Source organism: Bos indicus x Bos taurus, chromosome X (genome assembly GCF_003369695.1).
Source record: "Bos indicus x Bos taurus breed Angus x Brahman F1 hybrid chromosome X, Bos_hybrid_MaternalHap_v2.0, whole genome shotgun sequence".
NCBI lineage: Eukaryota > Metazoa > Chordata > Mammalia > Artiodactyla > Bovidae > Bos > Bos indicus x Bos taurus.
This window is the reverse complement of record NC_040105.1, coordinates 16,988,228-17,060,316: the sequence shown is the minus strand read 5'-3', so window position 1 is coordinate 17,060,316 and position 72,089 is coordinate 16,988,228. Positions and strand designations below refer to the sequence as shown.

Genomic DNA, 72,089 nt, shown 5'->3' with positions numbered 1-72,089 from the left:
GCTTCACCATCAATAAACCTTGCCAATCTTAAGCAACTTGCCAGCCTTTAAGACAGAGAAGGCAATGGCACCCCACTCCAGTACTCTTGCCTGGAAAATCCATGAACGGAGGAGCCTGGTAGGCTGCAGTCCATGGGGTCGCTAAGAGTCAAACATGACTGAGCGACTTCACTTTCACTTTTCACTTTCATGCATTGGAGAAGGAAATGGCAACCCACTCCAGTGTTCTTGCCTGGAGAATCCCAGGGACGGGGGAGCCTGGTGGGCTGCCGTCTATGGGGTAGCACAGAGTCAGACATGACTAAAGTGACTTAGCAGAAGTAGCAGCAGCCTTTAAGAAACCAAAAGTGGTATTTATCAAACACAAGGGGAGGCAGTTAGGGACTTTACCAAATAGCTATCATGGAATTCTTTCATAAAGCTTTTTGCATCATTTTACAACTCGCATTTTTCTTATTACAAAAGAAAACATGTTCTGTATAGAAATTCTAGAAACTAAAGATAAATCAAAATTTAAAAGATAAAAATATTCTCCAACCATACAGGGCCACAAAAAGCACTGCTAATGTCAGTGTATGATCTGCCAGCTACATACTTTTGTCACACATTTACACATTTAAAAAATTTATATGAATGAAGTCAGAAGGTACCTATTAGTTTGTAACCCGCTCTCATGGGTAAGTAACATTTTTAACAACCTGATTTTCAACTCCTAATATTCCACTGTAGCTGTAACTTATTCCACTGATTCCCTCATTGTTGCCCAATTAGATGGTTTTCTGTTTTACAATTATAAACAATGCTTGAGTGTATTTGTAACTATCACCTCATCCAAATTATTATTTTTTTATTAAATGTATTTTAATTGGAGGTTAATTACTTTACAATATTGTATTGGTTTTGCCATACATCAACATGAGGACCAAGTTTCTCGAGGTGAAGTTGCTGGGTCCAACAATATGCAAGCATTTCAGGGATCTGATTCATAATCTTACTTTGCCCCTTAAGAAGCATTAGATTCATTCTCAGAAATCCACTTGGGGCCAAAAAAGAACATTACATCTATTTTTAAAAAAGGTTTTTAGGAGAAGGAGATGGCAACCCACTCCAGTATTCTTGCCTGGAAAATTCCATGGACACAGGAGCCTGGCGGATGACAAACCATGAGGTTACACGACAGAGCATGCACGTGTGACCAGGGTGGAGGGAGATGGGCTGGTAGCAATAAACAGGTAGAACTTTTTAAAAAGGATTTCTAGATATTTAAATACTTTTTTGACTCCAAGGGTGGTGGTAGAGGGGCTAAAACGTGGGAGGAAGACACAAGTGAATGGTGTTTCCCTGCCACCCAAACAGGCAACACGGCACGCATGTGCACCCTAGCCCACGTGGACCCCACGTTGCTGCATCTGCCAGAAGACTATGCTCCTTGGCCCATCTTGAGCCTGCAAGTACATTCCTTAGTCTCTCCTCTCTTGCCTTTGCTCCTCTCTTTCCAGTGATTCTCAATGGGCGCTGCGCTGTCCTCTATGGCTCACAGTGGGCATCTCTGTGGGCGAGGGTTTGCTGTGACAAGGATGTGGGGGTACCCTTGAACTTCGACTGCTGACATCCTGTGTGATGGCAATGTTGTCTACTTCTCACATGACTTTCAAATGTTCCTCTGGACATTTATGTAGGTGGAATCCTGCATCTAAAACCTGCATGCAATATCTGGACTTAGATCCTATCACCATTCTACAGAAAAATAAAAAATAGCTTTTGAATGAACTTCCCAGGAATACAAAGTATCTAGTAAGTAAATTGAGGGCTGTGTTGATAACTTGCTTTTTTCCAGGTTTTTCATGAGTTGTTTACCACTGCAGAAAAGTCCTATCACCAGCGGCAATGCTACTAGTGGTATTCAAGCCACTGATTTAACACCCCACTTTGGTCTATGCCCGCAGGCACCGCAGTCACAGTGATCACGACCAAACATCCAACCACTTCGTTGTGACTCTAATGTTGTTCAAGCATACATATTAGTTTATAACACACTGTTTTGATTTCTTGCTTGTATTATAGTCTTTAAAAAATCTAAAAATTATGTGTGAAGTTAAGTATTATTACCTGTGAATTACACTTAAGGATTCTAAAGATCAGATCAGATCAGATCAGTCGCTCAGTTGTGTCCGACTCTTGGCGACCCCATGAATTGCAGCACACCAGGCCTCCTTGTCCATCACCAACTCCCGGAGTTCACTCAGACTCACGTCCATCGAGTCAGTGATGCCATCCAGCCATCTCATTCTCTGTCGTCCCCTTCTCCTCCTGCCCCCAATCCCTCCCAGCATCAGAGTCTTTTCCAATGAGTCAATTCTTCGCATGAGGTGGCCAAAGTACTGGAGTTTCAGCTTTAGCATCATTCCTTCCAAAGAAATCCCAGGGCTGATCTCCTTCAGAATGGACTGGTTGGATCTCCTTGCAGTCCAAGGGACTCTCAAGACTCTTCTCCAACACCACAGTTCAAAAGCATCAATTCTTCGGCACTCAGCCTTTTTCACAGTCCAAGAGGATGCTTAAAAAACAGTTGTTTTAAAAAGCTGGCAATGGGTTGTGATAGGCTTGAGAGCAACTTGCTGGCGTCCCCTATTGGCGAACTCGAGCAAATGCTTCATAGCCAGCGGCTCTTTTAAAAGCTTTTGGCTCCAAAATGTGGTTAAGGAAATGATCCCTTTCTCACCCCCACCCCCGACCCGCCCAGACTCAAATAGGGCTGGTTCCTGTTAGTGAGCTGGTGCTTGAGCAGGGGGGATAGAGCAGAAAGTGGGGAGGCGGGGGAGGCAGTCAGAGGCAAGGGAAAGAATGGCAACCCCCAAATTTTCTAGGTATTTGTTCGTACCTAGAAAATTTCAGCATGTCACATCCCCTTATCTTCTCTGTCTCACCTGCTGGTGTCTCCCAGGTCTTTTACTCCATTCATGGCAGAGTCCCAATGTGTACTTTTGACTCCCGCTTTTCTCAAACCAGTGGTCCTTTAATTCAATGCCCCAGCATCCCTCCTTGGACTTGGTGGTCCAGCCCCGAGGGTTTCACATCCAGGACTTCTGGGCGGGGCTGACTTGGCATCTCCCAAGTGATGCTGACGTGGCTTGATGGGGGAGAAGTTCAAACTCGACTTTAAATCTTTGCCTATGTGAGCTGTATTCACCAGTCTCACGTTATGAGACCACGATGCTCTGAGAAGTTTCCAAAGGGCCTGGATTTCAAGGACTTTGGCACTTTTCTAAAGGAAACAGAGCACAGTGCAGGACCACCTCACAGAAGGGTCCCCGTGAATCCTTCCCTGGAGGTGGCTCCCTCCTCATAGGGAGGCAAGGTTTCCCAAATCTCAGTGTTTCCGCCAAATGAGCCTCCATGTCTTAAATAGAAGATTTCACTGGGAAAAGCTATTTGCTCCTTTTGGCAGCTTTGAGGCTCTGCTCCGAAAGAATAGTGTCTTTTGGCAGCCAAAGTAGGTGTCTTTTCACAGAGAAAAACTCGAGTCTCAAAGGGCCAGAGTACTTTGGTTTTCATCATTCTTCTTGGACTTGTTCCTTGTAATCATTTTGAAAATTAAATCCTCCTGTGCTTTCTGGAAAATGAATAAATAAGAGAGAATGAGGAAGAAAAAGAAAGTGGAGGGAAGAAAGAAAGGCAAGGAAAAAAGGGAGCTAGAAGACAGGGGTTGGTCTAAGTTGGGAGGTCTGGCTGGTAAGGGGAGAAAACGGTGAATTTTTCTGGAGAGAAGAATACTGAAGGAGGGGCAAGTTAGAGGACTTGGAGAGAGCACAGGGCAACCAGACTTCCCTTCCCACCAGAGGACGGTGTCACCGTGATGTGCATGGCTCCCTAGGCGGCTGCCCCGCAGCATGGATCTGCAGAGGCAGGTGCAGCGGCCCCCAGGCTGGCCCAGTGGTGCCACCCCCTGGCACTCACCCCCGGGTCCTCCTCCTGCACCCTGGCAGAAGCAGTGATGTCACTGCTAAGACAGGGTCATAAAAGCACTAGGCTTTTTTCCATCAGCTGGGTCACACTGCCTCTGGGAGCAGCCAGCTGCCCCCCTAGCAGCCTTGCAGGGAGGCCCACGAGGTACCCACAGTCCAGCCAGGGACCTGGGGATGGCTCCTCCTGGCCCAAATGACTGCAGCCTGGCCCACAATCTCACCAGAGACCCTGAGCCCCAATCCCCCAGCTCAGCTGCTTCTGCATTCCTGAGCCACAGGAGATACTAAAGGCATGTTGTGTTGCAGCACCAAGTTTTGTACTGAAACAGACAGTTGTCTTCGACAGTGACTAGAGTTTGGGAACTGGGCACCCCACTGAGTGAGGAGAGTTCCCACTGGTGTGTGCCCACCCTCCCCTTCAGCTGCTTGGCAAGCTCTGACTCACATCTCCACGGGGCATCTTTTAGGGTAAGGACCATGATTCCCATGGCCTAAGTTGCACATTTTTGAGTTCATTCCATAGTAGAGAAGTGCTTATCACACTGTTCATGTTGCAGAACAGGGAGAAAACATTGCTCCTTACTCAGCTCATTGGAATCAACCGGCCAGGCAGCTGTCACACCAACCTGGGCCTCCACAGGAATTCCAGCCTCCAGCGAAGGCAAGCAGATCAGTCTACCTTGGCTTCCTCGTAGCTCACCCATTGGGTGTTCTGTGCTGGATGATCTGCAGAGGGCTTTGCAAGGCTTTTTCACGCCAGGTTCCTCATCTGGACCACAGAACACAGATGATGGCAGTGACTGTCTTTTCCCTTCTGACAGAGAGAGTACGGAACTCCTATATTAGGCCTACAAGAGAGAAGTTAATTCACTACATACAATGGATGCTTGGGGATATCAGGGTTTAATCCTCCCTGCAGCTGACAAAGGCTGGAGGATAACTGGAATTGCAAATCAGTCCTGATATTTTCCAAAAGAATGGTATCTTGACATTTTAGAGTTAGAGGTAGCTTTAGTAATGGCTGGTTCAGGCCTCTTGTTCACAAATGAAAAAAGGCTGAGCGAGGTTAAGGAATTTGTCTGAGATAACACAGCTAGCTAGCTGGTGGCCTAGCAGAGACCAGAACTCAGAATTCCCAACTTTTAGCCTACATTCCATGTGTTAAGACCTTTAATAAAGAGTGAGTAAATAAATGCATGAAAAAACCTTTCTGGTTTCCAGGATTTATACTGTCTGCAATTTGCTTTCACAGAATCCATCGTAAATGAAGTGGTATCAGTTCAGTTCCGTCACTCAGTTGTGTCCGACTCTGTGCGACCCCATGAATCGCAGCACGCCAGGCCTCCCTGTCTATTACCAACTCCTGGAGTTCACTCCAACTCATGCCCATCCAGTTGGTGATGCCATCCAGCCATCTCATCCTCTGGTGTCCCCTTCTCCTCCTGCCTCCAATCCCTCCCAGCATCAGGGTCTTTTCCAGTGAGTCAACTCTTCACATCAGGTGGCCAAAGTATTGGAGTTTCAGCTTCAGCATCAGTCCTTCCAATGAACACCCAGGACTGATCTCCTTTAGGATGGACTGGTTGGATCTCCTTGCAGTCCAAGGGACTCTGAAGAGTCTTCTCCAACACCACAGTTCAAAAGCATCAATTCTTCAGTGCTCAGCTTTCTTCACAGTCCAACTCTCACATCCATATAGTAGCAAAGTCACTCAGTCGTGTCTGACTCTTTGCGACCCCATGGACTGTAGCCTACCAGGCTCCTCAGTCCATGGAATTTTCCAGGCAAGAGTGGGTTGCCATTTCCTTTTCCAGGGATCTTCCCAACCCAGGGATCGAACCCAGGTCTCCCACACTGCAGGCAGACACTTAACTGTCTGAGCCAGCAGGGAAGCCTATATAGATGTCTATAAATTCACATTAGTCTTTTCTACCAGAGGGGCAGTCAGTCAACCTGTGATGCACCCTAATCAGGGAGCCATGCTGCAGGTTAGCTTGTTAACATCAGAAGAACCCTGATAGGGATTCCATATTGTAGAGGACTTGCAAATATCCCATCTCTATCTGCACCAGAGCTTATTACTTCACCTAACAAATATAAGGAAAACTTTTTAATTGGTGAAATGAGTGGTGTTCAAAACATGTGATGGGCTACAAAGATAATGAGGGACCCACTCTTGCATGAACAAAGGATAAGCATCTGACAAGTCAGAGGGATAACAGCTCTGAAATAGCAGTCCATGTTCAGAGAGACTCTGTTATCTCTGCCTTGATTTAACACTTCAGGAAGAAGCTTGTCATGGTGCCTGAAGAGACAGAGCAGGCCCTTGGCTGCTTCTAGGCACAGGCAGTAGGGCAGGGTTTGTGCTTGCATGTGAATAAATGATTTTGACCGATTTCTGTCTGCAGCTTCTTTCACTGTCACATGATAGTGAAGCTGCAGACAAGGAAACTAAGTGTCCTATTTCAGTAGTGGAAAGCTGCCATGTTTATCCTAACAACCTGGCAATGCTGAAGGTCCATGTTTGTTCATCCAACAGATATGCAGGGAGCGCCTGTGATGCTCTGGTACTGTGGTACTGAAAACGAACAGAATTCATTGCACATCATAATGTGGCTTAGGTAAGCTTGCAAAAACTGATATCAAAAGCAACTGGTACATCTAATCAACAGGTATCCTAAGTTCTTTGGAAGGATTCGGGAGAGCAAAGGTTTTGAATCCTTACAGCTCTTTGGAACTGAAACAATTCTAGAAATTATACACGAAAAAAATTCTCAGTTATGTGTGAAACTAAGATTTAAGGAGTAGGTATTTCAGTGGTTCTCAAAGGGCAGTCTCAGATAATTAGCATCAGCATAAACTGGTTTTTCCAGTAGTCATGTATGTATGTGAGAGTTGGACTGTGAAGAAAGCTGAGCACAGAAGAATTGATGCTTTTGAACTGTGGTGTTGGAGAAGATTCTTGAGAGTCCCTTGGACTGCAAGGAGATCCAACCAGTCCATTCTAAAGGAGATCAGTCCTGGGTGTTCTTTGGAAGGAATGATGCTAAAGCTGAAACTCCAGTACTTTGGCCACCTGATGTGAAGAGTTGACTCATTGGAAAAGACTCTGATGCTGGGAGGGATTGGGGGCAGGAGGAGAAGGGGACGCCAGAGGATGAGATGGCTGAATGGCATCACCAACTCAATGGACGTGAGTTGGAGTGAACTCCGGGAGATGGTGATGGACAGGGGGGCCTGGCGTGCTGCAATTCATGGGGTCACAAAGAGTCGGACACGACTGAGGAACTGAACTGGTAAACTGGAAAGCTTGTTGGAAATGCAAATCCTCACACCCCATCCCAAACCTCCTGAATAAGAAACTCTAGGTATGGGGACATGAAATTTTTGTTTTAAGAAATTCTCCAGGTGATTCAGATGTCTCAGTGTACTTTAAAACAAAAAACAATTCCACTAGGTGGAACTCTCACAAGAAAATAAAAACTTTTTTTCCTGAAACTGCTGGGTAATCCTTCAAGGTGCCACTTTACATAAGAAATTGAAAGCACATCTGTTATACAATTGCAGAAAAATTATACTGGGTGGCATCCTAACCTGAATAAGAAGAAACTTGTTTTGCAATTATATGGTATTTCCACCCCATGGTGATCTGGGCGCCACCTGGTGGAATTATCATGTAAGTGCAGAACACATTTTTCTTTGCTATTACTGGTTTCCCCACAATCTGAAAACAAAGTTCCTGTAAAACATTTTGTAAACAGAAATGGGGTATAGAGAATCCCAGATTTCTAGAAGTTTCAATAATGCCACTTAACTGTAACAAAAGACCAACATCAATACAGTCAGTAATGGCTCTTTTTTTCCTTTTGTGAAAGCAAAAATCTTCAGATTTATTTTGATCACTGAAAATTAGGTATTATTTTCAATAGCATCTCCTACTAATTAGGTCTTTCATAAAACACAATGGAGTAATAATAATTTTCAGAAAGCAGGCGATACCTGTAATAAGAAAAACAAGTTCTGCGATTACACAGTAATTCCACTGGGGGGCACGCTAACGTGAGAAACATGAAAAATCTAATCCGCAATTGCAGGAAAAATTCGAGTGACATTCTAACCAGGATAACAAGAAAAATATATCTGTGTACGATTACATGAAAATTTTGGTGACACTGGTGACACTCTTAAGAAAAATATTTGTTGCTTAGTAAGTCATGTTCAACTCTTTGCAATTATGAAACAAAAACAATTGGCGGCACTGTAACGAAGGAAAAACTACAGATAATCCATTCTGTAGTTACAAGAACATTCCAAAAGATGGCACTCTAACACAAGAAATGGAAAAAGGGTGACCCGCAATTACATAAAAAGACCACATGATGGCACTCTAACATAAGCGATGGAAAAATGGTGACCAGCAATCACATAAAAATTCCACATGATGGCACTCTAACATAAGAAATAGAAAACCTTGCTGCTGTACTTCCAGGACATTTTCAGTGGATGGTATTCCAACACAAGGAATTGGGCGGGGGGCGGGGGGGCGGAGACTAAAAGGAAATACTGTGATAATCAAGGTACAAGATTTATTTACTTAGTAAATGAAAGTGTAAATTAAACTTTAGTACATATTTTTTCAAGTGGTTTTGGCAGATCTTAATTATAGTGCTTAACTTTTGCATTTTAATTACTTGTTTGCATATTCTTCCCACCATTAGCAGGTCCTCAAGGTCAGAGGAAAACTATCTAACTTTTCTACCACTCCAGAATCTTATACAGTAGCTGATGCATAATGGGAATTCAGTAAATGTGTATTAAATAGTGAAAAGAATGAATAAAACTGTGAGAGGCCAGTGAACAAGGAGGGAGGGAAAAAATGCTTCTGTATCCTGCAGTTAGACAGGTAGGGTGAAAAGTAGGAGAAAATGTGATTGAGACAGAAATAACAATGTTGTTCATTTTAATGCCTTCCAAAGGTGAGATGTTTTAAGTTAGTGAATTGAAAGATAAGAAAATTCAGCAAAGATCACGTTAAAGGATAAAATACAGTGAGAAAATTATTTTTAAATAGGCTTACAGCCTATTAAAATGGTTTTGATTTGTGTTTTCAATGGCCATCAAAACTGTTTCAGTCACTTAAATGCTCTGGATGTTGGTTTTTGAATTAAATGTTGGTGTTATTCACCCAGAGGAGCCTGGGAAAGCTGTTAGGTTCCAGGAGCCATGGGAGGAGGAGGCTAGGGCCTCCTGATGTGCAGATCAGACACAAGAGGCCAGGGTGGCCTCAGGCAGTGTGGCTCTATTTGCCCCCTGCCCATTTTCAGGCCCTGACGGACAGCTTCCTTCTCTCTGAGCTCCCCTCACCCCACCCAAACCTGCTCACCCAGCAGTCACCCACTGGACACCTCAGGACTTCCAGTGCCACAGCCCTAAAACTGTTTCCAACCCAGAAAGAATCTTCTGTCCCCTCTGACTTCTGACAGTCCTGAAAGTCACATTCCTCAGGGCTCAGTCTCATGGCTGGCCTCTGCTTTGCCTTCTGGAAGGAATTCACATTTTGTCCCAAACTACGAACCCAACCCTGAAAGACATTTCTCGATTGGTGGAGTTTCAGGCATCAGTCACCAGACAGGGATTTTTCAGGAAGGAATAAGAGGATCTCCCCCGATCCGGCCGTGCTTTGGCCTCTGCTCTGTGCTGCTCACATAGGCAGCAGCTCCTGGTGCCACTTGGCTCTGACTCCCAAGGAAGTTACAAAATGCCCTACTCCCTGGCTGTTAGCCTATTTAAAAATAAAAATGGGTTTACAAGGCCCTGGCATTCACACTCTCTGTCATTAGTCACTGCTTCATTCCCTGGAGCTTCAGCTTCAAGCAGCCTGAGCGTGTTGCCAAGCCCCCAGCTCCTCACTCTGGCCTCTGTTTTTCCACAGCTGGCTCAGTACACCAGGGCTGCCAGGCCCACGTAGGCCACCAACACTTCTCCCGAATCTCCTTCCAAATGCAAGCACTTCACCTCCACCCCTCCAACCCAGCTGGCCTCACTTGGACTCCCGAGGAGACCAAACAGCAGATGCTTCTCTCGTCCTGCTCCAGGTCACTCTGGCACGTGCTCAAGAGGAGCTTTCCAAAGCAGAAACCAGACCTTGTCCTTCCCCTTCTCCTCCTGCACCTTCTGTCATGAAGTACAACCCAAACTTCCTGCAAAGACCTTCAAAGGAGCCAGCTGCCCTAGCCTCTCTCCCCTCACCTTCTGTTTGCTCTGGTCCAGCTGCTTCTCTTTCTGTTCCTCAAATACTCAGACTCATTCCCAGCTCAGGGCATTCATTGCAGGTATGCTTTCACCAGGCTAGGCCCAGATCTCTGCGCAGATGCACCAGCTAAAGGTGTCCCTCCCTTCCACACCATCCAGCCACTCTCTTCCACAGGGTCTAGTTCTTGTCCCAGATTTAGCTTGTTGGCCTAGATGTGCCTGTGTTTATCACTGGCACCCCTCATTAGAATGGAGAACTCACCTAGGGTCAGCATAAGGGGCTCCCCTCTGTATCTTCACAGCCTTGGAACACTGCTTGGCACAGAGTGGGTGCTCAATAATCATGTCTTGATGGAATCTTCACCACTCAGGCTAACTGGTAAGTATCGCAAACTCCTGGGGAAATTTTCTTGCCTTGTTCCATCTGTGTTCATACGTGGAATCACAGTTAATCACTGAACATTATCATGCTGAGGAAGTCTCTAATATAGAATATTTCGGGGGGGGGGGGTTCTGTTTATCTCATGTTCTTCATGCGGTGTCAGAACAGATGGGTAACAAACGTCCCATGAGTCTGGCAAGACTTCAACTTTTTAAAGCCTAAACTTAGAAACTGAACAGATGATGCCTTCCAACCTCTTATTTGCTGTGTTTTAGAGGTCTGAGGAAGTGGCCCTTCTCCTAGGACAAATGTTCAGTTCAGTGGCTCAGTCGTGTCCAACTCTTTGCAACCCCATGGACTGCAGCACACCAGGCCTCCCTGTCCATCACCAACTCCCAGAGTTTACTCAAACTCATGTCCATTAAGTCGGTGATGCCATCCAACCATTGCATCCTCTGTCATCCCCTTCTCCTCCTGCCCTCAATCTTTCCCAGCATCAGGGTCTTTTCAAATGAGTCAGTTCTTTGCATCAGGTGGCCAAAGTACTGGAGTTTCAGCTTCAGCATCAGTCCTTCCAATGAATATTCAGGACTGATATCCTTCAGATGGACTGGTTGGATTTTCTTGCAGTCCAAGGGATTCTCAAGACTCTTCTCCAACACCACAGTTCAAAAGCATCAATTCTTCAGTGCTCAGCTTTCTTTATAGTCCAACTCTCACATCCATACATCCATACATAGCTTTGACTAGATGGACCTTCACTGGCAAAGTAATGTCTCTGCTTTTTAATATGCTGTCTAGGTTGGTCATAACTTTTCTTCCAAGGAGCAAGAATCTTTGATTTTCATGGGTGCAGTCACCATCTGCAGTGATTTTGGAGCCCGAAAAAATAAAGTCTGACACTGTTTCCACTGTTTCCCCATTGATTTCCCATGAAGTGATGGGACCAGATGCCATGATCTTCATTTTCTGAATGTTGAGCTTTAAGCCAACTTTTTCACTCTCCCCTTTCACTTTCATCAAGAGGCTCTTTAGTTCTTCTTCACTTTCTGCCATAAGGGTGGTGTCATCTGCATATCTGAGGTTATTGATATTTCTCCCAGCAATCTTGATTCCAGCTTGTGCTTATCCAGCCAAGCATTTCTCATGATGTACCCTGCATATAAGTTAAATAAGCAGGGTGACAATATACTATTTGGAACCAGTCTGTTTTTTCATGTCCATTTCTAACTATTGCTTCCTGATCTGCATACAGATTTCTCAAAAGGCAGGCCAGGTGGTCTGGTATTTCCATCTCTTTAAGAATTTTCCATAGTTTATTGTGAACCACATAGTCAAAAGCTTTGACACAATCAATAAAGCAGAAGTAGATGTTTTTCTGGAACTCTTGCTTTTTTGATGATCCAGTGGATGTTGGCAATTTGATCTCTGGTTCCTCTGCCATTTCTAAAACCAGCTTCTACATCTGGAAGTTCTCGGTTCACATACTGTTGAAGCCTGGCTTGGAGAATTTTGAGCAAGACTCCACTAGTGTGTGAGATGAGTGCAATTGTGTGGTAGTTTGAGCATTCTTTGGAATTGCCTTTCTTCGGGATTGGAATGAAAACTGCCATTTTCCAGACCTGTAGACACTGCTGAGCTTTCCAAATTTGCTGGCATATTGAGTGCAGCACTTTCACAGCATCATCTTTTAGGATTTGAAACAGCTCAACTTTAAGTTAAATGTTGATATGACACTGTTTACTTCAAAATGAAAAAAAAAAAACTCATGTAAATCTGAAACAGCTTCTGAATCATTTTATTTGACTTTGTGGTCATTAACTCTTTTACAATATGAAATTCTCCTACGCCAGTGGTTGTGAACCAGGAATGATTTTGCTCCCAGGAGACACTTGGCAATGTCTAGAGATGCTTTTGTTTGCTACAACTGGAGGTGGGGTATTGCTGACATCCACAGATGCTTTGAAATATCCTCCAGTGCCCAGGACAGTCCCCATGAAAAAATTTTGTTATATGGATATACCATTATTTATTCACTTCCCTATGATAGGTTACTTACATCTCCTAACTTTATCTATTATTTTCAATGCTTTGACAAGAGATGAACATTTTGGTGTCTAAGTTTGTGTACAACTACAATAATTTTCATAAAATGTATTCTTAGAACTTGGACAGCTACATCAAAACTTGTATTTCAAAGCTTTACTGTTTACTTTAAAAACTGGTAACTAGATGGTGAGCTCTTTGTGTTTGAAGAAATATTTTACACTCCTTGGTATTGCCCAGTACACCTGGCTGTCTTAGATAGGGCTCCCTCAGAAGTTGATCTGAGAATAAAATTCAAGTGCGAGTCATTTATTTGGAAGGAGCAGCAGTCAGGAAGTGAGGAAGTGAGACAGAGGAAGAGAAACAGAGAAGCCAGTGCAAGAACAGGCTCCCTCTGTGGGCAACTGGGGTTTCATATCCCTGAGAATCTCTAGGGGAATGTATGAGGTACACCTCAGAGTTGTCCCATCTGAGGGAGAGGAAGCTGGGGTATTGACCCTCCTACTTCCATTCATTCATCATGGCCCAGGGCTGCTCCAGGGCAACTCTGTGCCACTCTGGCCTTCCTTGCACACAGGCTGGATGTACATCCATGGCAGGAGTGGGCAAGGGGAACAACGGGATGGTGAGTGCAAAAGGTATTACTGTTAATGGTGTCAGTCACACTGGCCCCATAGGAGAAAACACAGTCGATGCCCACACAGTATTTTTCAGATAATGTCACTAACTAGTGATTAACTGTGATTCCATGTATGCACATAGATGCAACAACACAAGAAAATTCCCCAAGGAGTTTGTGACGGTTATGATTTTAGCCTGAGCAGGGAAGAGTCATACCATTTTAGAATAGGAAGTGAGCTCCCAAAAGACCCCAGTCAAGCTTTGTAGTTCACAGATGAAAGAGGTCCTGAGAACTGAAATGGCTTGTCAAAGCAAGGCTTCCGTTTCTCATCCAGTCACGGACTCCATGTGCCTATGTGTGGGGTGATGGGCTGATCATTCCAATCATTGACAAGTAACTAAGCATTCAGCTCTGGATGTTGGGATGAATTTCCTGTCCCTCAAGCATTCCAAGCTCCTTTCTGTCTCAGAGGGACAGAACTTGAACTATAAACTTGCTGTTTCCTGTGGCATAGAATGGTTTACCCTAGATATTTACACAGATACCTTCTTCGCTCTTGATTCCAATGGCACTTCCTCATCCAAGCCACGCTGGCCTATGGTTATCAAATGGTTAAAGCCCGTGAAAGGCCCAAGACACAGAGACTGGACAGCAAACACAAATCAATGGTTGTAAAATGTATAGGAGATCAGCAGGTTGTTCAGGCAGAAGGAAATGAAGAAGAGAGGTTCTTCAAAGGTAGGTCAGGGACCCACCTGATTTGTTTGGGTTTGTTGCAGTGCTGAGCATCTTGTTACCACTCTCTGCTTTCTCCAAGCTTCCCCATCCTGTGGCCCAAGAGGTTGATCTGCATGAGTTACATCCATAGACCCCCTTGCTCTCTGGCTTCCTATTGGGTCCAATCAATGGGCAATACCAGTAAGGGATGGGAGCTGAGTGGGTCAGTGTAAGTACTCCCTGTGGAATTCTGTAGTGCTTTCCCAGTCTTTTTTTTTTTTTTTTTCTTTTGGCCACACCATGTGGCAAGCAGGATTTTAGTTCCCTGACCAGGGATTGGACCTGTGCCCCTTGCAGTGGAGGCACAGACTCTTAAACACTGGACTGCCAGGGAAGTCCCCAATCCTTTATAACTAAACCTTTTATTAACATGTCTCAACTTACCCCATTTGCAAGTTGTTTTCTACCAGGATCCTGACTGATACAATAATTTAACATATTTAAGACTCAGACATTTAACCCAACCAAAAAGTGGGCCAAAGAACTAAACAGACATTTCTCCAAAGAAGACATGCAGATGGCTAACAAACACATGAAAAGATGCTCAACATCACTCATTATCCATCAAATGCAAATCAAAACCACAATGAGGTACCATCTCACACCAGTCAGAATGGCTGCTATCCAAAAACCTACAAACAGTAAATGCTGCAGAGGGTGTGGAGAAAAGGGAACCCTCTTACACTATTGGTGGGAAGGCAAACTAATAAGCCACTATGGAGGACAGAGTGGAGATTTCTTAAAAAACTGCACATGGAACTGCCATATGACCCAGCAATCCCACTGCTGGGCATACACACCGAGGAAACCAGAATTGAAAGAGACACATGTACCCCAATGTTCATTGCAGCACCATTTACAATAGCTAGGACATGGAAGCAACCTAGATGTCCATTGGCAGAAGAATGGATCAGGAAGTTGTGATACATATACACAATGGAGTATTACTCAGCTATAAAAAGAACACATTTGAATCAGTTCTAATGAGGTGGATGAAACTGGAGCGTTTTCTACAGTGTGAAGTAAGCCAGAAAGAGAAACACCAATACAGTTTATTAATGCATATATATGGAATTTAGAAAGACAGTAACAAAGACAGCAAAAGAGACACAGATGTAAAGAACAGACTTTTGGACTATGTGGGAGAAGGTGAAGGTGGGACGATATGAGAGAATAGCATTGAAACATGTATATTACCATATGTAAAACAGATGACCAGTGCAAGTTTGATGTATGAAGTAGGACACTCAAAGCTGGTCTTCTGGGACAACCCAGAGAGATGGGGTGGGGATGGAGGTGGGAGGGGAGTTCAGGATGGTGGGACACACACACATCCATGGCTGATTCATGTCAATGTACGGCGGAAGCCACCACAGTATTGTGAAGTAATTAGCTTCAAGTTAAAATTTTTTTAAAAAAAAGACTCAGACATTTAACTGAACACCTGTTTATTTCAGAGTCTTTTCCATAGTCGTCTGAAATGATGTTATCCAAAGACTCCCATCTGGTTCTTTTTTTCTTTTCTTGAAGGTCATGTTTTCTCTACCCTTTTTCATCTTTATGACCTTTAAAACACTCTGCCTAAGTTGATTTGTTCAGTGTAGCTCCTGACTCCAGAGGAGTCTGGTATTGAGATTTCCTATCAGGACACCTTCCTGCCCTCTGCTTTATGGTCTACAGAAAATGCACTTTCTGAATGCCAGGAAGGTGGGCTTGAGAGACTCTTAATCTTCAGAGAAATTGCAGTTGTGAAATGTCAGTAGTTCTTACTTTTAAAAATCTAGCAAAGACTTTTTGGTGAGACCTTGTAACTCTCCAAGAAGAAGGAAATGGCAACCCACATTCTGACTCCAATATTCTTGCCTAGAGAATCTCGTGGACAGAGGAGCCTTGCGGGCTGCTGTCCATAGGGTCACAGAGTCCGACACGACTGAAGCGACTTAGCATGCATGCAAGCATGTAACTCTCCAAGGATGTTAGAGATAGGGAAAGGGTTCTGTATGGAAGGCTGACATTTTCTCCTTCTATCCCTTCTCCCTTAGTCCTATCATCCATGCCCAAGAAGAGTAGTTTTTGATAGAACATGGTATTTCAATTCATACAAAGCAGGCTTCTGGAGATGGTCAATATTAGAAAAGTCAAAGACTGATTTGGCTTATGGGATAGAGTTTCTGGACTCTCTCCAGATGGCTCTGGCACCCTTGAGGTGTAGAGTTTATAACTGCTGCTCCAGGATTATGTGCTCTTAATTTAACATTGTAGGTCAGGAAATTATTTTATTCATAACAAACATTATTGTCTTTACATTGAAGCTCAGGAAATTATTTTATTAATACAAGAAACATTATTGATCACTGGAGACAGTGAGACACTGGAGACAGAAGAGTAAACATGGCACATGCCCTGCCTTTGACAAGCTGCTCACAGTTCAGCGGGGAGACAAGCTTAAATAATAACTACCCAGAGGCACAAGGAAACTCAGCCGAGGGAGGGAATCCTGCCTGAGGCCCTTGGCAGAAGGCTTGCTGAGGAAGTGATAATTGTACCAGGGGTAGAGAGAGTCAGGTAGAGAGCAGAGAAAAGACAGTTGCAGGAAGAAGGACCAGCATTTGCAAAGGCACACTGATGACTAACGCAGCCCAGAGTGTTCAAAGACAAGCCCTCGGTAGCTACAGAGAGGGGTCATAGGTAGGAGCATGGGTAGAGTAGGATAACCAAAGAAATTATGAAAAATGTGTTTTTAAACATCCACATGAGAAACCTTTTGGGGAAGGGACAGGCATTTCTTTTACTATCAAATTTTATTACACTGAAGTAGAGCTTTTTTCCCATGGGTATTTGCATTTTAAATATAAAATAGAATTTTGCTACAGTAATCCAAATAGTATGGTACTGGCACAAAAACAGAAATACAGATCAATGGAACAGGATAGAAAGCCAAGAGATAAACCCATGCACCTATGGTCACTTAATCTATGACAAAGGAGGCAAAAATATACAATGGAGAAAAGACAGTCTCATCACCAACGGGTGCTGGGAAAACTGGACAGATACATGTAAAAGAATGGAATTAGAACATTCTCTAACACTACACACAAAAATGAAATAAAAATGGATTAAAGACCTAGATGTGAGACCAAACACTTTAAAACTCCTAGAGGAAAACACAAGCAGGACACACTTTGACATAAATCGCAGCAATTGTTTTTTTGATCCATCTTCTAGAGTAATGGAAATAAAAACAAAAAATAAACACATAGGGGACTTCCCTGGTCGTCCAGTGGCTAAGACTGTGCTCCCAATGCATGGGGCTGGATGTGATCCCTGGTAGGGGAACTAGATCCAACATGCCACAGCTAAGAGTTTGCATGCCACAACTAAAGATCCCACATCTCACAACTACACGTCCTGCATGCTGCAGCGAAGATCCTGTATGCCACAACTAAGACCCTGTGCCGTCAAATAAATAAATAAGAAGTAAAATAAATAAATTAAAAAAAATCCCAAATGGGACCCAATTAAACTTGAAAACTTTTGCACGGCAAAAGAAGCTATAACTAAAACAAAAAGAGAAGCTATATAACAGGAGGAAATATTTGCAAATGATATGACTGCAAGGGATTAATCTCCAAAATATACAAACAGTTCAATAGCAAACAAACAAGCAACCTAACTAAAAAATGGACAGGGCTTCCCTAGAGGCTCAGTGGTAAAGAATCTGCCTGCCACTGTAGGAGATGCAGGCTTGATCCCTGATCCGGAAAGGTTCTATGTGCCGAGGAGCAACTAAGCCCATGGGCTGCAACTACTGATCCTGTGCCCTAGAGCCCAGGAATCAACACTGCTGCTGCTGCTAAGTCGCTTCAGTCGCATCCGACTCTGTGTGACCCCATAGACGGCAGCCCACCAGGCTCCCCCGTCCCTGGGATTCTCCAGGCAAGAACACTGGAGTGGGCTGCCATTTCCTTCTCCAAGGCATGAAAGTGAAAAGTGAAAGTGAAGTCGCTCATTTGTGTCCGACTCTTCACGACCCCATGGACTGCAGCCTACCAGGCTCCTCCGTCCATGGGATTTTCCAGGCAAGAGTACTGGAGTGGGTTGCCATGGAACCAACACTACTGAGGCCCAAATGCCCTAGAGCCCATGCTCTGCAACAAGACAAGACACCACAATATGAAATAACACCACAATAAAAGACACACACAGTAAGAAACCTGCACACTGCAACTAGAGAGTAGCCCCCACTCACTGCAACTAGAGAAAGCCCACACAGCAATGAAGAGCCAGCACAGCCAAAAATAAATAAATAAAATTATTTCTTTAAAAAAAATGGACAGAAGATCTAAATAGACATTTCTCCAAAGAAGACATACAGGCATATGAAAAGATGCTCACTAACTATTAGAGAAATGCAAACCGAAATTACAATGTGGTATCACCTCACACTAGTCAGAATGGCCATCAACAAAAAGTCTATAGATAAATGCCGCAGAGGGTGTGGAAAAAGGAACCCTCCTACACTGTTGGTAAGAATGTAAATTCATACAGACACTATGGAGAACAGTTTGGAGGTTCCTTTAAAAACTAAAAATAGAGTTACCATATTATCCAGCAACTCCACTCCTGGGCATATATCCAGAGAAAACCATAATTCAAAAAGATACATGCACCCCAATGTTCACTGCAGCACTGTTTACAATCGCCAAGACATGCAAACAACCTAAATGTCCATCAACAGATGACTGGGTTAAGAACATATGGTGGAATATATATATTCCATTATATATATATAATGGAATATTACTCAGCCATTAAAAAGAATGAAAGAATGCCATTTGCAGCAACACGGATGGACCTAGAGATTATCATACAAAGTGAAGTAAGCCAAAGACAAATATCATATGATATCACTTATATGTCGAATCTAAAATAATGATACAAATGAACTTATTTACAGAACAGATATAGACTCATAGACTTAGAAAACAAACTTATGGTTCTCATAAGAGGAAAAAGGTAGAGAGGGATAAATTAGGAGTTTGGGATGAAAATATACACACTACAGTATATAAAATAGGTAGCCAACAAGGACCTACTGTATAGCACAGGGAACTAAACTATCTTGCAATAACTTATAATGGGAGAGAATATAAATAAAAAATAATCTGTATGTATACCTTTATATCATAATCATTGTGCTATACATCCATCTGAAGGAAACAGTGTAAATTAACTACATTTCAATAAAAAATTTTTTAAAGTCTGAGGAGTCATGAAACAATGGAAAGATGGTAAGATCAGGATGGAGAAGGCCTGAGCTCTAGCCCATTTCTCATATTTGGTAGCCACAATCAACCCAGGATGACTTATCTCATCCCTCAGTTTCAAGATTCCTTTTTGTGTTTTAAGAGAATATGGTTGGTCATGTTATTTGCCCTCTAAATGTCCCTTCAAGGAGAAATGCCTTTAACTATGTTCTTATTTTCATGGAATACACAGTCTTTTCTGGAGTGATTAGATCACTTAAAATTAGATCACAGCCATGGCCATCTAGAGGGGGTATTAAAAAGCAGAGTTATTACTTTGCTGACAAAGGTCCATATAGTCAAAACCATGGTTTTTCCAGCAGTCATGTATGGATGTGAGAGTTGGACCATAAAGAAGGCTGAGCGCCAAAAATTTGATGCTTTTGAACTGTGGTGTTGGAAAAGACGCTTGAGAGTCCCTTGGACTGCAGGAAGATCAAACCAGTCAATCCTAAAGGAAATCAGTCCTGAACATTCATTGGAAGAACTGATGCTGAAGCTGAAGCTCCAATACTTTGGCCACTTGATGGGAAGAGCTGACTCATTGGAAAAGACCCTGATGCTGGGAAAGACTGAAGGCAGGAGAAGGGGACAACAGAGGATGAGATGGTTGGATTGCATCACTGACTCAATGGATATGAGTTTGAGCAAACTCCAGGAGATGGTGAAAGACAGGGAAGCCTGGCATGCTGCATTCCATTGGATCGCAAAGAGTCAGACATGACTGATTGACTGAACAACATGGCCATCTAGGTAATTAAGGGAGGTTGAGTAAAATCAACCATTCATATCAATCAGAGGCTATGATTTTAAGTGAACAAATATTCTAACAAATATAACTTTCTATAATAATCATTGATAGCTCCCCTTCGGAAACTCTTCCAAAAAATTGCAGAGGAAGGAACACTTCATTCTACGAGGCCACAATCACCCTGATACCAAAACCAGACAAAGACATCACACAAAAATAAAATTACAGGCCAATAACACTGATGAACATAGATGCAAAAATCCTCAACAAAATTCTAGCAAACAATTCAACAGCACATTAAAAAGATCATACACCATCATCAAGTTGGGTTTATCCCAGGGATGCAAGGAGTCTTCAATATACACTCATCAATCAATGTGATACACCATATTAACAAATTGAAAGATAAAAGTCATACAATAGTTTTAATAGATGCAGAAAAAAGCTTTTGACAAAATTCAGCACCTGTTTATAATAAAAACTCTTCAAAAAATGGGCACCGAAGGAACCTACCTTAACATAGTAATAAAGGCCATATACAACAAAACCACAGCAAACATTATTCTCAATGGTGAGAAACTGAAAGCATTCCCTCTAAGATCAGGAACAAGATAAGGGTGATGGTTCTCCACTATTACTCAACATAGTTTTGGAAGTCTTAGCTGGCAATCAGAGAAAAGAAAGAAATGAAAGGAATCCAGATTGGAAAGGAAGAAGTAAAACTCTCATTATTTGCAGAAGACACGATACTATACATAGAAAACCCTAGAGATATGATCAGAAAATTACTAGAACTAATCAGGGAATTTAGTAAAGTCGTAGTGAAAAAATTGGCTTAAAACAAAACACTCAGAAAACTAAGATCATGGCATCTAGTCCCATGAATTCATGGCAAATAGATGGGCAAACAATGGAAACAGTGAGAGACTTTATTTTGGGGGGCTCCAAAATCATTGCAGATGGTGACTGCAGCCATGAAATTAAAAGACGCTTGCTCCTTGGAAGAAAACCTATGACTAACCTAGACAACATATTAAAAGGCAGAGACATTACTTTGCCAACAAAGGTCCATCTAGTCAAAGCTATGATTTTTCCAGTAGTGATGTATGGATGTGAGAGTTGGATTATAAAGAAAGCTGAGCACTGAAGAACTGATGCTTTTGAACTGTGGTGTTGGAGATGACTCTTGAGAGTCCCTTGGACTGCAAAGAGATCCAACCAGCCCATCCTGAAGGAAATCAGCCCTGAATATTCATTGGATGGACTGATGCTGAAGCTGAAGCTCCAATATTTTGGCCAACTGATGCGAAGAACTGACTCATTTAAAAAGACCCTGATGCTGGGAAAGATTGAAGGTGGAAGAAGGGGATGACAGAGGATGACATGGTTGGATGGCATCACTGACTCAATGGACAGGAGTTTGAGCAAGCTTTGCAAGTTGGTGAGGGACAGGGAAGCCTCACGTGCTTCAGTCCATGGCATTGCAAAGGATCGAACATGACTGAGTGACTGAACTGAACTGAGAACAAAAAATTTCACAATTCATAAGGAAACACAAAAGATCTCGAACAGCCAAAGCAATCTTGAGAAAGAAGATTGGAGCTGGAGGAATCAACTGATTTCAGACTATACTACAAAGCTACAATCATAAAAACAGAATGGTACTGGCACAAAAACAGAAATACAGACCAATGGAAAAAGAAAGTCTAGAGATAAACCCAAACACATATAGGCAACCTTATCTTTGACAAAGGAGGCAAGAGTATATAATGGGAAATAGATAGTCTCTTCAATAAGTGGTGCTGGAAGAACTGAACAAGTACATGTGAAAGAATGAAATTAGAACACTTCTTAACACCATACACAAAGATAAACTGGAAATGGATTAAAGACGTAAATGTAAGACCAGAAACTATAAAACTCTCAGAAGAAAACATAGGCAGAACGCTGTATGACATAAATTATAGCAAGATCCTTTATATGATCATCTCCTAGAAAAACGGGAATAAAAACAAAAATAAGTAAGCGTGATCTAACTAAACTTTAAAGCTTTTGCACAGCAAAGGAAACTATAAACAAGGTGGAAAGACAACCCTCAGAATGGGAGAAAATAATAGCAAAGGAAACAACTGACAAATGATTAATTTTCAAAATATACAAGCAGCTCATACAACTCAATACCAGAAAAATAAACAGTCCAATCAAAAAGTGGGAAAAAGACCTAAAGAGACATTTCTCCACAAAAGGCATACAGATGGCTAACAAACACATGAAGAGATGCTCAAAATCAATCATTATTAGAGAAATGCAAATTAAAACTACCTCACACAAGTCAGAATGGCCATTCTCAAAAAATCCACAAACAACAAGTGCTGGAAAGGGTGTGAAGGAAAGGGAACCCTCTTGTACTGCTGGTGGGAATGTAAATTTATACAGCCACTATGGAAGACAGTATGGAGATTCCTTAAAAAACTAGGAATAAAACCACCATACATACCACTTCTAGGCATATAACCTGAAAAAAACAAAACTGAAAGACACATGTACCCCAATGCTCATTGCAGCACTGTTTACAATAGCTAGGACATGGAAGCAACCTAGATGTCCATCAACAGATGAAAGGGTAAAGAAGCTGTGGTACACATATACAATGGAATACTACTCAGCCATAAAAAGGAACACATTTCAGTCAGCTCTAATGCAGTGGATGAACCTAGAGCCTATTATACAGAGTGAAGTAAATCAAAAAGAGATAAAATAAATATCATATATCAACACATACATATTTGGAATCTAGAAAGATGGTACTGATGAACCTATTTACAGAGCAGCAATGGAGATGCAGACATAGAGAAAAGACTTAGGGACAAGGGTGGAGGACAGGGCAAGATGAATGGAGAGAATAGCATGGGAGCATTCACACTAACATATGTAAATAGATAGCCAATGGAAATTTGATGTATGACTCAGGGAACTCAAACTGGGACTCTGTAAAAACCTGGGATGGTAACGGGTGGGAGGTGGGAAGGAGATATAAAAGGGAGGGGACATATGTACACCTATGGCTAATTCGCATTGATGTATGACAGAAATCAAATCAATATTGTAAAGCAATCATCAATCAATTAAAAATAAATAAATACATTAAAAAATTTTTTAAATCAATAGTTCCAAGTCTACAAGTCAAAAGGCCTTGGAACCACTAAAGCAAGCTTCAGAAAGCTTCAGGAAACCATCTGGATTATTGTTGCTCCTTTCCTTTTAATGGCAATGTTATGAGGTCAACAAACAGGGCAAGTATCAGTTCAGTCCCTCAACGTGTCTGACTCCTTGTGGCCCCATGAATCGCAGCACGCCAGGCCTCCCTGTCCATCACCAACTCCCGGAGTCTACCCAAACCCATGTCCATCGAGTCGGTGATGGCATCCAGCCATCTCATCCTCTGTCGTTCCCATCTCCTCCTGCTTCCAATCCCTCCCAGCATCAGAGTCTTTTCCAATGAGTCAACTCTTCGCATGAGGTGGCCAAAGTATTGCAGTTTCAGCTTCAACATGAGTCCTTCAAGTGAACACCCAGGACTGGTTGGATCTCCTTGCAGTTCAAGGGACTCTCAAGAGTCTTCTCCAACACCACAGTTCAAAAGCATCAATTCTTCGGCGCTGAGCTTTTTCACCATCCAACTCTCACATCCATACATGACCACAGGAAAAACCATAGCCTTGACTAGATGCACTTTTGTTGGCCAAGTAATGTCTCTGCTTTTAAATATGCTATCTAGGTTGGTCATAACCTTCCTTCCAAGGAGTAAGCATCTTTTAATATCATGGCTTCAATCAGCATCTGCAGTGATTTTGGAACCCAAAAAATAAAGTCTGACACTGTTTCCACTGCTTCCCCATCTATTTCCCATTAAATGATGGGACCGGATGCCATGATCTTCATTTTCTGAATGTTGAGCTTGAAGCCAACTTCTTCACTCTCCTCCTTCACTTTCATCAAGAGGCTTTTTAGTTCCTCTTCACTTTCTGCCATAAGGGTGGTGTCATCTGCATATCTGAGGTTATTGATATTTCTCCCGGCAATCTTGACTCCAACTTGTGTTTCATCCAGCCCAGTGTTTCTCATGATGTACTCTGCATATAAGTTAAATAAGCAAGGTGACATATACAGCCTTGAAGTGCTCCTTTTCCTATTTGTAACCAGTCTGTTGTTCCATGACCAGTTCTAACTGTTGCTTCCTGACCTGCATACAGGTTTCTCAAGAGACAGGTCAGATGGTCTGGTATTCCCTTCTCTTTCCAAATTTTCCACAGTTTATTGTGATCCACACAGTCAAAGGCTTTGGCACAGTCAATAAAGCAGAAATAGATGTTTTTCTGGAACTCTTCATTTTTCCATGATCCAGCAGATGTTGGCAATTTGATCTCTGGTTCCTCTGAAATTTCTTAAACCAGCTTGAACATCTGGAAGTTCATGGTTCACGTACTGCTGAAGCCTGGCTTGGAAAATTTTGAGCATTACTTTACTAGCATGTGAGATGAGTGTAGTTGTGCGGTAATTTGAGCATTCTTTGGCATTGCCTTTCTTTGGGACTGGAATGAAAACTGACCTTTTCCAGTCTTGTGGCCACTGCTGAGTTTTCCAAATTTGCTGGCATATTGAGTGCCACACTTTCACAGCATCATATTCCAGGATTTCAAATAGCTCAACTGGAATTCCATCACCTCCACTAGCTTTGTTCGTAGTGATGCTTCCCAAGGCCCACTTGACTTCACGTTCCAGGATGTCTGGCTCTAGGTGAGTGATCACACCATCGTGATTATCTTGGTCATGAAGATCTTTTTTGTACAGTTCTTCTGTGTATTATTGCCACCTCTTCTTAATAGCTTCTGCTTCTGTTAGGTCCATACCATTTCTGTCCTTTATCGAGCCCATCTTTGCATGAAATGTTCCCTTGGTATCTCTAATTTTCTTGAAGAGAGCTCTAGTCTTTCCCATTCTGTTGTTTTCCTCTATTTCTTTGCATTGATCGCTGAGGTAGGCTTTCTTATCTCTCCTTGCTATTCTGCATTCAGATGCTTATATCTTTCCTTTTCTCCTTTGCTTTTTGCTTCTCTTCTTTTCACAGCTATTTGTAAGGCCTCCCCAGACAGCCATTTTGCTCTTTTGCATTTCTTTTCCATGGGGATGGTATTAATCCCTGTCTCCTGTACAATGTCACAAACCTGTGTCCATAGTTCATCAGGCACTCTGTCTATCAGATCTAGTCCCTTAAATCTATTTCTCACTTCCACTGTATAATCATAAGGGATTTGATTTAGGTCATACCTGAATGGTCTAGTGGCTTTCCCTACTTTCTTCAATTTCAGTCTGAATTTGGCAATAAGGAGTCCATGATCTGAGCCACAGTCAGCTCCCAGTCTTGTTTTTGCTGACTGTATAGAGCTTCTCCATCTTTGGCTGCAAAGAATATAATCACTCTGATTTCGGTGTTGACCATCTGGTGATGTCCATGTGTAGAGTCTTCTCTTGTGTTGTTGGAAGAGTGTGTTTGCTATGACCAGTGTGTTGTCTTGGCAAAACTCTATTAGCCTTTGCCCTGCTTCTTTCTGTACTCCAAGGCCAAATTTGCCTGTTACTCCAGGTGTTTCCTGACTTCCTACTTTTGCATTCCGGTCCCCTATAATGAAAAGGACATCTTTCTTGGGTGTTAGTTCTAAAAGGTCTTGTAGGTCTTCATAGAACTGTTCAACTTCAGCTTCTTCAGTGTTATTGGTTGGGGCATAGGCTTGGATTACCATGATATTGAATGGTTTGCCTTGGAAACAAACAGAGATCATTCTGTCATTTTTGAGATTGCATCCAAGTACTGCATTTTAGACTCTTGTTGACCATGATGGCTACTCCATTTCCTTTAAGGGATTCCCGCCCACAGTAGTAGATATAATGGTCATCTGAGTTAAACTCACCCATTCCAGCCCATCTTAGTTTGCTGATTCCTAGAATGTCAACATTCACTCTTGCCATCTCTTGTTTGACCACTTCCAGTTTGCCTTGATTCTTGGACCTAACATTCCAGGTTCCTATGCAATATTGCTCTTTACAGCATCGGACCTTGCTTCTATCACCAGTCACATCCACAAATGGGTATTCTTTTTGCTTTGGCTCCATCCCTTCATTCTTTCTGGAGTTATTTCTCCACTGATCTCCAGTAGCATATTGGGTACCTACAGACCTAGGGAGTTCCTCTTTCAGTGTCCTATCTTTTTGCCTTTTCATACTGTTCATGGGGTACTCAAGGCAAGAATACTGAAGTGGTTTGCCATTCCCTTCTCCAGTGGACCACATTCTGTCAGACCTCTCCACCATGACCTGCCCATCTTGGGTGGCCCCACAGGCATGGCTTAGCTTCTTTGAGTTAGACAAGGCTGTGGTCCCTGTGATCAGATTGGCTAGTTTTCTGTGATTATGGTTTCAGAGTGTCTGGCCTCTTATACCCTCTCGCAACAACTACCATCTTACTTGGGTTTCTCTTACCTTGGATGTAGGGTGTCTCTTCACAGCTGCTCCAGCAAAGCGCAGCCACTGCTCCTTTCCTTGGACAAGGGGTATCTCCTCACAGCAGCCCCTCCAGAATGTAGGGTAGCTCCTCTCTGCTGCTTCTCCACCATCGCAGCCTGGTGCTCTCGGTCACTGCCCCTGACCTCGGACGTGGGGTAGCTCCTCCCAGCTGCTGCCCCTGACTTAGGGCGTGGGGTAGCTCCTCTCAGCAGCACTTCTGCATGGTCCGTCACAGCCGCCACGCTTCTGCGAGTATAGATTAACTGAATTTTTATGCACCTGGTATAAAAACTATTTGCTTGAAGCTATCTAAATAAAGGTTGATGGTCAATTTGGGGCTTTGGCACTAGAGTTAACAGCTTAAATCTTCCCTAAGATTTCTGCTATGTTTTGGATATTAACCCTTTATCAGATATATGATTTGCAAATATTTTCTCCCATTCTGTAGGCTGCCTTTATGTTTTGTTCATGGCTTTATTTCCTGTATAGAAGCTTTTTTAATTTTATATAGTCTCACTTGTTTATTTTCACTTTTGTTGCCAGATCCAGAAAGTCATTGCCAATACCAATGTCAAGGAGCTTACCCCCATATTTTGATCGAGGAGTTTTGCAGTTTCAGGTCTTACATCCAACTTTTTAATCCATTTTTAAGTTGATTTTTGTGTATGGTATAAGATACTGGTCCAGTTTCATTCTTTTGTACCTGGCTGTCAAGGTTTTCCAACACCATCTTGAAGAGGCTATCCTTTCTCCATTGTATATTAATGGCTCCTTTGTCATAAATTGTGAAAGCTTTTTTGAGAGATAATTTAAATATAATAAAGTACTCAAATGATAAAAGCACAGCTAGATAAATTTGCACATTTGTAGACACCTGCCACTGAGGGTTACACAGAGTCCAACATGACTGAAGCAACTTAGCACCCATGCACACACATACACCTGCCACCGAAGTCAAGATTTAGAATGTTATCAGGATCCCTTAAGGCTCCCTCATACTCCTTTCCAGTCAATACCACCCTCCTGGGAGTACCCACTGTTCTGATTTCTGTCACCATAGATTATTTTTGCTTGTTCTTGATTATCATATAAGTGGAATCATATAGTATGTGGTCTTATCTGGCTTCTTTCATTTGGTTCAATATCTATGACATTCATTCATGTTGTTGGATGTCCTCTGCTTCTAAGTTTGATCTGACCTTGATTAAAATCTTGGGCTTTTGGGAGGGAGGCTCAAGAAGGAGGAGACATATGTATACCTATGGTTGATTGATGTTGATGTTTGGCAGAAACCAACAAAATTCTGTAAAGCAATTATCCTTCAACTAAAAAAATGAATTTAAAAAAATCTTGGGCTTTCTTGGTGGCTCAGAGGTGAGCAGTCCACCTACCAATGCAGGAGACACAGGTTCAATCTCTGATCTGGGGAGATCCCACATGATGTGGAGCAACTAAGCCCATATGCCACAACTACTGAGCCTGTGTTCTAGAGCCTGGGAGCCACAACTACTGATCCAACATGCCTAGAGGCAGTGCTCCACAACAAGAGAAAACACCACCATGAAAAGTCCTTGCACCACAACAAAGCGTAGCTCCCACTCACCACAACTAAAGAAAAGCCCTCATAGCAATGAAGACTCAGAACAGACAAAATAAATAAATAACATTTTGAAAAGCTTTAAAAAAAAATAAAAATTAAAATCCTCTCCAGACTTCCCTGATGGTCTAATGGATAAGACTCTGTGCTTCCAATGCAGGGTGCCCAGGTTCAATCCCTGGTCAGGGAACCAATCCTACATGCTACAACTAAAGATCCTGCATGCGGCAGCAAAGAACTCATGTGGGCAAATAAATAAATAAAATTTTTAAATAATTAAAATCCTCTCAAGCTTACATTAATGTGGTTACTTATAAACAAAATGGGATATATGACAGCTATGTGTTAGGATTTGGAGGAGAGTTAAATTTATAAATAGCTGCATCCATACTAGTTTTGTGATTTGATAATAATAGATAATAAATATAATTAGAAACACTACAATAGCAGAATCAAAGCTTATGTGCATCTCTGAACTGAAAGCAAATGCTATCTTGGGAAAATTCTCCCATTTGGTTACTGGAAATGTTCACTGCTGATCATGTTTCCCCTTTAACTGAAAGAAAAGGCTCTTTGCATCATTTCCCCACTCAGCGTTCAGTTGAGTCAAATGGAGACTACCACTAATGCTCAATCAGCTCATCAGGAAGACTTTACTTTCCATTGATCTCTGTGATCTGTGTGGTTTGGATCTGCTGGAAGGATAGGCTCCCCAAACCCCCATTCATACATCTGAGCCCGCCCCACGAAGTCTTGGGAAGGCCAAAGTCAATCTGAGAGATGCCCTTGGTCTCTGTCTTTGGACCTCCTCTCCAGCTGGAGACAGAAGGATCCTCAGCTGCCAAGGAGAGCTCCATCCTGACCACACATGTGAGACATCAAGGAGCCGAAGCAGCTCCAGAAGGAATCTGCAATTAATTATGTTTCACAAATTGCCTTCAGTGGGGGACCAGCTCTTTTCAGGCGCTGGATGAGGCACAGTGTATGGCTTTGGTGGGCTTACCTAAGTTACAGATCCATGGGGGGAGTGGAGCACACTAGAGTTGTTTGGAAGCACCCTACTCTTTGTAGGAGAGGAGGTCATAACCAGCCAGGACATTTAGCATGGGAGTCCCACCCTCCTGGGCACATCGGCTGTCTTTGAGTCATCAGCATGCAGTGTGGAGAGTTTGGCTGCTTACTGAAAGGGATGGAATTAATGATTTTCTTGTGCTCTGTTGGGCTGGGATTTTCTTACGTTTCTGTTACAACACAGAGTAGCATCTCCCTTTAATAAATCACTGGCCCTATTCTGTAAGCTGGGAGTTAAGTGGGAATTGCTACAGGGAAGAGTTGGCCTTACAGGTAATAAGTAGCCACCTTCAAGTATGGTAGAGGGGCTAAAAGCCTAGGCTCTGGATTCAGGCTGCCTGGGTTCAACTAGCTTCATTGGTTACTTGCTGTGTAACTTCAGGCAAGTAGTCATTAACCCCTCAAAGCTTCAGTTTCTCTATTTGTAAAATAGGAATGATTTTACCTAAATCATACAGCTGTTGTGAGGACAAAATGAGATAGTCATTATAACACGCTTACTAGCATAGCATCCATTTTAATACATGTTTCTTAATGTATTGGAATGACTCTCAGCTCAAAAATTTAAATATAAAAGAATCATTTTACTATTTGCTTAAATTCAATTTTACATACCCATGGTGGAGGAAAACTTGATCTCAGTTACTGAGTCTTCTCTAGGCCACCGCTGTGCAATTGCTTCATGGTCATCAACCATTCTCCTGTACTGGACATGGTACAAGCTCCCTTTCAAGTTCAGCAGTTCTGGTCCTGACAAGACACAACTGGATCATGGGACTCTGGCAAAGCTGGAGCCCCTGTTCCTGGGCCTCAGGGGCTCTGAGCTTACCAAGGTCTTACTATTTTCCTGAGGCATCCACAAAGGCAGCAAGGATAGCAAGACAGCAGACTCTTTCCCTCCCTCAGGGATTTAAAATAGAATGTTCTAAGGTATTTTATGAAAACTATGTCTCTTCCAAGAAAAGCAAGTCCTTCTATTAAGTTCACTAGACTATGCTAACTTAGTAAGAGAGACTGTTTTGCTTGTGTGGTGATGAAATGAAGCAATGAATAAATCTGTTAGGGATGCAATTTAGTCATTTTCTGTTACACTGCCCAAGATGACTGTGGTTTAATGGGGTGTGCACAACAGAAGGCACAACTTGATTTTACCTAAGATACCTATTTTTTTCTTGAATTTTTAAATATCTTTTTAATTTAGAAAAATATTTAATTAACTTTTCTGGAGAAAAGTTATAAGAACAGTACAACAGATATTTATTCACTTACATTAACGTTTTGTTAACATTCTGCCACATTTGTACTCTCTCTAGATACAAATACAGTTAAGTCCCCTTATATGAATGAGTTCCATTCTGAGAGCATGTTCCTAGGTCCAGTTTGTTCATAAGTCCAACAAAGTTAGCCTAGGTACCCAACTAACACAATCAGCTATATAGTACTGTACTTTAGTAGGTTTATAATACTTTTAACAGAAATAATACATAAACAAACAAATAAATCAAACACTTTAAATCTTACAGTACAGCATCTTGAAAAGTACAATAGTACAGTACAACAGCTGGCATATAGGGGCTGGAATCAAGTGAACAGGCAACAGGAGGAGGGAAAGGAGGTAGGAGATGGTAGAGGTGAAGGATAGGAGATGGAGGGCAAGCTGCAATTTCACTCACGCCTGACATGGATAGCACAGGTTCTGGTTCCTGGCTCAATTCAATTCTATCTATCCTCTTGAAAAAAACAATCCGGTAATGTGTGGCTGCCTGCCTTCCTGCTCAGTCATAACCAATTCTTTGCAACCCCATGGACTGTAGCCCACCAGACTCCTCTGTCCATGGGATTTCCAGGCAAGAATACTGGAGTGGGCTGCCATTTCTCTTTTTTTCTCATCATAGGTGACTCAGTAGCACTGGGCTACATTCTGAATGGCTGCTACAACCTTCGTGGACTGTTCTACACAGGTCCTGTGCCTCAAAAACCAACAGTGCCTCCTCAGATAAAGAAAATCCCCTGGCCATCTCCTGCATCATGAATCTCTCCCATTCTTCAGTTACTTCTTCCTCTTGTCTCTCTTTATCCTTTCTCTGGGTCTCTAATTCCATCAGGTCTTCATTAATAAGCTGCACGTTTACATTTTTGGAAGTCTGCAACTTGAAGGTTCATATACAAGAGACTTACTGTATAGATATAGATATAGATACACAGAGAGTTTTAAAGAACCATTTGAGAGTGAGCTGTGGACTGCTGCTGACTAATTGATGACATTTCACCCTCAGTACTTTTGCATGCATTTCTTATAAACTTTCTTATGAAACTACAATAAAATTACCAAAATCAAGAAATTAAACACAATGTTATTCTCTACATATAGTCTGTATTCGAATTTCACTAATTGTTCCCAAAATGTCCTTTATAGTATTTTTTACTTTCCAGGATCCATTCCAGGATATGACTTGCTGTATTTTTAGTTATTATATGGCAGTGAACACTTATGAACACCACTAAAAAACGTTAGGAGTCAGAAGTACTGAGTCTAAATGACCTTTTAACCTCTCTGAACTCCAGATATTTCACGTGGTAATGAAGAGGAGTGCTCACCCTTGCCCACCTGCCAAGGTTGTTGCCAGGATCAAATGATGTACCCTCTTCTTTGTGAATGGCAAAGCACTGTGCAAACATGCAGGATGTTCCATACACCCACTTTCAGCTAGTTACCTAGGGCTTAAGTGCAAAAAGTTACTTTCCTGAAGGGATAGAGAGGGGTGAGGCAGATTTGGGAAAACACTGTCAAGAGCTGAACCTGGCAGAGATCATAGCATAACACCAAAGTCACCAAAGTCAGAGCTTTAAGGAAATGTCATACTCCTCCAGATGACAATTCTTTCTTCTTAATAGAAAAGAATTCTTAAGGCTCTGCTGCTGCTAAGTCGCTTCGGTTGTGTCCAACTCTGTGTGACCCCATAGACAGCAGCGCACCAGGCTCCCCCATCCCTGGGATTCTCCAGACAAGAACACTGGAGTGGGTTGCCATTTCCTTCTCCAATGCATGAAAGTGGAAAGTGAAAGTGAAGTCACTCAGTTGTGTCCGACTCTTTGCAACCCCATGGACTGCAGCCTACCAGGCTCCTCCATCCATGGGGTTTTCCAGGCAAGAGTACTGGAGTAGGGTGCCATTGCCTTAAGTCTGTAATTCTACCTTTGTAGTTTTTTTTTCTTCTTCAAAAGTCAATATGTAACTTCCACACAGTGAAGTGCACAGATTTTACTACTTAGTTTGAATTTTATGGGTGTACACTTTCATTATCCTAAAAGGCTCCCTCATGCCCCTTCTCCATATTTCTCACCCTCACAGTAAGTTTAACTGATCTTAACATACTGTCATGTATTTGTCTATCTGTTCTTGAACTTCATGCAAATGGAATCATGTGCTTTTGTGTCTGGCATTTGTTTCTCAACATTCTTGGGTAGATTCATCCACATTATTGTGTACAAGAGTATTCCATTCTTTTCTTTACGGCTGTGTAGTATTCCATTTTGCATATGTTGCAAGACTTACCCATTTTACTATTGATGGATATGTGTGTTGTTTCCAGTTTGAGGCTATTATGCATAACGATGCCATCAATACTTCGTGCATGTCTTTTGGTGGACATAAGAATGCATAGCAGTTGATTAGGTACCAGGAGCTGAATTGCTCATAGAGTGTACATAGATTCTGCTTTTCCACAGTGTTTGTAACCTGTTTACACTCTCACTGACAATGTGAGAGAGTCCTTCCATATCTTCAGCATCACTGAGTGTGTCAGCCTTCCTTTTATGGTTTAGCCAGTCTGGTGGGTATGTAGTGATGTCTCACTGAGCTCTCTTTGCATTCCTGGCATAGATTTGAGGTGCCCAGTGACTATGTCATGGTTGATATGTCTGGGCCAGCCTTAGGCAGCTGCTTAAATGAGGAAGTGATTAGATGAGCACAAGGAAGGCATCTCAGACCCAGGCTAGGTGACTCCACAAAAGTCAGCATTAGAGAATAACTATTTTCCCCTGGTGACATTTCTGTCATCTGTGGCCACCTGGCATCTTTTGAATACCCACCTTATATTTGGACAACTTCCTACATGGATGCTGATATTTTAAAGATTAAAATCATACATTTGCTTTCCCCACGTTCAGCTACTTTCCTCCAGAGGTATCTGGATAAGACTTGGATCTGAAAGCCAGTAATGTATGGGAGCAGGTGATATGAGGAACCCATCTCTGGCATCTTCTTTGGAGGCTACAACAGTTGAATTTCAGGTACCTAGTCCCCACTGTAATCTGTGGGAACTGTGGGATCTGTCTGAGAAGTAGCCTGCTTCTCTGTGCTGTACCCCCACCCTCTAGAAGTTCTGTGAGCTTCCTAAATAATCCTTCAAATTTTTTTTGTGGGGGGAATCATTTAAACTTGGAGAAATGTACAGTGTACATTTCCTAAGAAAAAGAATATTCTCTTAAATAACCACAGTACAGTTATCAACATCAGGAAATTGAACATTGATACAATATTTTTATTCAATTTGCCATTTGTGTTTCAGTTCTGTCAGTTGATCCAATAATGTCTTTTACAGCATAGTACAGCATGCAGACTAGGGTCAGGCATTGCATTTAGTTGTTTAGGTTGTTTCCATTTAAAGACAATTAGGCATTTCTTTGTGAATATCAACATTCCTATATACTCTTTGCTATATAAACATGCTGTGGTTTAACCTCCCATTTTTTTCACGCCATGATACATTATATCAACTTTTCATGTCAATAAAATTGTCCAAACATCGTAATTTTTAACAGCTGTCTAAAATGTATAATTTCAGCAATCACTTGTTGATTGCTGCTTAGATTGTTTGCATTGAAAGAAAATTATAATCAGCTTTACAGTAGTGATTACTGGGTATATACTCATGTTTAGAGAAAATTCTCCATTGACTGAAGTGTGTGATTACACATACCTCCCAACTTTTATTGTCCGTGCCTGAGGAAATCCACCTTCTGACCTCAGGCATTGCTGTTTTCTGCATCCTCACAGTGGCAGTGGTGCAGAAGAAATAAAATGCCTCTAGGGCTGATGTTGAAAATCTCAAAATTAAAGTGACTACAAATGTCACAGCACTTGATCCCAGAGGCCAAGAATCATCATCTGCTGATATTTGAAGGGACAGAGGAAGCCCAGTCTAAGTGTTCTTAAAAGGTATTTACACTGTTATTTTAGACATAATGCTATTGTACACTTAATAGACTATAGTACTGTAAATATAACTTTTGTATGCACTGGAAAACTAAAAATTTCACTGTATTGTAACCTTTGCTGTATTGCAATGGTCTGGAACTGAACCTGCAAAACCTCTGTGGTCTGTTTATATTTGCTGGTTCCAATTCTTTTAAAAATTAAGGTGCTAAAGTTGAGTAATCTTGGCTTCTTGCTTTACACATAATAAAATAGCTGTAAAGTTCAAACATGCATATTAAAGAAGTGCTTTACTTATGAATGGACATAAATGAGTTATCTAGGTATTGTTGTTGACTCTTTGCGACCCCATGGACTGCAACATGCCAGGCTTCCCTGTCCATCCCGGAGCTTGCTCAAACTCATATCCATCGAGTCATTGATGCCATCCAACCATCTCATCCTCTGTCATCCCCTTCCCCTCCTGCCCTCGATCTTTCCCAGCATCAGGGTCTTTTCCAGTGAATTGGCTCTTCCCATCAGGTGGCCAAAGTATTGGAGCTTCAGCTTCAGCATCAGTCCTTCTAATGAATATTCAGGATTGATTTCCTTTAGGATTGACTGGTTTGATCTCCTTGCTGTCCAAGGAACTCTCAGGAATCTTTTCCAACACCACAGTTCGAAAGTATCAATTCTTTGGTGCTCAGCTTTCTTTATGGTCCAACTCTCACATCCATACACAACTACTGGAAAAAACCATAGCTTTGACTAGACGGACCTTTGTTGGTAAAGTAATGTCTCTGCTTTTTAATATGCTGTCTAGGTTGGTCATAGCTTTTCTTCCAAAGAGCAAGCGTCTTTTAATTTCATGGCTGCAGTCACCATCTGCAGTGATTTTGGAGCCCCCCAAAATAAAGTCTTTCACTGTTTCCACTGTTTCCCCATATGTTTGCCATGAAGTGATGGGACCAGATGTCATGATCTTCATTTTTTGAATGTTGAGTTTTAAGCCAGCTTTTTCATTCTCCTCTCCATATACCCATCACAAAATAAGTATCTTTGTAAGTATAAACTAAAGGGTGATTCATACACCTCTCTCCATTGTTCTTCTCTATTTTATAGTTTTGTTTTTTGTTTTTAATTTTGCCTGTGCTGTGAAGCATGTGAGATCTTAATTCCCCTGACCAGGAACTGAACCCTCACCCCCTGCATCAGAAGCATGGCGTCTTAACCACTGGACTTCAAGGGAAGTCCCTCTATTGTGTTTTGATGATATCAACAGTAGTTTCACATATCCATTTTCTCTGTGAGATTTGCTTATTTTGCTATGTGAAAAGACTAATGTATTTAAATTAACTTAGAAATCATGCCCTGTAAAACCCTCTTAGTAGTTGACAAGAAACCACATTGTCACTGATATTTCTAAGTAGTGAGGATGCTTTGGAAGAAGCTTTTCCAATTTAGATGGGTATATGAAATGGGATCCTCCTGTTCTCTAGGGCGGGGTTCACGTTTGTGTAGTGCGAGTAATTTGAAATGGCAGCGTTTCCAGAAGGCAGTGTGACTTTGTGCGCTTGTTAGGAAAAAAAAGGGAGAGAGAGAGAGAGAGAGCCAAAAACAAAACAAAAACAAGCCCCAGAAGCCTACACAAGTGCGTGCACAGTCACTCAGCTGTGTCCCACTCTGCAACACAAAGTTTGTTCCAATGCTAAAGATGCCTGCACTTTTCTAAGCAGCAGACGGACAGTGAAAGCAGATAGTGCTGGCTATGACATCTACCCAGCCCCAACTCTTCGCACTTCCCAGCCTGCTTGTCCCTCACAAAGGCTCACTCTCAGAGCCTGTCCTTGAAGCACCCTAGGAATATTTTTGACCTCCAGTGCGAATTGAAATGTTTGCTTTATACAAGATTACGACATGGAGTTTAAGTGGCTGCGAACATTAAAGTGAGGACAAAACAGATTGGCAGATGACTTCCCTGCAGACTTGTGTAGAAATCAGAACAATGGAAAAGACAGGGAATGGAATGGCACTTGTATAAGTTGGGTCTACCAGCTGTTTCAGCAATGAAACCCCCTACAGGGGATTATAGAGCTTTGAAAAGGTCCATCACACTTTAAAGCAGCTGATCTCAACTCCAGGGGATATAGAAGAATTACTGGGAAGGACTTTCAAATGACAACTTTGCCTACTTTGAGGGCTTCTGAAGTTCCTTTCAATTGCAGTGCAGGCTGGATATCTTGCTTTTGCTCCCCAGATCCATCCTCCTTGACTTTGCTGTGTACCCGTGTGAACTACATCACCAGGCTCCCTTGCCCTCCCTTTTCTGGTTGCCTTCAGCCAACTGGGGGTAGTGGCATGATGCTGTGGGGCAGGAGAGAGTGAGATCAGGGGATTTATTCTCCAGGCCCCTCCCTGCCAAGTCAACCTGGATTGCTGGTTTGTGTAGTGGAAGAAACAGCTCCCACAAGATGGCTGCTCCCATTGCTACTCTCTGGGCTCTGCTGACTGTTCTCTTCTTCGTCCTTCCCTCAGGAATGGCACTGGCTCCCTGCTGTTACTTGCCTTGTGGTACTGAGCTCTCCTTTGGAATTTCCCTAAACCCTGACCATCTCTCTGCAAATGGTCTCTCCTTAAACTCTCCTCAACTCCTTCTAATAGAGTGTGCCTCCTGCTTTCGGCCTGTTGGTAGGTGCCTGGTGGGGACTGGGTGAGGTTGTGGGTGGCTCTATGTGGAGTAAAGAGCTCTCTAGGTGATTTTAACCCCCATTTTCTTCCCTGCCTGCCCTTCTCCACCCTCACTCCCTTCAGAATAGCAATGAAGCCCAAGTCAGAAAGAAGCAGAGGGTAGAAGGAAAGGAAGGAATGGATCAAAGAGAGGAGGAGGCCACCATGTTCCTTTCACTTTAGGGTCTGTGGAAACCTCGATGAGTCTGGAAGCAAGTACTGGGCAGCAAAGACCCAACTTTCCAATTTGTAAAACCAACTTGGATGTGGCTGTTCATTAGAGTACTGCACATTCTGCCTTAAAAGAGAAAACAGTACACAGGAAACATTACTCTCCTTTTCCCCTTACTGACTATTGCAACTATTAAGCCTGTGCATTAGTCACTGTGCTAATGAGTAGTTTTACCCTGGCCCTCAGTGAACTAGGCCAGAGAGGGGCCCTGCAAACTCTTGGAAAATCTCATGAAAAATTTTGTCCTTGTTGACCCATTAGCAGAGAGATGAGATGTGCCAGGGGCCGAGGTTTATAGGCTGTAGCTATATTTGGAAATTTAATTGTTTTTCTCAAAATCTCAAATGAAAAACGTTAAGAATTTTATAATACAATCAAAATAGCACATTCCAAGACCTAATGTGTTCTCATCTTTCATTGGCCTCTAAGATTTTCACAGTCCAGAAAAGCAAGAGAGGGAAAAACTGTTTCAGCAGGCCCTCTACATCAGTGGTTCTCAACCAGGAGTGACTGTGCCCCTAGGGCCACAGACACTTGGCAATGCCTGGAGACATTTTTGATTATTACCACTGGAGTGAGGAATCTATTGGCATCTGGTGGAGAGAGACCAGGGATGCTGCTAAATGTCCCACAATGCACAGGGCAACCTCCCCAATAAAGAATGATCCAGCCCCAAATGTCAATAGTGCCGAGGTTGAGAAACACTTCTTTGTATTAAAATCACAGGTCCATCAGCAAGGAAATTAGTGCTAAACAATCTTCATAACTTGGCAATTTAAAAACCACACTCCAATGAAGTTAGGTAGCCCTAGTTTACCAGCATCATATAAATCACTCATTAAATCTTATTGCCTTAGAGTTTGTGGTGTTTTGAAAATGGCAAGTTCATTGCATTTTTTGTGTGTGTATAATCAACATTTTTCAAAATAGAAACAAGGCTAGTTGGTCGGATGGAATAAAATAATTTGAGCACATGGAGTTTTTTTTTCTTCCCTAAATTGCCTCTCAAATCAAAAGCATTTTCTCTTCAGATTGTGGTTCTAACTGAAGAGATGCCCAGCCCCAAAGGAAGTGGTCTGAGGTTCAGAGTGCAGACCAAGGAAAGAGTAGTGGGATTAGCATTTTAACCATCGGCAACTGCAAAGAAGAGATGAAAATCTAGTGCTATTTGGGAAGGATTTTACCAGACACAAAGGTATCAGGTGTCTTGTCTCCTTTCCACCCAAAATAGCTCTGGCTTGAACACGAGGTCCTCAAGGTGTCCTCGAGTAAGGAGGAAAAAATCTGTTCTGGGAATTAACTACTATTAACCACCCCCAACCCTTCCTCTCCCCAGCTATTGAGGTTTGCTGGTAAAAGAAGAAGCCAAGAGTGTCTTATACTGTTCGTCACTAAGGCACATAGTGTGCTTGTTAAAAACAAAACAAAAACCCTTTTGTTAAACCTTACTCTGTACTAGGGAAGCAGGTTCAGAAGGAGTCAAAGAGCTATTAAAGAAGCTAAAAGCCTTTTATGGCAAAGAAAAATCAAGCCTGGTATTAAAATTAATGAAGAAGCTGGAAGAGCACAGACAAAAATGCTGGAAGGATGGAGATAGAGAAACTATTTTAAGGTCAGTCTACAAGAAGATGGAGAAAACAAACGTGAGCAGGTAGAAGGAAATGCCAACCTCTCCAAATTAATTTATCCAAAAGAAGGACCTCATTTCTTGGAAAAACTGACCTATGCAAATTTGCAACTCCAAATACCATTCTTCTGAGTCTATTAGAAGAATCAGTTCAAGGACTTCAGCAATTCCAGAGTTTGAAGAGCACTTGAGAGTCTGTTGAATTTCTGCTCTTCAAAGGAACGTTCCTAGAAGCAGAAACTGGTCTGCTCAGACTGACAATGCTAAAATGATGAAGATCTCAGAAAGGCTCAAACTGCAGGAATGTAACAAGGTTGTTTGAGTAATGGATAATGGATGAAACTCACTGCCAAACTTGTGTAACTTGGCTTTGTGGACCACCCAAGCCCAGCTCCCTGCCAGGTGAGGGTATGGGGGAGGGTGTGGCTATCATGGCTGACCCCAACTATACAGTCCATCATAAGTGGGCTATCCTACTGATATTTAAGAATGTTCTAATTTCTGAGCCCACAAGGTCCTATTAGAAGGTGGTGGTGAATTGGGGCCAACAAAGTTAATAATAATAGTGGATAAAAAGTCTCTAAAAATACTAATGGTCTTTATTATGGAATCTACATTTCGAAGATAAACTAGTCAGTGGTTTATCCTAATCAAAGAGATAACAAAGACAGTGATTAAAACAGTTGAAAATACTGAAGTAGTTATTTGAAAGCAACAGACTATATCAAGTAGAAAAAAGAATTTAATATGGTAGCAACTAATTAGCAAGAAAGTAAAGACAGTCATGCCCTAATGGGAATAAACATAACAACAATATCTGACACTTATTCACCTCTAATCCTGTGCCAGAGATTGCTAGGGGCTTTTATTAACATGATTATACTGAACTTCTCTCACGGCCCTATAAAGTAGATATCATTACCCTCATTTCATAGATGAGACTTTGAGATGCAAAAACTTGAAGTAACATGCCCAGGTTCCCATAACTACAAAGCAGCAGACCTGTGATATGAATCCACATCTGTCTGATTCTAAAGTCCAAGCTGTTAAACACTGGCATAAACTTCTGGCCCTGTGGTGGAGGATACCCCGGAAAACAGTGGAAGTTTCATCATTTGGGTTTTTAGACTGAACAAAATATTAGTATGTGTGTCATACGAAGTAATCTCTAATGGCTCAGGGATGGGTTAGAATAATATCCACAACTTCCATTTTTGAATGTTAAGGAGTCTAAATCCACAGCACTCGTCATTTAATGTGGCCCATTGCAGCTTTCACAGCCCTTCACACACACTTTCTCAACTGATCTTTACTGAAACCTTGTGAGGTAAGCAGGTCACATATTACTATGCCTCTTCTCAAAGATGTGATAGGCAGTCCCATCAGAAATGAAGCACTGCCCAGTTACTTATCATCAAAAATATGTGGGAGGAGGGGGAAATGTGATTCCAAAAAAGTTGCTTATTTCAACCCTGAGCAGTTCATAGGAGTTTATAATTTATTTCCATAACAGTGTGATTGCTTCCTTTTCAACAAGGCTTTGACTCACTCAAAGGAATGTATTCCATTACAAGTCTGCTGGCTTCAGGCTTTATGTAGAACCAGTTGGTTGCCATGACGACCAGAACTAACAAAACACAAACCATGAACTCTTTCAATACTGGTCACTAACTTACTTCTAACAGTCCACTTCAGAACTGTGGAGGCTGTTGGTGTTTCTGAGGGAGTATATATTCGTATCTTCATTCAGAAATGTTTCTCCTAGTTTGAAAATAATCTCAAGACATCTGCTTTGGGTTCCAGGGAAACTTGGACATAGGGCTTGTCTCTGTGGCCAAAGAGCTTTTAGAGAGCAGTGCCTTCAGTCATGTTACTCTACTCTTTAAAACTTGCATTTCTTATATCAAATAACTTTTAGAGCTGGTTGAGGCAAAAAAAAAAAAAAAAGTAATAATATATTGAAGTTTACCATTAGCACAACCTTTACAGCATTTATTAAGTGCCTGACCCTTATCAAAAGATGGTTTATTCACTATATAAAAAGGCTATACCAATTTTTTAAAGGCTATAAGATAATATGTTTGAATTTTTAAAAAATGGATAATTTCGAAGATACCATACAACCTAACTGGCTACAGCTAAATGAGAAACTTGAGGAAAGAGAGGCAGGGAAGTTTAATTTGAAATGGTTTTTCTAAATTGTGGTGAAACTCTGTTTTTTTCTGCTCAGCATCCATCCCCAAATCTTCTGATAATAATATGACTCTCCTTGGGTGACCACTCTATCCCACCCTCAGTCCTCTAATTCAGGTAGAGGACTTGGTGCATTCCAGTACCAAGGATGGGCATGTGACACAAGCCTGGCCAATCAAAGTAATGCACCTATTTGAATATGGGGATAAGTTTAAGGAAAGGCGTATGACCAACATCAGGTCAATCTGAGCCAATACAATTCAATTCCACAATTTCTGTTGGAGATCTTGGAATGGAAGGGAGTTGTTGGGGTTACTGGACAGCTGTATGAAAGCCTCGAGCTTCTGGCAGCTATCATGCTACCATGAGGAGACAGTCATTTCAGAATGCAGTCTACTTAGTGGGAAAACAGAGAGAGATGGAAAGAGCAAGACAAATTTCTGATGACACTGTTTGAGCCCCTAGATCAAGACTTGCCTGAAGTCAGTCTCTGGACTTTTCAGTTATTTAACCAATACATTCCTTTTCTCCTTAACTTTAGTTTAATTGGATTTGTTATTTGCAACTGAAAAAGTCATGATCTTTTTCAAAAATGTAGTAAAAGATCTACATTATTTTAAATGCATGCAATAGTTAAATGTAAGCTAGAAAGTAGAAAAGATCTCCAGGGACCCTGTTTCAGTGATTAGATAATTATGGCATCTAATAAGCCTAATTAATTCCCTTGTAGTCAATCCCTTGGAGGAGGTTTATTTGCTTAAATCTTTTAGAGATCTTATTTATGATTGTAATTTGTGCTCCTGAGAAATAGTTTCCTCAGAAGGGATACATTTTGACTCCCATTAACTAAAATACATCAGTGGGATTTTATTGTAGAAGGCTCATGTTATCTTTCTCAGCCTGACAGGGACAATCCTGATCATGGACAATCCTAACCTTCCAAGAGAAAAATGGAAAACATCCTATTTTTCAGTCTTCAACTTCAATTATTATCGTATTTTTTATATTTATTATTTATTTGGCTGCACCAGGTCTTAGCTGCATCACATGGGATCTTTTGTTGATGCATGTGAAAACCCTTAGTTGTAGCATGTGAGATCTAGTTCCCTGAACAGGGATTGAACCCAGGTCCCCTGCATTGGAAGCATGGAGTCTTAGCCACTGGACCACCAGGGAAGTCCCAAGATATTATTACATTTAATAAACTTTTAAAATAAACTTTTGCTCCCTAAGTCATTGCATAGTTGTTTTAAATTATAAAACATTTGGGGACCCAACAAAAAAAACCCTGAAAAACACTGTGATTATCTTGTTTTTCTTTAAACATCTTCAGAACTATACAAATTTTCCTATTTATTGCCATCTATTTTAGGGGGTTAATATATTCACTGTAGTAAATTCTCTAGAGTAATAATACAACACAAAATGTTACTTTATGACAGGAATTCACAACCCTGGCTCCCAATTAGAATCACCTGGGTAGCTTTTCAAACATACTAAATACCATGGCCCCACCCTAGACCAACTCAATTAGAACTTCTTGGAGTAGGGTCCTGGCATTTGTGTTTTTTAGAAGGTGATTTTAAGGTTCAGCCAGAGCTAAGAATAATTGCATTGTTGGAAATATTGACTAGAATTCTATGATTTGTTTTAGTAAGGAATCATTTTAAAATGCCCTTAATTCCTAAAGATGGAATTTTGAAGAATTATGTGTGTGTGTACACACACACACAAGCACACATAAAACACACTGTATATTAGAACAACTCCTTTATGTTCTTGGGTATATTGAAGCACTTTTCATGAAACCTGATACTTTGAAGTCTTTCAAAGGGATATATAGGAGGCTAGCTACCTGACATGTGTTGGAACATCATTCTTTCTTAAAGGTGAATTATTTCTTTTGTTACCCTCAGATACTGTCTATTTGAAATTGCTTAGTTCTACAACTGTTTCCTTGTTCAGTTCAGTTCAGTCAGTCAGTCATATCCAACTCTTTGAGACCCCACTGACGGCAGCACACCAGGCCTCCCTGTCCATCACCAACTCCCGGAGCTTACTCAAACTCATGTGCATTGAGTCGGTGATGTCATCCAACTATCTCATCCTCTGTCGTCCCTTTCTCCTCCCACCTTCAATCTTTCTCAGGATCAGGGTCTTTTCAAATGAGTCAGTTCTTTGCATCAGGTGGCCAAAGTATTGGAGCTTCAGCATCAGTCCTTCCAATGAATATTCAGGACTGATTCCTTCAGGATGGACTGGTTGGATCTCCTTGCAGTCCAAGGGACTCTCAAGAGTCTTCTCCAACACCACATTTCAAAAGCATCAATTCTTCGGTGCTCAGATTTTATAGTCCAACTCTCACATCCATACACAACTACTGGAAAAACCCGACTAGACAGACCTTTGTTGGCAAAGTAATGTCTCTGCTTTTTAATATGCTGTCTAGGTTGGTCATAGCTTTTCTTCCAAGGAGCAAGCGTCTTTTAATTTCATGGCTGTAGTCACCATCTGCAGTGATTTTGGAGCCTCCCAAAAATAAAGTTTCTCACTGTTTCCATTGTTTCCCCATCTATTTGCCATGAAATGATGTGACCGGATGCCATGATCTTGGTTTTCTGAATGTTGAGTTTTAAGCCAATTTTTTTCACTCTCCTCTTTCACTTTCACCAAGAGGCTCTTTAGTTCTTCTTCGCTTTCTGCCATAAGGGTGGTGTCATCTGCATATCCGAGGTTATTGGTATTTCTCCTGGCAATCTTTATTCCAGCTTGTGCTTCATCCAGTCCAGCATTTCTCATGATGTACTCTGCATATAAGTTAAATAAGCAGGGTGACAAGATATAGCCTGGATGTATTGCTTTCCCAATTGCTCCATGTCCAGTTCTAACTGCTGCTTCTTGACCTGCATACAGATTTCTCAGGAGGCAGGTCAGGTGGTCTGGTCTTTCCATTGCTTTAAGAATTTCCCACAGTTTGTTGTGATCCACACAGTCAAAGGCTTTGGCATAGTCAATAAAGTCGAAATAGATGTTTTTCTGGAACTCTCTTGCTTTTTCAATGATCCAACAAACGTTGACAATTTGATCTCTGGTTCCTCTGCCTTTTCTGAATCCAGCTTGAACATCTGGAAGTTCATGGTTCACATACTGTTGAAGCCTGGCTTGGAGAATTCTGAGCATTACTCCACTAGTGTGTGAAATGAATGCAATTTTGTGGTAGTTTGAGCATTCTTTGGCATTGCCTTTCTTTGGAATTGAAATGAAAACTGACCTTTTCCAGTCCTGTGGCAACTGCTGAGTTTTCCAAATTTGCTGGCATATTGAGTGCAGCACTTTCACAGCATCATCTTTAGGATTTGAAATAGCTCAACTGGAATTCCACCACCTCCACTAGCTTTGTTCATAGTGATGCTTCCTAAGGTCCACTTGACTTCACATTCCAGGATGTCTGGCTCTAGGTGAGTGATCACACCATCGTGATTAACTGGGTCATGAAGAATTTTTTGGATAGTTCTTCTGTGTATTCTTGCCACCTCTTCTTTGTTAACTTTCCTCAATGGAGTGCATACTTACTATTTTTCCAGCTCTAAGTAGCATCTGTGCTTAGAGGGAGACTTACAGTTACTGTCTCAGATGCTATTACCCTCTTCTTGCTCCTAAATAATACATAAAACCTAAGAAGCCCCAAAGAAACCTTTAGTCAGAGAGAACTAGAATAAGGTGGCAGGATGAAGCCAATCACAGAATCTCTTTTCCTTAATAGGAAAAAAAGGAACTTTTTTTCAAAATGAAAAAAATTTACCAACAACAACCACAGAAGAAAAGAGGTATTAGCTGCTGTCAAAAAAAAAAAAAAAAAACATATTGAAAAGATAATACATCATGACAAAGTGGGCTTTATCCCAGGGATGCAAAGATTCTTCAATATTTGCAAATTAATCAATATGATACACTACATTAACAAATTGAAAGATAAAAACCATATGATTATCTCAATAGATGTAGAGAAAGCCCTTGACAAAATTCAACATCCATTTATGATAAAAACCCTCCAGAAAGCAGGCATAGAAGGAATATACCTCAATATAATAAAACCACATATGATAAGCAGCAAACATTATCCGCAATGGTGAAAAATTGAAAATATTTCCCCTAAAGTTAGGAACAAGACCATGATGCCCACTCTCATCACTGCTATTCAACATAGTTTTGGAAGTTTTAGCCACAGCAATCAGAGAAGAAAAAGAAATAAAAGGAATCCAGATTGGAAAAGAAGAAATAAAACTCTCACTGTTTGCAGATGACATGATCCTCTACATAGAAAACCCTAAAGACTCCACCAGAAAATTACTAGAGCTAATCAACGAATATAGTAAAGTTGCAGTATATAAAATCAACACACAGAAAACCCTTGAATTCCTATACACTAACAATGAGAAAATGGAAAGAGAAATTAAGGAAACAATTCCATTCCCAATCGCAACAAAAAGAATAAAATACTTAGGAATAAAGCTGCCTAAAGAAACAAAAGACCTATATATAGAAAAGTATAAAACACTAATGAAAGAAATTGAAGATGATACAAATAGTTGGAGAAATATACCATGTTCATGGATTGGAAGAATCAATATAGTGAAAATGAGTGTACTATCCAAAGTAATCTATAGACCAATGCAATCCCTACCAAGCTACCAATGGTATTTTTCAGAGAACTAGAACAAATAAATTTGCAATTTGTATGGAAATACAAAAAACCTCAAATAGCCAAAGCAATCTTGAGAAAGAAGAGTGGAAATGGAGGAATCAACCTGCCTGACTTCAGGCTATACTACAAAGCTACAGTCATCAAGACAGTATGGTACTGGCACAAAGACAGAAATATAGATCAATGGAACAAAATAGAAAGCCCAGAGATAAATCCATGCACCTATGGACACCTTATCTTTGACAAAGGAGGCAAGAATATACAATGGACAAAAGACAATCTCTTTAACAAGTGGTGCTGGGAAAACTGGTCAACCACTTGTAAAAGAATGAAACTAGAACATTTTCTAACACCATATACAAAAATAAACTCAAAATGGATTAAAGATCTAAATGTAAGACCAGAAACTATAAAACTCCAAGAGGAAAACATAGGCAAAACACTCTCTGATGTAAATCACAGCTGGATCCTCTATGACTCACCTCCTGGAATAATGGAAATAAAAGCAAAAACAAACAAATGGGACCTAACTAAACTTAAAAGCTTTTGTACAACAAAGGAAACTATAAGTAAGATGAAAAGACAGCCTTCAGAATGGGAGAAAATAATAGCAAATGAAGCAACTGACAAAGAATTAATCTCCAAAATACACAAGCAGCTCATGCAGCTCAATTCCAGAAAAATAAGCAACCCAATCAAAAAATTGGGCAAAGAACTAAACAGACATTTTTCCAAAGAAGACATACAGATGGCTAACAAACACATGAAAAGATGATCAACATCACTCATTATCAGAGAAATACAAATCAAAACCACAATGAGGTACCATCTCATGCCAGTAAGAATGGCTGCTATCAAAAAGTCTACAAACAATAAATGCTGGAGAGGGTGTGGAGAGAAAGGAACTCTCTTACACTGTTGGTGGGAATGCAAACTAGTACAGCCACTATGGAGAACAGTGTGGAGATTCCTTAAAAAACTGGAAATAGAACTGCCATGTAATCCAGCAATCCCACTGCTGGGCATACACACTGAGGAAACCAGAAATGAAAGAGATGAGTGTACCCCAGTGTTCATCACAGCACTGTTTACAATAGCCAGGACATGGAAGCAACCTAGAAGTCCATCAGCAGACGAATGGATCAGGAAGTTGTGGTACATATACACAATGGAATATTACTCAGCTATTAAAAAGAATGCATTTGAATCAGTTCTAATGAGGTGGATGAAGCTGGAGCCTATTATACAGAGCAAAGTAAGTCAGAAAGAAAAACACTAATACAGTATATTAATGCAATTTAGAAAGATGGTAATGATGACCCTATATGCAAGACAGCAAAAGAGACACAGATGTAAAGAACAGACTTTTGGACTCTGTGGGAAAAGGAGAGGGTGGGATGATTTGAGAGAATAGCATTGAAACATGTATATTATCATATATGAAATAGATCACCAGTCCAGGTTCGATGCAGGAGACAGGGTGCTCAGGGCTGGTGCACTGGGATGACCCTGAAGGATGGGATGGGGAGGGAGGTGGGAGGGGGGTTCAGGATGGGGAATACATTTACACCCATGGCTGATTCATGTGAATGTATGGCAACAACCACCATAATATTGTAAAGCAATTAGCCTCCAATTAAAATAAATTAAAAAAAAAAAGAAGAAGAAAAAGAAGAAGAAAGAAAAAAAAAATAGTGGCCAGAGGAATAAATGGGTAATTTGGGCTCTTATTCTGGCTCAGTGATGTGCTGGAGCTGATGGTCCAATCTTCAGGGATTTTTTTTTTTTCAAGCCAGGTATTAGAGCAATTATTTAAAAATTAAATGATATAATGATATAAACTTACAATTAAGTAAATTCATTTATGACTTTTGTTTTAAATATCTCAAAAGCATCACTTCCTAATTGTTTTACTTTCTTTTACTATTTCTTATGCCCTTGATGGTATTTGCATCTATTTTATCTATATGGTGTAAATACTCTAATGTGCTATGTTATGGCTTCCCAGGTGGTTCAATGGTAAAGAATCTGTCTGCCAATGCAGGAGACTCAGGAGACACAGGTTTGATCCATGGATTGGGAAGATACCCTGGAGGAGGAAGTGGCAACCTGCTCCAGTATTCTTGGCTGGAGAATCCCATGGACAGAGAAGCCTGACAGACTACAGTCCATGGGGTCGCAAAGAGTCAGACACAACTGAGAGACTGAGCATGCATGCCTGGGCTATGTTATAGAATGCTGTGTGTTGCAATTATACATTTAGTAATGTCATATTGGTAACTTGAAATTGGCTCTGATGGGAGTATTTATACTATGGAAATTGGCATGCACTATGCAGTGGCCACAGGACTGGAAAAGGTCAGATTTCATTCCAATCCCAAAGAAATGCAATGCCAAAGAATGCTAAAACTACCGCACAATTGCACTCATCTCACATGCTAGTAAAGTAATGCTCAAAATTTTCCAAGCCAGGCTTCAGCAATATGTGAACCGTGAACTTCCTGATGTTCAAGCTGGTTTTAGAAAAGGCAGAGGAACCAGAGATCAAATTGCCAACATCTGCTGGATCATCGAAAAAGCAAGATAGTTCCAGAAAAACATCTATTTCTGCTTTATTGACTATGCCAAAGCCTTTGACTGTGTGGATCACAAGAAACTGTGGGAAATTCTGAAAGAGATGGGAATACCAGACCACCTGACCTGCCTCTTGAGAAATCTGTATGCAGGTCAGGAAGCAACAGTTAGAACTGGACATGGAACAACAGACTGGTTCCAAATAGGAAAAGGAGTACGTCAAGGCTGTATATTGTCACCCTGCTTATTTGACTTATATGCAGAGTACATCATGAGAAACACTGGACTGGAAGAAACATAAGCTGGAATCAAGATTGCCGGGAGAAATATCAATAACCTCAGATATGCAGATGACACCACGCTTATGGCAGAAAGTGAAGAGGAATTCAAAAGCCTCTTGATGAAAGTGAAAGTGGAGAGTGAAAAAGTTGGCTTCAAGCTCAACATTCAGAAAACGAAGATCATGGCATCCGGTCCCATCACTTCATGGGAAATCAATGGGGAAACAGTGGAAACAGTGTCAGACTTTATTTTGGGGGGTTCCAAAATCACTGCAGATGGTGACTGCAGCCATGAAATTAAAAGACGCTTACTCCTTGGAAGGAAAGTTATGACCAACCTAGATAGCATATTCAAAAGCAGAGACATTACTTTGCCAACAAAGGTCCGTCTAGTCAAGGCTATGGTTTTTCCTGTGGTCATGTATGGATGTGAGAGTCGGACTGTGAAGAAGGCTGAGCACCGAAGAATTGATGCTTTTGAACTGTGGTGTTGGAGAAGACTCTTGAGAGTCCCTTGGACTGCAAGGAGATCCAACCAGTCCATTCTTAAGGAGATCAGCCCTGGGATTTCTTTGGAGGGAATGATACTAAAGCGGAAAGTCCAGTACTTTGGCCACCTCATGCGAAGAGTTGATTCATTGGAAAAGACTCTGATGCTGGGAGGGATTGGGGGCAGGAGGAGAAGGGGATGACAGAGGATGAGATGGCTGGATGGCATCACCGACTCGATGGACGTGAGTCTCAGTGAATTCCGGGAGTTGGTGTTGGACAGGGAGGCCTGGCGTGCTGCGATTCATGGGGTCGCAAAGAGTCGGACACGACTGAGTGACTCATCTGATCTGATCTGATACATTAGGCACTTTTGCAAGCCAGTTGCCAAACATTTACCACCAAAGACTGCTCTTAACCTCACTCCAACCTCCACCGACAATCATGTGAACTGGTACAGGGGGAGAATAAAGTGAAAGACAAAAACCCAAATTCTCACCAGTAACTCTCAGTCTAGACAGAAGTGAATTGATGAAGAAAGTAAGAAACCCTAGGAAAAATCAAGAAGACCTGAGTGTTTCAGCAAAGATAAAAAACAACAACAACAACCCTGAGTATGCCATTTACCACGCATGTTATGTGCTAAGTTGCTTCAGTTGTATCCGACTCTTTGCAATCCCATGGACTGTAGTCCACCAGGCAGCTCTGTCCATGGAGTTCTCCAGGCAAGAATACTGGACTGGGTGGCAATGCCCTCCTCCAGGGGATCTTCCCAACCCAGGGATAGAACCCACATCTCTTACATTTCCTGCACTGGCAGGCAGGTTCTTTACCACTACTGCCACCTGCAAAGCAAGCTGGGTGTGTAATTCCAAGCTTAAGGATACAACATGTTAAAATAGGTTATGTCTCCAAGCATGAGGTCTGAACTCCTAGCACAGAACATAGAAGAAATTCTTAAAGAGAATTCATGTTCCCCAACAAAGGGAGCACCTAACTCCAGCTGAACCATCTACCTCTACCCCATGACCTTATCATCAGTATAGAGAAAAGCATATTGAATGTCATATTTAGACCTCAAACTTGAGCTATCTGAGGAAGATAAATGAGTTTTAGGTAAGTTAGAAAAGGGTCAAAAAATCACTTCTACATGTTAAGAAAACAAAAGGTCTAGACACCTGGCAACACTGAAAATAAGCAAATGAAAATAAGATTAAAAAAAAAAACAAGATGAAATGCTAAAACTGCAAGTGTGGCTAAAAAGGGAGATGTCAAAGTTAAGGAAACAAATTGAGGACTAGAAAAATATTACTAGAGGTTGAATAATTAGAAATGGCAAGAATTGACACAAAGTGAAATATCAAATTATTGACAGAGAAAAAGCTTGAAGACAGAATAGAGGAAAGGTAAATGTTAAAATTTTAGAGTATTAGTACTAAACAGTGTTAAAATTTTAGAGTATTAGTACTAAACAGAATTGGGTAACAGCTCAACTAGGGGATCATAAATAACATCACGGGGATTCCTGGTGGCTCAGTGATGAAGAAAACACCTGCCAATGCAGGAGACATGGGTTCGATCCCTGGTCCAGGAAGATCCCCCATGCTGCAGAGCAACTAAGCCCATGTGCCACAACTATTGAACCAGCACTCCAGAGCCTTCAAGCTGCAACTATTGAACCCACACACCACAACTACTGAACCCACATGCCACAACTACTGAAGCCTGCATAACTAGTGCCAGTGCTCTGCAACAAGAGAATACACTGCAAGGAGAAGTCCGTGCACCACAAGCAGAAAGTAGTCCCCACTCGCCTCAACTAGAGAAAGCCTGCGTGCAGCAATGAAGATCCAGCACAGATACAAATAAATGAAAAAAGAAGTAACATCACAAATGAGGGTCATATGGATATCAGATGGATATCAGATGGATGTGATACCCTGAGAAGGATACAACATATATATATAGTATTCTGGATGTCAATGTATAACTCTAATCTAAGGAACATTCTATTAAAAAAAAAGTCTGTACACCTTTAAAATGTCAAAGTCTTAGGAGACAAACAGCGAGGAACTCATCAATATTGTTGTTGTTGTTCAGTCGCTAAGTCATGTCCGACTCTTTGCGACCCTATGAACTGCAACACTCCAGGCTTCCCTGTCCTTCACCATCTCCCAGAGTTTGCTCAAACTCATGTCCATTGAGTCGGTGATGTCATCCAACCATCTCATCCTTTGTCACCCCCTTCTCCTCCTGCCCTCAATCTTTCCCAGCATCAATATTGGAGGGGACTAAAGAGAATGACAGTTGCTAGGGTTTGAAAGTGTGTGTCCTTCCAAAATTCATCCACTGAAAACCTATTGCCCATGGTGATGGTATGAGGAAGTGAGGCTTTTGGGAGACAATTAAGTCATGAAGGCAGAGACCTCACCAATGGGATTAGCATGCTTATAAAACAGGCTCCAGGAAGTCAGTTTGTCCCTTCCATCACATAAGGACACAGGCAACAACAAAAAAGTAGATCATTTTGGTTCCATCAAAATTAAGACTTTTGTTTTTCAGAAAACAGTATGGAGACAGTGAAAGGACAACCTAAAAAAATGGGAAAAAAATTGCAAGTCATATATCTGATATGAGATTTATATCTAGAATATATAAAGAACTTTTACAATTCAATGAGTTAAAAAAATCCAATTTAAAAATGGTAAAGGATTTGAATTGACATCTCTCCAAAAAAGATACACAAATGACTGATAAGCACATGAAAAGATGTTCAACATCAATAACTATCAAGGAAATAAAAAATCAAAATCACAATGAGGTACACGTTATACCTATGAGAATGGCTATAACCAAAAGGTCAGATCTTAACAAGTTCTTTGAGGATATTGGTGCAATTGGAACCCTCATATACTTCTGGTGGAATTTAAAATGGAGTAGCTGCTTTGGAAATAGGTTTGACAGTTCCTCAAAAGATTACACATATTGTTACCATATGACTCAGAAATACCACTCCTGCATTTGTGTATGTACCAAGAGAATAAAAACATACATCCACACAAAAACTTGTACCTCAAAGTTTTAGCTCATAATAGCTAGAGGGTGGAGACAACCCAAATATTTATAAACTGATGAATAAAGTGTGGTAAATCCATAGAAGGGAATATGATTTCACAATAAAAATGAAATAAAGTACCAATATATGCTATAATCTTCAATCATAATATTATGGTAAGTGAAGGAGCAAGTCATCAAAAGGTCACATGCAGTATGATTCCATTTATATAAAATGTCCAAAACAGGCAACTCTGCAGAGACAGAAAGTAGATTAATGGTTGCATATGGCTTAGAGAAGTTGGAGAATGACTGCTGATGTGTATAGAATTTCCTTTGGGAGTGAGGAAAATGTTATAAAATTGCTTGTGGTGATGGTTTCACAACTACGAATATGCCAGAAGCCACTGAAATGTACACTTTAAATGGGTGAATTGTGCATCTGTGGGTGCTCACTCAGTTGTGTCCCACTCTTTTGCAACACTATGGACTGTAGCCTCCCACGCCCCTCTGTCCATTGGATTATCCTGGCATGAATACTACAGTGGGTTGCCATTTCCTCCTCCAGGGGATCTTCCCAATCCAGGGATTGAACCCATGTCTCTTATGATTCCTGCATTGGCAGGCAGATTCTTTACCACTACTGCCACCTGGGAAGCCTGAGTGAATTATATGGTATGTGAATTCTATCTCAGTAAAGCTGTTACTATAAAGTGTTTGAGGGCTTCCCTCATGGCTCAGATTGTAAAGAATCTGCCTGAAATGCAGGAGACCTGGGTTGGATCCCTGGGTTGGGAAGTTCCCCTGGAGAAGGGAATGGCAACCCACTCCAGTACTCTTGCCTGGACAGTTCCATTGACATAGGAGCCTGGTGGGCTACAGTCCATGGGATTGCAAAGAGCTGGACATGACTGAGCAACTAACACTTTCACTCATGGCTCAGTGGTAAAGAATTTGCCTACCAATGTAGGAGACACAGGTGTGATCCCTGACCCAGAAAGATCCCACATGCCACAGAGCAACTAAGCCTGTGTGCCACAACTACTGAGCCTATACTCTAGAGCCCAGGTGCTGCAACTACTGAGCCCCTGTGCCACAACTTCTGAAGCCTGCATGCCCTAGAGCCTCTGCTCCACCACAAGAGAAGCAACAGTAATCAGAAGCCCGAGCACTGCAACTAGAGAGTAGGCCCCACTAATCACAACTAGAGAAAAAACTCACACAGCAATGAAGACCTAGCACAAGCAAAAATAAATAAATAAGTTCTTTTTTTAAGTAAACAAAGGGGAGATATAGCACAGGGAAAAACAGCATTAAAAAAACCTTTTGCTCTATGTTGGTATATAACAGATCACCTCATCTTAGCACTAATGACAAAAGGAATGGCAATTCACTCCTGCAGTTAGTCACTTAGCAAAATATTTATTGACTTCAGACTATTCTACAAAGCTACAATCATCAAGACAGTATGGTACTGGCACAAAAACAGAAACATAGACTAGTGGAACAAGATAGAAAGCACAGAGATAAATCCACACACCTGTGGGCACTTTATCTTTGACAAAGGAGGCAAGAATACACAATGGACAAAAGGGAGCCTCTTTGATAAGTGGTGCTGGGGAAACCTGGACAGCTACATGTAAAAGAATGAAATTAGAACATTTCATAACACCACACACACAAATAAACTGAAAATGGGTTAAATATTTAAATGTTAAAGCCAGAAACTATAAAGCTCTTAGAGGAAAACTTACACAGTATACTCTCTGACATAAATCACAGCAAGATCTTCTTTGATCCTAGAATAATGGAAATAAAAAAAAATAAACAAATGGAACCTAATAAAACTTGAAAGCCTTTGCACAGCAAAGGAAACAATAAAAAAGATTAGAAGACAAACTTCAGAATGGGAGAAAGTAATTGCAAATGAAGCAACTGACGAAGGATTAACCCCCAAAATATATAAGCAGCTCATACAGCTCAATATAAGCAGCTCATACAGCTCAATACCAGAAAAACAAACAGCCCAATCAAAAAATGGGCAGAAGATCAAAACAGACATTTCTCCAAAGACATAGAAATGGCCAATAAACACATGAAAAGATGCACAGCATCACTCATTATTAGAGAAATGCTAATCAAAATTACCATGACATATCAACCAATTAGAATGGCCATCATCAAAAGAAACTACAAACAATAAATGCTGTTGAAGATGTGGAGAAAAGGGAGCCCTCCCCTACACTGTTGGTGGGAATGTAAATTGATACAGCCAGTATGGAAAACACTACGGTGATTCCTTAACAAACTAGGAATAAAACTAACATATGACCCAGCAGTCCTACTATCAGTCATATATCCTGAGAAAACCACAATTCTAAAAGACACATGTACCCCAGTGCTTACTGTAGCACTATTTACAATAGCCAGGACATCAGTTCAGTCACTCAGTCGTCTCCGACTTTTGGCGACCCCATGAATCGCAGCACGCCAGGCCTCCCTGTCCATCACCAACTCCCGGAGTTCACTCAGACTCACATCCATAGAGTCAGTGATGCCATCCAGACATCTCATCCTCTGTTGTCCCCTTCTCCTCCTGCCCCCAATCCCTCCCAGCATCAGAGTCTTTTCCAATGAGTCAAATCTTCGCATGAGGTAGCCAAAGTACTGGAGTTTCAGCTTTAGCATCATTCCCTCCAAAGAAATCCCAGGGCTGATCTCCTTAAGAATGGACTGGTTGGATCTCCTTGCAGTCCAAGGGACTCTCAGGAGCCTTCTCCAACACCACTGTTCAAAAGCATCAATTCTTCAGCGCTCAGCCTTCTTCACAGTCTAACTCTCACATCCATACATGACCACAGGAAAAACCATAGCCTTGACTAGACGGACCTTTGTTGGCAAAGTAATCTCTGCTTTTGAATATGCTATCTAGGTTGGTCATAACTTTCCTTCCAAGGAGTAAGAGTCTTTTAATTTCATGGCTGCAGTCACCATCTACAGTGATTTTGGAGTCCAAAGAAATAAAGTCTGACACTGTTTCCCCATCTATTTCCCATGAAGTGACGGGACCAGATGTCATGATCTTCATTTTCTGAATGTTGAGCTTGAAGCCAACTTTTTCACTCTCCACTTTCACTTTCATCAAGAGGCTTTTTAGTTCCTCTTCACTTTCTGCCATAAGGGTGGTGTCATCTGCATATCTGAGGTTATTGATATTTCTCCCAGCAATCTTGATTCCAGCTTGTGCTTCTTCCAGCCCAGCATTTCTCATGATGTACTCTGCATATAAGTTAAAAAAGCAGGGTGACAATATACAGCCTTGACGTACTCCTTTTCCTATTTGGAACCAGTCTGTTGTTCCATGTCCAGTTCTAACTGTTGCTTCCTGACCTGCATACAGATTTCTCAAGAGGCAGGTCAGGTGGTCTGGTATTCCCATCTCTTGAAGAATGTTCCACAGTTTATTGTGATCCACACAGTCAAAGGCTTTGGCATAGTCAATAAAGCAGAAATAGATGTTTTTCTGGAACTCTCTTGCTTTTTTGATGATCCAGCAGATGTTGGCAATTTGATCTCTGGTTCCTCTGCCTTTTCTAAAACCAGCTTGAACATCAGGAAGTTCATGGTTCACGTATTGCTGAAGCCTGGCTTGGAGAATTTTGAGCATTACTTTACTAGTGTGTGAGATGAGTGCAATTGTGCAGTAGTTTGAGCATTCTTTGGCATTGCCTTTCTTTGGGATTGGAAGCCAGGACATAGAAGTAACCTAAATATCCATCAATAGATGAATGGATAAAGAAGTTGTGGTACATATATACAATGGAATATTACTCATCCATAAAAAGGAATGAATTTGAGTCAGTTGTAGTGAGGTATTGAACCTGGAGCCTGTTATACAGAGTGAAGTAAGAAAGAGAAAAATAAATATCATGTATTAGCACATATATATGGAATCTAGAAAAATAGTACTGATGAACCTATTTACAGAGAAGAAATGGAGATGCAGACATAGAGAATGGACTTGTGGAAACAGCAGGGGAAGAAGGGGCTAGGACAAATTGAGAAAGTAGCACTGACATATATACACTATCATGTGTAAAACAGATAACTAGTGGGAAGCTGCTACATAACACAGGGAGCCCAGACTAGTGCTCTGTGATACCTAGAGGGGTGAGATGGGGGGTTGGGGGGTGAAGAGGTTCCAGAAGGAGGGTATATATTTCTACTGATTCATGTCAATGTACAGTGGAGACCACTGCAACATTGTAAAGCAATTATCCTCCAACTTAAAAAGATGACTGATTCAATCAACTATGACAGAAAATGAAAAAATATATTAATATATTTAATACATTAAGGCAAAAAAGTAAAAATATGCATCTTATTTACAAATATCTACTGTTTTCTAAAAGAAGATAGACTCCTATATCTTTACTGAGTAAAGATGTGCATAAAGAATTAAATTTGAAAACCATAGAGAAAGCTATGAAGCAAGAGATTTAAAAAGAAAGAAGAAATAGCTGAAAAGCACTAGTGGAGAACAAAATGAAGAGTTTTGGAGTGAGATGCTAGATATTGTGTTATAATGTCCCTTCCTTCTCTAATCACCCCACAAAAACTTTAATAATCTTATAACTCATTTTTAAGAAAGATATTTACTGAGTTACTATCTACCAGCTTTGGGCTTAGTGCTAAGGATAGTGAACAAGACAGGCATGGCCACCACACTAACAGTATTGATACTTCGAGTGTGCTAGAAAGAAACACACAAGATAACTAATTCCACAATTGAGTAAATAACCTAGGAGAAAAACACAGATAGTAGGAAAGGGTATAATGGAGAGCCCCAATCTAATCTGGGAAGGGAGGGAAGCTACTTTGAGGAAGTGATGTCAGAGTTAAACTTTTGAGGATTATTAAGAACAAACTAGATGAAGACTGGGTGTGGGACTTCCCTGGTGGTCCAGTGGTTAAGACTCTGTGCTTCTACTGCAGGCAGCAAGGGTTCAATCCTTGGTCAGAGAACTAAGATCCTGCAAGCCATGTTCAGTTCAGTTCAGTTCAGTTGCTTAGTCGTGTCCAACTCTTCGCGACCCCATGAGTCGCAGCATACCAGGCCTCCCTGTTCATCACCAACTCCCGGAGTTCACTCAGACTCATATCCATGGAGTCAGTGATGCCATCCAGCCATCTCATCCTCTGTCGTCCCCATCTCCTCCTGCCCCCAATCCCTCCCAGCATCAGAGTCTTTTCCAATGAGTCAACTCTTCACATCAGGTGGCCAAAGTACTGGAGTTTCAGCTTTAGCATCATTCCCGCCAAAGAAACCCCAGGGCTGATCTCCTTCAGAATGGACTGGTTGGATCTCCTTGCAGTCCAAGGGACTCTCAACAGTCTTCTTCAACACCACAGTTCAAAAGCATCAATTCTTCGGCGCTCAGCCTTCTTCACAGTCCAACTCTCACATCCATACATGACCACAGGAAAAACCATAGCCTTGACTAGACGGACCTTTGTTGGCAAAGTAATGTCTCTGCTTTTGAATATGCTATCTAGGTTGGTCATAACTTTCCTTCCAAGGAGTAAGCGTCTTTTAATTTCATGGCTGCAGTCACCATCTGCAGTGATTTTGGAGTCCGAAAAAATAAAGTCTGACATTGTTTCCACTGCTTCCCCATCTATTTCCCATGAAGTGATGGGACCAGATGCCATGATCTTCGTTTTCTGAATGTTGAGCTTGAAGCCAACTTTTTCACTCTCCTCTTTCACTTTCATCAAGAGGCTTTTTAGTTTCTCTTCACTTTCTGCCATAAGGGTGGTGTCATCTGCATATCTGAGGTTATTGATATTTCCCCCAGCAATCTTGATTCCAGCTTATGTTTCTTCCTGTCCAGTGTTTCTCATGATGTACTCTGCATATAAGTTAAATAAGCAGGATGATAATATACAGACTTGATGTACTCCTTTTCCTATTTGGAACCAGTCTGTTGTTCCATGTCCAGTGAGCCCCAAAACAGAACAAAGCAAAAACCCTAGACTGAGTGTGAGGTAGAGAAGATTCTGAACAAAGGGAACTGGGCCTCTTCTGGCAAGGAACCAGAGGATAGAGGACAGTGAGAAGTGAGGGCAACACGGAGTGCTGGAAGGGCTGGCACACTCTGAGGGCTTCAGAAGCCATGTTAGAAATTTGACCTTTATTTCAAAAACCATGAAAAGCTGCTGACAGATTTTCAGAAGGAGTATTTTCTCAATTCATGTTTCCAGTGTGCTTTGCTGTTAAGTTTCCCTTGAGTCACCAAAAAAAGAAAAAAGAAACTGGTTGACTCTCTCAGTGGACATGTAGCTCCCCTTCTTATTATTATATTTCCTAGTTCATGGTTCTTAGCTTTTGGTCCCTGGGAAACAGTGTATACAATTCCCAGATGGAGTAAGGAGCGGAGCATGTACAGAGGAACCCTGAGGAGATCAAGCTGGACCATGTGAGCTCTGGTGAACTCAGCACCATCAGTAACACAAGGATCCATAAGGACACACTAGCCTTCTTTAAGCTTTGGATGTATATTGGAGGATGAGATCACTCCTTGTGACTCTAGGGTCTTGTTATTGACAGCTGCAATGCTAAAATTTGGCACCACAGGTATTTTATGAAATACAGGGGGAGTAGCCCCTGGCCTCTGTTATATATTGCCTCGGCTATGAGCTGCTGTCCTTGATTCAGTACAGGTGAAAACAGATGGAAAATGAATTATTTTACAATTCTCAATGTGTTTTCACCGACTTAGCATCTGCTGGAAAATTTGTTCTGAAAATAGCATTAAGGAACTGATCTGCCTAGTAGGCAATGGCCAACTGAGGCCTCTGAGAGATGGTTTCTCCATTGGCCAAGGAGCACTTTGCCAAAGTTCTCAAGGCTATGGGGTTGCCTTGACAACACCAAGTACAACAAGACACTGAACTTCTTTAAAATGACTATAAGTCAACATGGCTTCCAGATCTAAAGTTTCTAGTTTAACCTCTTTCTCAAGCTCTGTTATTTGTATTTTCTGCTGTTTGGGGTCAAGAATAGTATCAACCTTGACTGCACTTCACAATCACTGTAGGCCTTTAAAAAAGTAGAGGTTTCCATGCCCATTCCAGAAAATTTTGGTCCAGTAGGTTTAGAGCAAGCCCAGTGCTGTCTACGAGAACCTTCTGAGATGTCAGAAATGTTCTACATATGCACCATCCAATACAGTAGTCAGTAGCCACATGTATCCACTGAGCACTTGAAATGCAGCTGGTTAATTTAGTTAATTTTAAATTTTAGTTAAATTTAATGAATTTTAATAACCAGATGTACTAGTGGCTACCATAATGGACCCTTGCAAGCTGTTTGATTACACTTGGGAATCTTTAGGAAATTAAATACAAGATAACTACCCTTTCTATTAGATACCACTTCTGCTCCAAGGACAATCCCTCTGTGATTTAAACCATAGCCCACAGGAAAAGATACATTTTATATAATGACCCAGGACATAGCTTCAGATACTCACACACATGCACACACACTGGCATATACATATATACCTACTCAAGTAAAACTGCTGCTGCTAAGTCACTTCAGTCGTGTCCGACTCTGTGCGACCCCATAGATGGCAGCCCACCAGGCTCCCCCATTCCTGGGATTCTCCAGGCAAGAACACTGGAGTGGGTTGCCACTTCCTTCTCCAATGCATGAAAGTGAAAAGTGAAGTCGCTCAGTTGTATCTGACTCTTAGCGACCCCATGGACTGCAGCCTACGAGGCTCCTCCATCCATGGGACTTGTCAGGAACTCCACTGTTTTTCATCTTATTCTAATCTATCAAATAACTGCTGGTCATGACCCAACAAATAAATTTCATGATCCACTAATGCATCAGGCCTCACAATTTAGCAAACACTACCCACAGAGCTGTCTTGTCTCATGGGGTGCCTGTCTCTCTACTCTAGGCACTGAGGTCTTTTCCAGGTGCCACTCCTGCTCAGCCAGGTTTATCAGGGCTCCTGTGGTTCCAGAGCTGTGGCCCAATGAAGGGGAGTACCCCTGTTTCCCCTTGTTTCAGTCTATTAGAAGGCTTCCAAAGCATGCAGCTGATATTTGAATCCTGTAAAGCTCCTTCCTGAAGCAGCTCTTCTGGCTTCCATTTATGGCCTTTCAGTTCCTGAAGCTGTGAGTCTGGGAGTCTGGAGGTAGGGAAAGCTGAATGTCAGACAGCATGTTATACTCAGAATTGCTTCCATCCTCTGGCTCCTGAACCAAGGTTTCCCACAGGCTCCAGTTCTTTGTGTCCACAATTAGATTCTATTTCAGGAGGCTCCTTAGCCAGCATGCATCAGGCCTCTGGTAGGCCCCACTCTCACTTCAACTAGCTTGCAGAAATTTCCTCTGACTCAAAGAACTTGATAAGCAGTATTTAAAAAAAAAAAAAAAGTGTGCTGTGAGACCACGGTTGGATTCATTCTGCAGAAGGATGAGGGAGCCTCAGAAAGGGATGGAGGAGAGAAGAGGAGGAGGATTTAACAGGTGAATTAATCTCAAAGGATAAGTCAGAGCTTGTAGGAAGAGAGGGACTTGCTATGATGTCCTTTCCAGCCTCCCCAAGTCCAGTCAGTGGTTTTATCCTCCTCGCTCCCATAGCACTTTGTTCCTACCTCCACTTGTCAAACTTTAAAGTGGTTGTTACTATCTAGACTTTGAGGGCTTCAGGTACAAAGTTCATGTTCTCTTCACCTTTGTATCCTTACCCATTGATGTGATGCCTTTCCTATTGTAGATACAAAAAGTCACTGAGAGAAAAGACAGAGTGTATTAGATAAATAGATGAGTGTGAAAATCGAAGTGGATTCCCAAGAGGGAATGGGATGCTCCCAGTAATTGCTTTCAGAGGCTCCCGGCCAGCCCTAGGTCTTCTTCTGTTTGATTGCCCTGGAGAGCATAGACAGCTGGGTTATTCTGGTAGGTTTGAGATCACTGAGGCCCGTCTTAGAACCAGCCCAGGATTCCTGCCCAAATGCTGGGTCTTTGCCTCTAGCTGTTGAGGTAGACTCAATCTCTGAAGAGATGAGCAACCAACCATGTCCTTTTAACCCAAGAAGTTCAGCAGTCAGGCTCCATCATTTGCACATGGAGCCCAGCATGGTCTTGGTATGCTCCCAATCCAGATACACACAGTAATTAGGTCTGCAGACAAGGAATTTCAGGTCTGAATTGGCCTTTGAAGTCGTCTAGTAAGGTCTCCCTGACTGAGCTTTAATGAGAATCAGACTTCAACCTAAAGCGTTCTTTCAGTCAACTTCCTTTCTCTTTCTTCTCCAGGATTTCCATGGACAGGATTTCCTTGGAAATCAGAAACGAAGAAATGACTGATGCTGTACTTGCAGAGAGGGTTCACGTTTTCACCTCTTAACAGTATCTATAGAGAGTACTTGGAAGTGAGGAAACCCAGGAGGAGGAGGTGTGGGCAGAGTTGATACTATTTTTAGGGGCTGAATCTGAGTTCTGAAGGCGCTTCTGAAGGCAACTGGAGACCCTTGTCTATGCAGCTCACCCCACACACCCAGCATCTAAAGGACACTGCAGCCACGGGTGGCTGAGGTCCTGTGGGCAGTGAGAAGCCCAAGCACAGAGCCCAAGATAAGCTCTGGCCCCGAGACTGACTCTGGAAGAGCACACAGCAGACCCAGTCCTGCTGCTGCTTGACTTCACGCCTCAAAAATTCTGTGGCTAATCTTGGACGTTTAGAAGTAGCTAAATCTAGCAGGGAATGGGAACACTGGCCTCTCAGCCCAGCAGCATTTGTCTTTGCAGCTGCACTGCCCTCATAGCACAGGTGTACAGAGCATGATTAAATGACCCCAGAAAGCTGACAGTCTGGGGTGTGGTGTTCATTCTTTCACCCTGATGCAACTATCTCAGGGTGTGGGTAACTCTTTGCCTCACTCCCCTTTTTTCTTCCTCACCCCCAGATTCTGGGTTTCCTACTCTGGTTTCACTATTTAAAAAAAACAAAAAAAAAACAAAAAACAGAGACACAAGGAGCCAGCTTTCATGCTGTTGTTGTTGATTTGCTTTTAGAGCCACTAACTCTGGTTCCTTTTAGAAGTCTGCCCAAAAAGCAGGAAGAAAGGCAGGATAAACTTCTGAAAAATCTTTCAGCACCTTCATTGATCCAAATTTTAGTGTAATTTGGCAGGCGACTCAGGGTAACATGTTCCAGTGTCTGAACTTGTGCATAATTGCCAGATTAGCTATTGTTTGACTTGTACAATTATTAATGAAATGTGGAAAAAGAAAAAGGGTGGTAACTAGGAAGCCTACAGCAATGTCTAGACACGGGGGTGGGGGTTGGGAGGTGGAGTACCAAAGAAGACGACACAGAATTTCCTTGATTTTCATTTTTCTTGGACTCAGTATTTCTGTCTGGGCATAATAACACATGGGCCAAGATATTGATAGGAGAGAGATAGTGTTTTGGTTAAAATGAAAAATCAAATTTTAGGCTATAGGCCAGAAACATTTCTCACTTAAGTGTGCTGAAAGACAAGATGCAATCACCTGGGCTGTATGAGAAACACACACATGTGTACAAATACACAATGGTGTTAAAGTTTTCAAGAGCTACCACCATTGTCAATCCAGCCAGGAGACATATGCTCAGGGTAATTTGGTTCTTAAAGGGAGAAGATTTTTGTATCAGGAGAACTTGTGAATGTCACACATGCATTTTATTTTTATTGAAGTATGGTGGATTTACAATGTTGTGCCAATCTCTGCTGTACAGCAGAGACTCTTATACACATCCAGTCTTTTAATATTTTTTCCGCTGTGGTTTATCACAGGATGATGAATATAGTTTCCTGTGCTGTACAGGAGGACCTTGTTGTTTACACATGTGCTTTTGTAACCTTGTGTCCGGGTCACATCACGATGGGTGTCATGGCAGCAGGGTTATAGAATAAATCTGCCCACTGACTCATGGGAATTGGGAGGAGGGACAATATATGGGATTATGAAGTAATTTACATTCTCAATGTCTTGGTGTCTTCACTGCCCAGCAAATTCCCTTCCCATCCCACAGTGGGAAGAAGAAAGCTAAGAGAGGGAATCAGACAAACATATGAGGGTTTTGGCTGAGATCTCCATCAGCAAAAATAAAAAGGAAACCATTTATGTTGTGTGTTTAGTTGCCTTTGGTATAGATATAGATGTATAAATTATGTATAATACTCAGCATAATGCATACTTATGTATACACATGCAATTGCACATACTTTGTCTCATTCACATAAATGTAAGTAGAAATTTGAAGTGTCTGAATAGAACAATTTTCATGCATGTTGGGAAAAGTCTTCCCCTTTTTTAAAAAATTTATTTAAAATTGTAGGATAATTGCTTTACAATATTGTGTTGGCTTCTGCCACACAACAATGTGAATCAGTCATAAGCATATATATGTCCCCTCCCTCTTGAATCTCCCCCCACCCCATCAGAGGTGTCACAGAGTACTGCATTAAGCTCCCTGTGTTATACAGCAACTTCCCACTAGCTATCTTTTTAACATATGGTAATGTATGTATTTCAATGCTACTCTCAATTTGTCCCACCTTCTCCTTCCCCTGCTATGTCCAAAGTCTGTTCTCTATGTCTGCATCTCTATTCCTGCCCTATAAATAGGCTCATCATCACCATTTTTCTAGATTCCACATATATGTGTTAATTTATAGTATTTATTTTTTTGACTTACTTTGTATAACAGGCTCTAGGTCCATCCACCTCACTAGAACTGACACAAATGCATTCCTTTTTGTGGCTGAGCAATATTCTACTGTATATATGTACCACAACTTCTTTATCCATTCATCTGTCGACGGACATCTAGGTTGCTTCAAGCATCTCCTTTCCTAGTCTCTTAACCCACCAGGACCCTTCTTAGAGATAGAACCACATTGGAAGCAAGCACACAAGCTTCAGTTCTCAAAGAACAGGCTTCTGCCAGTGTGGAATAGGCAGCAGAGCTTGGTCTTTACCCTACCCCAACCAAGCCACAGAAGCTTAAATCCTCAGCATCCTTTCATTCCTTTACATGCATAAGTAGCATGGCTCCAGGACACATGAGTGTAAGTTTTGATTAGTGTCCCTGAGGAGGAAGCCTGGGAAAGGTGCTGCTGTCTAGGATTGGCTGATGTCATAGAGAATAACCCTGGGCAGTGCGGGAAGTAGAGGCAGCAGAATTAGCCTAGGGAGCCTGAAATAGAGGAAGGAGGTATGGGAATAAAAAAGGGCTGGGGGTGAGGAAAAGATGGAGCAACAATATTTTAGTGCTAGAAGAAACCTTTGAGAATATTTTAGTTTAGCCCCTTCATATTAAAGATGAGGAAACTGAGGCTCTGAGAGGTTAACTGATTTGTCCAAAGACATGAGGCATGTAGCAAGAGATCTGAAATTAGAATTCGGATCTCCTGCTGCAAGCCTGGTAGACTTCCTACTGTGATGAAATATTAAATACACTGAAACCACAATAAGCTAATATTGAGTTAATTTGCAGTTCAAAGGAACTGTTGTTTCTCAACTAAATGCCCTATTTGTTCTTCATTAAGAAATTAGATAATTCTGAATCCTGACCATTCCATATTTCTCTAACATGTTAATGCAGCTCTGTTGTAATCATGCCAAATATTACAGGCAGATAATGAATTTACTAGATAATTTAAAATCATTTCATTACACGCTAATTTGTTTTCCAGGATCACATTTAAACTTCCTTTTTATTTTTTTGTAAAGCACCAGAATCACTCCATGTCTTTGGTAGGTAAACTTCAAACCACGAGAAAAATTATATTTCTAGTATTTCCAGCTAAGACTTTAAAAGTCTAGGGACTGCAAACTGTATGAAAAAGTCAGGTGGTTCTCTCAAGGCTTCCAATACAGTTTTGGCATTTGTCATAATTTTTTTAATTTATTTATTTTATTTGGAGGCTAATTACTTTACAATATTGTATTGGTTTTGCCATACATCAACATGAATCCGCCACGGGTGTACACGTGTTCCCTCTCCTGAACCCCCCTCCCACCTCCCTCCCCATACCATCCCTCTGGGTCATCCCAGTGCACCAGCCACAATTTGCACTGTATGGAATCTCATGATTTTTTTTTTCATTGCTAGCAAGGAGTGATTTACTAGAAAATCACTCAAGCATTATACAAGTAACATCATTCCTGCTGGGCTAGCAAAGTGGTTAGACTCGTCTTGTTCTTTCAGAATTGCAAAAGTTTCCAAATCCAAATTCTGGTAATGATTCTACTTGATCTTTATCTTCATCTATATATAGATTTTAATTGTGAAGGACATGTTGTTTGAGACATGAGGCTTAGGATGCTTTATTTCCCCTACCAAGACACCTTATGAGTAACCAGGAAACCCAGGGCAGAAAATTTTAACAACCAAAATTTTCATTTCTAAAATCTCTAATTTATTCTTGCATTCTGCTTTCTATTCTCTCATTTGCTTGAAGTCTTTCAGAGATTTCTATTCTCTAGCACTGACACGTGTTAATCATTTTAAAAATTGTGTGCATGTATTAATATCTGTTCTGTCATTTCAATGGCTTTGAGGATGAGAAGGGGAGACTGGCATGTGGGTTCAGCATGCCATGTTGGTCTGATCTCTGTAATCATTTTCTTGAAAAATGATTGTGACAAGTCCAGAAACTGGAACTGAGTTGATCAGATATACACCATGCTAGAGTCTGGGGCCTTTACTTGAAGGATAAAAGGACCCATTTCTAGGTAGTTGACCCTTCTAACAAGTTGGACACACACTCCAACTAAACAGTGTGTATCTGACAGTTTGTGTGTGTAATCTTTAGTCTTTTCTACATATTAGAGCATGTATCTGATAACAGAGATAATTTTACTTCTTCCTTTCCAATTTGGATGCCTTTTCTTTCTTTTTCTTGCCTAACTGCTCTGCCTAGAACTTCCAGTAATATGTTGAATAGAATCAGTGAAAGCGAACACAGTTGTCTTGTTCCTAAGCTTACAGGAAAAGTTTTGAGTGTTTCATCATTGAGTATGATACTTGCTGTGAATTTTTCATTTATGGCTTTCATTATGTTGAGGTAGTTTCCTTCTATTCCTCAGTTTGTTGAGTGTTTCTGTCATGAAAAGTTGTTGAAATTTGTCAGTTGCCTTTTCTGCATCATTTGAGATTATCATGTGATTTCTTCCTTTATTCTATTAATGTAGTGTATGTGTGCTCAGTTGCTTAGTCGTGTCCAACTGTTTGCCACCCTGCCAGGCTCCTCTGTCCAAGGGTATTTCCCAGGCCAGAATACTGGAGTGGGTTGCCATTTCCTTCTCCAGGGGATCTTCCCGACCCAGGGATTGAACCCAGGTCTCCTGCATTGCAGGCATATTCTTTACCATCTGAGCCACTACAGAAGCCCCACTCTCTATTTTTCCCTTAGTCTACCTAAAGTGAAAGTCTGACTCACTGCGACTCCATGGACTGTAGCCCACCAGGCTCCTCTGTCCATGGAATTCTCCAGGCAAGAATACTGGAGTAAAGGGTTGCCATTACCTTTTCCAAGGGATCTTCCCAACCCTGGGATCGAACCTGAGTCTCCTACATTGCAGGCAGATTCTTTACCGTCTGAGCCACCAGGGAAGCCACCAAAAATGTTTTGGTTGCACTGCATAGCATATGGGCTCTTAGTTTCCCAAACAAGGATCAAATCCACACCCCTGGCTTTGGAAGCACAGAATCTTAACCACTAGACTGCCAAGGAAGTCCCTGGTTTGTCAATTTTGTTAGTCTTTACAAAGAACCAAATTTTGGTGGATTTTCTATTGTTTGTCTATTCTCTATTTCATTATTTTTTCTACTCTAGTCTTCATTATGTCTTTTTCTGCTGGCTTTGGATTTAGTTTGTTCTTTTTCTAGTTCTTTAAATTGTAAAGCTAGTGTTGACTTAATCTTTTTTTTTTTTTTAGTGAGCACAAAAACTTATTTTTTAATGTAAGCATTTATAATTATAAATTTCTCCTTAGTACTTTTGTTGCATTCTATTACTTTGGTATGCTGTGTGTTTTCATTTGTGTCTAAGATTTTTTTAATTTTCCTTGTGATTTCTTCTGTCATCTTTTGATTGTTTTAAGAGTGTGTTGGCTAGACCAAAGTGCAAGTGTAGAAAAGCAGTAGGAGATAAATGTTAGATAACTTTGGGCCAGATAATTAAAAAAGAATTCTTTAAATATCAGGCTTAAAGTTTAGACTTTCTTTTATGAACAAAAGAGATGTACTGACAGCTGAAAAATAAAGAATTTTTAATTTCTTTCCAAAAGATGTCCTATAAATAAATATGGAATGACAATAAAAAGTAATTTCCTTGAAATCACAAACATCTTTTTGCACTAAATTAAAGAGCCAAGGGTCATATCTGTTTAGTCAACAAGTACAGTGATAATAGATTCTATTCACCAATAGCCTTTCATCTTCTGTTTATCTCTTAAGAAAGTGAAAGTGAAGTAGCTTAGTCGTGTCCGACTCTTTGTGACCCCATGGACTGTAGCCTACCAGGCTTCTCCATCCATGGGATTTTTCAGGCAAGAATACTGGAGTGGGTTGCCATTTCCTTCTCCAGGAGATCTTCCCAACCCAGGGATTGAACCCGGATCTCCTGCATTGTAGGCAGACGCTTTACCGTCTGAGCCAAAAACCTAAATCCATTTTTCTTTGCCTGAACACTTCATTTATTCTCTCCCAAATAGCGACTTCTGTTTTATGGGTTATTCTTGTTCTATTCTTCTTTTTGGCTTTATAAAACGAACATCTGGAATTTTCCTTGATTGTTATATTCTTGAAATAAAATCTTATTAAAAGATTTGTTGTGGCTCAAAGGAAAATTTATTGGTTTGGTGTGCTTTTGACTTGGTGGAAGACTTATCATTGTCAAATGTAAATTTAGCATTTCAATACAAATTTAAACCCTTCAACTGACAAATATAATCTTTTTGGGACAAATAAATTTCATCACATTTATGTAGAACTATTTTCTTTATTGTAGTAGTAAACTGGATGGGTATTACCATCATTTTCAAGATAAACTATTGGGAAAACTATTAGTTCATCCAGAAATGAAAATTCCTTAAAAGTCCCATCTGCCATTAAATGCCTGAGATACTTACTCTTAAAAGGGCTTGATAAGAAATATCACAGAATTGCATTTGGTTCCTCTATTTACCTAGTATTTCAGGAGGAAGTCTGATTATTTTAAGTGTCTCACACACAGCCTGGTACACAACAAAACCCAAATATTAATCCCTGCCTTTTCCCCAATGGGTGTGAAAGACTCATTTTAAGGTCCAAACATGTCCTAGCAGGTTATATTTTGGGGTGATTCTTTTTCTAATTTAAAAAATTGAGACATAATTTACATATAATAAAAAGCATAGTTTTTAAGTGCATAGATTTTTTTCTATCATCTTCACTCATGTAGCCACCACTCAGAAAAAGGTATAGAAAATATCTCACCTCACTTTCATATGTCTGTATAGCCATAGATAAGTTTTACCTAGTCTAGGATTTCATTGGAACAGAATTGTTCAATATATACTCTTGTGTCTATTTTTTCCCCACTCAGCATAATGTCTGTAAGATTCATCCATGTTGTGAATACTGAGTAGTATTTTATTGTATATATGTACCTTAATTTGTTTAGCCATTCTCCTGTTGAAGAACATATGGCTATTTCTGGTTTGGGTTATTATGATTAAGGCTGCTATGATCATTCTTGTATAAATCTTTCTGGGAATATATGGTATTTCTTTTAAATAAATATCTAGTAGTGAAATTGCTGAGTCATAAGATAGATGTGTGTTAAAATTTATTGAAACTGTAAGTTTTCCAAACTGTTTTATCATTCTACACTCTTATTAACAGCTTATGAGAGTTTTAATTGCTCTACAGCCTTATCAACACTTAGCATTGTCAGTCATTTTCATTTTAGCCATTCTAGGGGGTCTCCAGGGCTTTCTAGGTGGCACTAGTGGTAAAAGAACCCGCCTGCCAATGCAAGAGATGTAAGAGACACAGGTTCTATCCCTAGGTGAGGAAGATCTGCTGGAGTAGGTCATGGCAACCCACTCCAGTATTCTTGCCTGGAGACTTGCATGAACAGAGGAGCCTGACAGGCTACAGTCCACAGGGTTGCACAGATTTGGACATGACTGAAGTGACTTAGCATGCACACACACAGGGGGTTTCTAACAGGTTTTAACCCAAAGGGTATTGATGTGCAATGGGGCAAGCAAAAATATCATGCTTTCCAGTTTGTACCCAAGTTCTCTAAAAGAAGGAAATGTTTTTGGTTGAGAAAGGGCTTTGATAAGTTGATCTGGGTGGCAGGGAAGCCCTGAAGCCATCGGTTGGAAGTACTAAAGAAATGGTAAACTGGTCTACATTAGAACGGAACAAGAATTCAGGAGTGTAATGAAAACAATTTTGACATCTTCAGGAGAGATTTAAAGAAATGTAGCCCATCTCCATAGGACTCAGTTTGTCACCATGACTGCTAGTTCAGCCGCAACTCTATGTCCTAGTTCTGGTAATTGGACTTCTGCCTGTGCCTAAAACCTACTTGCCCATTCCCTGCAGTTATGGAAACTGTGCATGTTGTGTATAATTTATTTAACTCAATACCACAGCTTAAGCCATTTTACCAAATTCTTTTAAAGCATGGTTTTTATTGAGTAGATGTATCACATAATATGAACATATGTTATAATGCATTTAACTGATGATTCTCTAATTGGGGACAGATGGTTTTCAGTTTTTGATATTATAAACAGTGCTGTGATGAACCTTTTTGTACAAAAGTATACATTTTCTCATGCCTTGCTTATGGTTTTATTCCAATAAATTTCAAGAAATGGAGTACCTGAGGACTTCCCTAGTGGTCCAGTGGTTAAGAATGGTTAAGAATCCTCCTGCCACTACTGGAGCTCATGTATCCCAGAGCCCATGCTCTGCAACAATAGAAGCCAATGCAATGATAAGCCAACGCAATGATAAGCCCAGGCAGCACAACAAAGAGTAGCCCTGCTCACCACAACTAGAGAAAGCCCCCTGGCAACAACAAAGACCTAGCACAGACAAAAATAATCATAAAAATAAAATTAATTAATTATTAGAAAAGAAATGGACTATCTGGATTAAAGGTGAGACATGATTTTAAGGCTTTTGACATACTATTGCCAAATAACAGACAGGCTATTCTAATTTACATCAGAAGTGTCTGGGGGCTCATTTCATGTTCTCATCACCAAGGAGTACTACCATTAAAAAGATATGTTTTACTTTTGAGAATTTCATACTTCTAAAACACATATGTCAGCTAAGAGAAACAAGAGTAAGATATTGTTATGAAATGATCGATAGCAGTAAATGTGAAGAAGGGACAAACTCAATATTCACCACATGGAAATGACATCCTTTTATGCCTGTGGCCAGTTCTTCCAAGGGCTTAAATTTTGGAATCTGGTTGAATTACATATATTCCTTGGACATAAGATAACTTTTGATTATATTTTATAAATCTATTTTGATAAATGAATCACCAAAACCATTGATACTGATTTAAATAGTTACAGTGAAGCAGTCCACAAGCACTTTATCCATTTGTGCCCTTTCCTCAATTTATTGCTATCATAATCAGATTTTTAAAAATATAATTAGACAGTAACCTATCTCCAAGTTCATTGGAGATCTTGAAATTGCTTTTAAAGACCTTTCACTTACTAAAAAAGTGGTCATCATTCTCTTAGTTTGTCTGGCTGAGGGATTTTGGCTAGCTGCCACAGGAAAAATTGACATTGTGGAAAGGATCCGAAGGAAGAAAGGAAAAGAAGTTACAGTTAATCATGGGGTACATGAGTCAGCTTCACTTTAAGGATTTACTCCGAAGTGGAGAATTCTTAAAACATGGGAAACCCTAGGGACAAGGAAGGAGTAAGCTATTAGTTGGAATAATTTTCTTTAAAGAAAAGAATTTCTTTCTATATAAACTGCCATGAAAACTATCTGAATGATGAAACTGTTTGCATTTGAGAATGATCTCCATTTTAGCTGCTGTTCCAGATAAAAATAATATAGGTGTGCATCTGGAGCAGCTTGGAGGCTTCCAATTTTGATACTTAGACCACAAAAAAATGACCCCGATACAATATGTCAATATTTCTCCTGTTATTATGGAAGTTCTCTATGAGGGAATGATTTCGTTTTCATTTAATGCTACAAGGGAATGTCAGTCATCAGGGCATCAAAATGGGATTTAGGATTCCTTTCTTATTGGAGGTGGTCATCAAGAAGATGTGACCAGTGGTTGACCAGAATCTGGGCAATTGGGAGCTCCTGACTTTCTCCCCTGCACTTGGAATGTGGTTCCACTTGCCTTTCTCACTCCAAGAAGTTGCACAAAGGATACAAGCCTTGATATAGCCACATGATGATGAGATCATTCTGAATTGTGTATGTGACGGAATCCGGTTAAGGTGCCTATACATTTTTAGATTCTGGTGGACAGCTGTGGAGATCAACTTGTCTTGAGGTGGCCCAAGATAAGCCTCATGGATAAATTCCCTTGCTTATGAAACTTGCCA

At 41.1% G+C, this 72,089-nt stretch overlaps 1 non-coding gene across 1 annotated transcript; it reads left to right on the top strand.

Annotated features, from left to right (window-relative positions):
• Nucleotides 1-28,376: 28,376 nt before the first annotated feature.
• On the top strand, nt 28,377-28,449 carry TRNAG-UCC. Its single transcript has one exon. It is a non-coding gene; the product is annotated as a tRNA-Gly (tRNA).
• Nucleotides 28,450-72,089: the final 43,640 nt, after the last annotated feature.